Source organism: Callithrix jacchus, chromosome 22, assembly GCF_049354715.1.
Source record: "Callithrix jacchus isolate 240 chromosome 22, calJac240_pri, whole genome shotgun sequence".
In the NCBI taxonomy this organism is placed as follows: Eukaryota; Metazoa; Chordata; class Mammalia; order Primates; family Cebidae; genus Callithrix; species Callithrix jacchus.
Genome location: NC_133523.1, coordinates 42,325,558 through 42,388,091, shown reverse-complemented (window position 1 = coordinate 42,388,091; position 62,534 = coordinate 42,325,558). Strand labels below are relative to the sequence as shown.

General features: G+C 56.2%; 5 protein-coding genes across 15 annotated transcripts in view; 2 read left to right on the top strand and 3 right to left on the bottom strand.

Annotated features, from left to right (window-relative positions):
• Positions 1-21,176, top strand: part of LMTK3 (lemur tyrosine kinase 3) — a 25,882-nt gene extending 4,706 nt beyond the window's left edge. For all 3 annotated transcript variants that reach the window (XM_035283956.3, XM_035283955.3, XM_035283957.3), the window contains exons 6-16: positions 1-34; positions 5,007-5,094; positions 5,416-5,564; positions 6,415-6,499; positions 6,573-6,694; positions 6,831-6,980; positions 7,533-10,057; positions 14,055-14,470; positions 15,644-15,779; positions 15,952-16,089; positions 20,651-21,176. The exon at positions 1-34 is cut by the window's left edge and continues 85 nt beyond it. In XM_035283956.3, the coding sequence (XP_035139847.3) occupies positions 1-34; positions 5,007-5,094; positions 5,416-5,564; positions 6,415-6,499; positions 6,573-6,694; positions 6,831-6,980; positions 7,533-10,057; positions 14,055-14,470; positions 15,644-15,779; positions 15,952-16,089; positions 20,651-20,667 (3,860 nt within the window). In that variant the 3' untranslated portion in view covers positions 20,668-21,176. The remainder of the gene's footprint in view (positions 35-5,006; positions 5,095-5,415; positions 5,565-6,414; positions 6,500-6,572; positions 6,695-6,830; positions 6,981-7,532; positions 10,058-14,054; positions 14,471-15,643; positions 15,780-15,951; positions 16,090-20,650) is intronic.
• Positions 21,177-26,715: 5,539 nt separating this feature from the next.
• CYTH2 (cytohesin 2) lies at positions 26,716-36,932 on the bottom strand. 2 transcript variants are annotated; one of them, XM_002762326.6, is made up of 12 exons: positions 36,769-36,932; positions 35,828-35,975; positions 35,659-35,725; positions 33,638-33,756; positions 32,719-32,799; positions 31,921-32,033; positions 31,612-31,760; positions 30,969-31,080; positions 27,551-27,627; positions 27,353-27,424; positions 27,108-27,262; positions 26,716-26,980 (listed from the first exon to the last, which is right to left on the bottom strand). In XM_002762326.6, exons 1-12 carry the CDS (start codon positions 36,785-36,787, stop codon positions 26,893-26,895), a joined length of 1,200 nt encoding a protein of 399 aa, XP_002762372.3. In that variant the 5' UTR covers positions 36,788-36,932; the 3' UTR covers positions 26,716-26,892. The 2 variants fall into 2 exon arrangements, with proteins under 2 accessions (XP_002762372.3, XP_078215465.1); XM_078359339.1 differs by lacking the exon at positions 36,769-36,932 and adding an exon at positions 36,255-36,538.
• Positions 36,370-42,240, top strand: LOC128930433 (uncharacterized). Of its 3 annotated transcripts, none has more exons than XR_008478470.2 (2): positions 36,370-37,307; positions 39,166-42,240. XR_008478470.2 is itself a non-coding variant. In XM_078359343.1 (2 exons), exon 1 carries the CDS (start codon positions 36,370-36,372, stop codon positions 37,075-37,077), a length of 708 nt encoding a protein of 235 aa, XP_078215469.1. In that variant the 3' UTR covers positions 37,078-37,082; positions 39,166-42,240. The 3 variants fall into 3 exon arrangements, 1 of the variants encoding a protein (XP_078215469.1); XR_013530822.1 differs by having other exon boundaries at positions 36,370-38,306; XM_078359343.1 differs by having other exon boundaries at positions 36,370-37,082.
• Positions 42,190-54,849, bottom strand: KCNJ14 (potassium inwardly rectifying channel subfamily J member 14). Of its 6 annotated transcripts, none has more exons than XM_078359342.1 (3): positions 46,004-54,849; positions 45,115-45,883; positions 42,190-43,069 (listed from the first exon to the last, which is right to left on the bottom strand). In XM_078359342.1, exons 2-3 carry the CDS (start codon positions 45,826-45,828, stop codon positions 42,473-42,475), a joined length of 1,311 nt encoding a protein of 436 aa, XP_078215468.1. In that variant the 5' UTR covers positions 45,829-45,883; positions 46,004-54,849; the 3' UTR covers positions 42,190-42,472. The 6 variants fall into 6 exon arrangements, with proteins under 6 accessions (XP_078215468.1, XP_054105385.1, XP_035141797.1 ...); XM_054249410.2 differs by having other exon boundaries at positions 45,115-45,880; XM_035285906.3 differs by having other exon boundaries at positions 53,378-54,849.
• Positions 54,850-55,368: 519 nt separating this feature from the next.
• GRWD1 (glutamate rich WD repeat containing 1) lies at positions 55,369-61,829 on the bottom strand. The gene is made up of 7 exons (XM_008988327.5): positions 61,620-61,829; positions 60,993-61,110; positions 60,655-60,814; positions 58,627-58,840; positions 58,346-58,488; positions 57,918-58,115; positions 55,369-56,533 (listed from the first exon to the last, which is right to left on the bottom strand). Exons 1-7 carry the CDS (start codon positions 61,804-61,806, stop codon positions 56,216-56,218), a joined length of 1,338 nt encoding a protein of 445 aa, XP_008986575.1. The 5' UTR covers positions 61,807-61,829; the 3' UTR covers positions 55,369-56,215.
• Positions 61,830-62,534: the final 705 nt, after the last annotated feature.

The following is a 62,534-nucleotide window of genomic DNA, read 5'->3' as shown; positions in this document are numbered from 1 at the left end:
AACGCAAGTTCATCTCTGAGGCACAGCCATACAGGTACTGGGGGCTTCTCAGGGGGTGTGTGCCTTGTCCAGGTGACATTCAGGAGTGGAAGGAGCACTGTATGGGGTCAAACCTGGAATCTACCTCTTCCCGGCTGTGCAGCTCTGGCAGGAGAACTTCCCTCGATGAACCTCAGGTTCTTCCTCTGCACCGAGCAAGAGGTGGGAAGTGAGAGGCAGGATGGTGGAGGAGGGGGGAGCACAGAAGCTGAGCTAGAGGCCTGCTCCTTTCCACTCGGATCTTCATCTGTAAAGTCAGTCCAGGAAGCCCTAGTGTCCTCCTGAAGGGGGCAGCTGAGAGGATGTGAGATCCCCATGTTCAGTGCTGAGTACCAGCTGGTTCTTCCTTTCCCCAGGACACAGACCAGGTCCCCGAGCAGGTGTGCATGCAGGCCACTGAGGAGCTCTGTCCCTGCTCTGCTTGGTCTGTGCTCCACTCTAATTGCTTCTAGGATGGGGTCTAGGTAAACATTTGCCGGATAAATTCCTTGTGAGGTAGTGAGTTCCCTGTTTTGGAAAGGCTATGTTTGCAGAGACCCCTTATCAGAACAGTTGTAAAGGTGGGCTTTACCTTGAGAGACACATTGGATGTTGGCACTCCCTTGCTCCAAACCCTCCCATGGCTCCCCACTGCCTACAGGACACATCTGCTCTTCCCGACAGCCCACAGGCCCTGCATGCTGTCCCCTTCCTGCCACTGTCCCCCTCACCCCAGCCACCCTGGCCTCCTCACTGACCCTTACCATGGAAGCCTCTTCCCCGCCTAGTGCCTTGGTCCTTGCTATACCTCTCTCTAGAATATCACTTCTTGCTCACCCCCAGCTGTGAATGGGGCCCCTTTCCTTCCTCAGATCTCAGCTCACAGAGACCTTCATGTAACCCTCCCCTCCTTCCAGAGGGTCCTGGGATGCTCCGCCACATCACAGCGTGTGTTTTCTTCATAACGCGTATCCCAGGTTGTCACTATATTATCTCTTTATTTGCTTACTGCCTATCTCTCCCTAGACCTGTGCTGGCAACCACTGGCCGCCTATGTCAATCAGATTTAAGCTAAGATGGGCACAGTAGTGTGTGCCTGTAGTCCCACCACTTCAGGAGGCCAAAGTGGGAGGATCACTTGAGGCCAGAAACTGGAGGCTGCAGTGAGCTATGATTGTACCACTGCACTCCCCTGGGGCGACAGAGCGAGACCCTGTCTCTATATAAATAAATAAATCAAATTTAAGCTAATTAAAATGCAATTACATTTAAAATCCTCATCATATCTCAAGTGCTCGATAGCCACCTGTAGCCAGTGGCTCCCCTATAGGCAGGCCTGGTCTAGAACATTTCCACCTTTGCAAAGTTCTGATGGACAGTGCAGGTCTATACTAGCAGCAGCTCAGGGTCCATCTCATTTCCCAAGCACAAGTTCTGTTGGCTCTCAGCAGACGTTTGCTGATCGAGCCACAGACCCGAGATCAAATCCCAACGTTGCCATTGTTACCAGCTGTGTGACCCTAGGCAAGTCACTTGGCCTCTCTGAGCCTCTGTTTCCACCTGGATCAAATAGGGATCATCATCCTGCCTAGCAGGTTGCTGGGAGGATTTGACAGCAGAGCAGCCGGTCTTGGCCAGATTTGTGGGTGGTGTGCAGTGAATCCTGGCTTTTTTCTGCACCAGCCATCCCAAGTCTCCCATGATGGGATCTCCAGCCAGTGTTTAAGCCCCACACATGGCAGGAGCCTTATGAACACTTTGTTGGGGCTGGCGCGTTGGCTCATGCCTGTAATCCCAGCACTTTGGGAGGCAGAGGCAGGCAAATCATGAGGTCAGGAGTTCAAGACCAGCCTGGCCAACATGGTGAAACCCCGTCTCTACTAAAAATGCGAACATTAGCCAGGCGTGGTGGTGGGCACCTGTAATCCCGTCTACTCAGGAGGCTGAGGCAGGAGAATCATTTGACCCCCGGAGGTGGAGGTTGCAGTGAGCCAAGATTGTGCTACTGCTCTCCAGCCGGGGAGACAGAGCAAGAAAACAACAGCAACACTTTGTGTCGTGATTCTTCTGCCAAGCAGGAGCAAGAGACCCTGTTCTCCCGAGGAGGACACACAGCGTAACAGCAGAGCCTGGTTACATACAGGCAGTAGACAGCTGAGTACTGGGCAGTGGCCTCACACCACACACGCGACTCTGCCTCCCTCCAGGCCCCCAGTAGGAAAATAACTAGTAAGTTCCTGTGCACCCACTCCTGGCCGGACTCTGGACTGCAAGCCTGAAACGTTCTCACCCTCCTGCAGACCTCCAAACGTTCTCACCCTCCTGCAGACCTCCAGTCCTTCTCTTTGCATGTGTTTATTGAGCATCTACTAGTCTAGGCACCCAGAACATCAGGCAGGAAGAAGACACACCAAATTCTCATCCTAGGAGAGCTCACCCCCTAGTGGAGAAGACACACAATGGATAAATGAAGAAAAAAAAAAATATTTTTCCCAAGGCTCACTGAAGCCTTGACCTTCTGGGCTCATGATCTTCCTGCCTCAGCCGCCTACATAGCCACTCTGCCTGGCTAATTTTTCTTTTTATTTATTTATCTTTTTTTTTTTTTTAGATGAAGTCTTGCTCTGTCACCCAGGCTGGAGTGAATTGGCACAATCTTGGCTCACTGCAACTTCCGCCTCCCGGGCTCAAGGGATTCTCCTACCTCAGCCTCCCAAGTAGCTGGGATCACAGGCGCACACTACCATGCCCGGCTAATTTTTTGGATTTTTAGCAGAGATGGGGTTTCACCATGGTGGTCAGACTGGTCTTGAACTCCTGATCCACCCATCTTAGCTTCCCAGTGTTGAGATTACAAGTGTGAGCCACTGTGCCCAGCCTGGCTTTTTTTTTTTTTTTTTTTTTTTTTAATTGTAGAGATGGAGTCTCACTGTGTTGGCCTGGCTGGTCTTAAACTTCTAGACTCCAGCGACCCTCCTGCGTCAGCCTCCTAGAGTGCTGACATTTCAGGCGAGAGCCACCATGCCAAAGCCAGAAATGCATCTTAAAAAGGGAAACTGTCAGAGAATGATAAGTACCATGAGGAAATGAGGCAGTATGTGACAAAGATAAGGGCCACCTTGGACAGGACCATCAGGGAGGCCTGGTTGACTTGGAGGAGTCAGCCATGCAAAGCACTGTGGGAAGTGCGTTCCAGGCAGCAGGAACAGCAGGTGCAAAGGTTGTGAGACCGGAAGAAGCTCATGGAGAGTGAGCAGCCCTGGAAATGCAGTTTGAATGCAGCATGAAGGCCCATGCCTGTAATCCCAGCACTTTGGGAGGCTGAGGCCCGGGGATCACTTGAGGTCAGGAGCTTGAGACCACTGTGGCCAACATGGCAAAACCCTCATCTTTACTAAAAAATACAAAAATTAGCCAGGGGCTTGGTGGCTCAAGCCTGCAATACCAGCACTTTGGGAGACAGAGGCAGGCAGATCACCTGAGGTCAGGAGTTTGAGACCAGTCTCATCAATATGGTGAAACCCTGTCTCGACTAAAAATACAAAAATTAGTCAAGTGTGGTGGTGGGCACCTGTAGTCCCAGCTACTTGGTTTCCCTTTTACAGATGAGGGAAACTGAGGCAGGGAGTATCGAAGCGATTTGCCTGAGATGACACACCTAGGAAAGTGGGAGTCAGGGTTCAAACCCCTGAGCCTGACTCTTCCCCACGGCGCGAGGGCAGAGCAAGGGCATCCAGCCCAGCACCCGGGGGGCAGCGAAGCTTCCCGGGGAGATGTGGATGCAGAGGCCTGGGGGGCCAAGATAACTCGATGAGAGGAGGGTGTTCTGCAGGCCGGGCACAGTGGCGCACGCTTGTAATCCCAGCATTTTGGGAGGCCAAGGTGGGTGAATCGCCAGAGGTCAGGAGTTGGAGACCACCCTGGTAACATGGGAAACTCCATCTCTACTAAAAACACAAAAATTAGCCAGGCGTGGTGATGGGCACCTGTAATTCCAGCTGCTTGGGAGCCTGAGGCAGGAGAATTGCTTGAACTTGGGAGGTGGAGGTTGCAGTGAGCTGAGATTGCAGCATTGCACTCCAGCCTGAGTGACAAGAGCGAAATGCAGTCTCAAAAAAAAAAAAAAGCTTTTTTTTTTAAAGGAAAGAAAAGAAAGAAAAAAAGAGAGGGAACTGTAGGTGCAAAGGCCTGGGCCTAAGCAAGGGCCTGCAGGTTGGGAAAACCCACATGAGCTGAAGCTGACCCCCAGCCCAGCTGGAGGGGCAGGAGGGATCAAAGTGCCGGCGCTCTGTCCTGGGGTGCTGGGGAGCCAGAGGGTAGTGTGTGGTGAAAAGCAGGTCAGGGGCAAAGGGAAAGAGGGAGACTGGAGCCAAGGAGGCTAGGAGGAGGCTGGGGGGAGGAAGAGGAGGAGACCGAGAAGAGTCAGGGGCAGGAATGAAGATGGAGGTGAGGTGTAAGGAGAAAGGAGAGGTACAGGGGTGCCTGGGGTATCTGGCCCCAGGAGCAGGCCAGTGAGGGCTACCCAGACAGAGGTGTGGCAAAAGAGCAAGACTCCGTCTCAAAAAAATAAATAAACAAAAAATAAAAGGAGTGCAGGAGTGGGGTGTGATCAAGGAGAGAGACTGAGGTGAGGAGACCGAGATCCAAAAGGTAAAGTGGTGAGGGGCTCACACCTGTAATCCCCGCACTTTGGGGAGCGAGGAGGGTGCATTGCTTCAGGTCAGAAATTCGAGACCAGCCTGGCCAACATGGAGAAACCCCATCTCTACTAAAAATACAAAAATTAGCTGGGTGTAGTGGCGTGCCTGTAATCCTGGCTACTCAGGAGGCTGAGGCAGGGCTCCCGCCTGGGTGCCAGAGTAAGACTCCATCTCAAAACATAAAAACAATAAAAAAGGGTGGAGGCAGCAGTTTGGTTCCGCTGGGAGACTGGGTCGGCATGAAGAGGAAGGGGCTGCCTCCCCGACCATCACACCCTCACTCCGCAGGAGCCTGCAGCATCCCAATGTCCTTCAGTGCCTGGGTCTGTGCGTGGAGACGCTGCCGTTTCTGCTGATTATGGAGTTCTGTCAACTGGTGAGGGTCTTGGGTGGTTGGGGAAGAGCAGAGGTGGGAGCTGGATGGGGCGGGGCCAAGCCTGGTGCCCTTGGACTTGGTCGTCAGCAGCAGCATCGTAGATGATGCATGGCATGTGCAAGCATTTCTGGAGTGCTGACTGTCCTGGGGGCTGCCCTGAACAAGCGAGCGAGATGGACTCTTATTACCTGCTTCAAGCAGCAGGGGAATCTGAGGCTCAGAGGGGCTACCCAGTGACAGCAGAGGCCACCCCATCCTTGGGGCAGATTCAGTGGAGGTGTGAGGGGCTAGTGGTGCTGACCTTCCTTGCCTCCCTCCCAGGGGGACCTGAAGCGTTACCTCCGAGCCCAGCGGCCACCTGAGGGCCTGTCCCCTGAGCTACCCCCTCGAGACTTGCGGACGCTGCAGAGGATGGGCCTGGAGATCGCCCGCGGGCTAGCGCACCTGCACTCCCACAACTACGTGCACAGGTGGGAGGGCCGGGGAGCCGCGGGAGGAGCTACTGATGGGAAAGGGGAAGGAGTGGAGGCTGCAGAGCAGGGGTTAAAGTCGGGGGCGGACCCTTGACTGGCTGACACAAAATAGGCATGAACCCAGTGGGGGTTTGGAGGAGGAGGGGCCAGGAGGGGAATGGGAGGAGCCAACTGAGAGGGAGGCAGGGTCAAGTGATGGGGGAGGGGCCAGGAGAGGAGGAGGAGGAATCAGGGGTGGGTAAAGGTTCAGGAGAGAAGGAAGAGGAGCCAGGAGAGGAAGAGAGACCAAGAGATTAGGAGCCAGAGGAGGGAGAGGAGGAGCCAGGGGAGGGAGAGGAGGAGCCGGGGGAGGGGTCAGAAGAAGAGGAGAAACCAGGGGAAGGGGAAGGTTTAGGAGAGGAGGGGCAGGAGGAGGAGGAGTCAGGAGAGGGGGAGGGGCCAGAAGACGAGGAGGGGCCAGGAGAGGAATGGAAGGAGCCAGGTGAGGGGGATGCAGGGTCAGGTGGTGAGGAGAGGGGCGGGAAAGGGGAGTGGGGGGAGGAGTCAACAAAGAAGGGTCAGATGAAGAAAATGAGGAGCCAGGGCAGAGGAAATGGAGAGGAGGCTTGGCGGAGGCAGGGGAGGGGAAAAGACAAGACAACAGGGTAGAATGAAAGCAGTCAGAGTGAAGAGGCGGAGTCAAGAGTAAAGGGGCGGAGACAGAGCAAAGGGGCGTAGTCAGACGCAAGGGCATAGTGGGTGTCGTGGGGCGGGGTCATGTGAGGGGCGGAGTCAGACGTAAGGGGCACGGTCAGGGGTGGCGTAGGAGGGCTGTCCCTGCACCCACCTCCTCGCGTTCTTCCCGCAGCGACCTGGCCCTGCGCAACTGCCTGCTGACTTCGGACCTGACCGTGCGCATCGGAGACTACGGGCTCGCCCACAGCAACTACAAAGTAGGGCTGCCCTCCGTCGGGATGGGGGCTGTGGGGTGCCCTGACCTGCCTGACCCTGCCCTGGCTTCCCCAGGAAGACTATTACCTGACCCCAGAGCGCCTGTGGATCCCGCTGCGCTGGGCGGCCCCCGAGCTCCTCGGGGAGTTGCACGGGACCTTCATGGTGGTGGACCAGAGCCGTGAGAGCAACATCTGGTGAGGACCCTTGGCCACGGGGTGGAGGCAGGCAAGGAAGGTGGAAGGGTTACTAGATGCCACCGGTTCTACAGATGGGGAAACTGAGGCCCAGGCGGGTCGGGGCTGGGCTATGACATCTCTCTGCTCTCCACAGGTCCCTGGGGGTGACCCTGTGGGAGCTGTTTGAGTTTGGGGCCCAGCCTTACCGCCACCTGTCAGATGAGGAGGTCCTCGCCTTCGTGGTCCGCCAGCAGCACGTGAAGCTGGCCCGACCAAGGCTCAAGCTGCCCTACGCAGACTACTGGTGAGGGCTGGCCCATCTGGGGCCCTGGGCCTGCCGCACCCCACCCAAGATGGTCCCACAGCCCCACCTCATTTCCCACAACATCCACATCCTGTTTGCCCTCCATACCCCTCAAGAGTGAAGTGGGGATGTCCCCATTCTCTCTGCCAGCATCTGCTACTTGGACGGGGACACAGGCAGGGGGTGGCGGAGCTGTGATCTGAACCCACTTCACCCTAAGAGATCCCTGCTTCTTACCTGATTCCAGAACTCATAGCCCAAACGAGGACACCACACGCACCAGCTGTTCCCGACATCTGCTGCTGTGTCCCCTCTCACTCCAAGTCCCTGTCACCCATTCTCTATGGTCATCTTCCCCCCACCCCTGCTTCTCTGGGTCTTAATACCCAACCCCGCAGCCCAGTTACCTCCTCTGAATCTCTGCCCTCTTCTGTCCCCGCTTCTCCCTGATCTCTGCCCCACTTCTTGGGTCTCTGTCCCCCCCCCCCTTTCTGGTTGTCTGTCCCCTCCCTGGGACTCTACCCTATTCACTCTGTCCCCACCTCTCCCCAGGTATGACATACTTCAGTCCTGCTGGCGGCCACCTGCCCAGCGCCCTTCTGCCTCTGATCTCCAACTGCAGCTCACCTACTTGCTCTCTGAGCGGCCCCCCCGGCCCCCACCTCCGCCACCCCCACCCCGAGACGGCCCCTTTCCCTGGCCCTGGCCCCCTGCACACAGTGCACCCCGCCCGGGGACCCTGTCCTCCCCATTCCCCCTGCTGGATGGCTTCCCTGGGGCCGACCCTGATGATGTGCTCACGGTCACTGAGAGCAGCCGTGGCCTCAACCTCGAGTGCCTGTGGGAGAAGGCCCGGCGTGGGGCTGGCCGGGGTGGGGGGGCACCTGCCTGGCAGCCAGCGTCGGCACCCCCTGCCCCCCATGCCAACCCCTCCAACCCTTTCTACGAAGCGCTGTCCACGCCCAGCGTGCTGCCTGTTATCAGTGCCCGCAGCCCCTCCGTGGGCAGTGAGTACTACATCCGCCTGGAGGAGCACGGCTCCCCTCCGGAGCCTCTCTTCCCTAACGACTGGGACCCCCTGGACCCAGGAGTGCCCGCCCCTCAGGCTCCCCAGGCCCCGTCCGAGGTGCCCCAGCTGGTGTCCGAGACCTGGGCCTCCCCACTCTTCCCGGCCCAGTCCTCAGCGTCAGGCAGCTTCCTGCTGAGTGGCTGGGACCCCGAAGGCCGGGGCGCCGGGGAGACCCTGGCAGGAGACCCTGCCGAGGTCCTGGGGGAGCGGGGGAACGCCCCGTGGGTGGAAGAAGAAGAGGAGGAGGAGGAGGGCAGCTCCCCAGGGGAAGACAGCAGCAGCCTTGGAGGTGGCCCAAGCCGCCGGGGCCCCCTACCCTGTCCCCTGTGCAGCCGAGAGGGGGCCTGCTCCTGCCTGCCACTGGAGCGGGGGGACGCCATAGCAGGTTGGGGAGGCCACCCTGCTCTTGGCTGTCCCCACCCCCCCGAGGACGACTCCTCGCTGCGGGCAGAGCGGGGTTCCCTGGCCGACTTGCCTATGGCCCCCCCCGCCTCGGCCCCCCCCGAGTTTCTGGACCCCCTTATGGGGGCGGCGGCGCCCCAGTACCCCGGGCGGGGGCCACCTCCCGCTCCCCCCCCCCCGCCGCCGCCACCTCGGGTCCCCGCGGACCCGGCCGCGTCCCCCGACCCTCCTTCGGCCGTGGCCAGTCCCGGTTCAGGCCTCTCGTCACCGGGCCCCAAACCGGGGGACAGCGGCTACGAGACCGAGACCCCTTTTTCCCCCGAGGGAGCCTTCCCAGGTGGGGGGGCGGCCGAGGAGGAAGGGGTCCCTCGGCCGCGGGCTCCCCCCGAGCCACCCGACCCAGGAGCGCCCCGGCCACCTCCAGACCCGGGTCCGCTCCTGCTCCCGGGACCCCGGGAGAAGCCGACCTTCGTGGTTCAAGTGAGCACGGAGCAGCTGCTGATGTCCCTACGGGAGGATGTGACAAGGAACCTCCTGGGGGAGAAGGGGGCGACAGCCCGGGAGACCGGACCCAGGAAGGCGGGGAGAGGCCCCGGGAGCAGAGAGAAAGCCCCGGGCCTGAGCAGGGACCCGACAGCCCTCGGCAACGGGAAACAAGCCCCAAGCCCGAGCCTCCCAGTGAACGGGGTGACAGTGCTGGAGAACGGGGACCAGAGAGCCCCGGACATCGAGGAGAAGGTGGGCACCGAGGAGAAGGCGGCGGAGAATGGGGCCCTGGCATCCCCCGAGAGAGAAGAGAAAGTGCTGGAGAATGGGGAGCTGACACCCCCAAGGAGGGAGGAGAAGGTGCTGGAGAATGGGGAGCTGAGGTCCCCAGAGGCCGGGGAGAAGGTGCTGGTGAATGGGGGCCTGACACCCCCAAAGAGCGAGGACAAGGTGTCAGAGAATGGGGGCCTGAGATTCCCCAGGAACACAGAGAGGCCACCAGAGACTGGGCCTTGGAGAGCTGCAGGGCCCTGGGAGAAGAAGCCCGAGAGTTGGGGTCCAGCCCCCACGATCGGGGAGCCAGCCCCAGAGACCTCTCTGGAGAGAGCCCCTGCACTCAGCGCAGTGGGCTCCTCCCGGAACGGAGCGGAGACAGCCCCTGGCCTCCTTGGCCCAGCCCCCAAGAACGGGACGCTGGAACCCGGGACCGAGAGGAGAGCCCCCGAGACTGGGGGGGCGCCGAGAGTCCTAGGGGCTGGGAGGCTGGACCTCGGGAGTGGGGGCCGAGCCCTAGTGGGCACGGGGACGGCCCCCGGCGGCGGCCCCGGAAGCGGCGTGGACGCAAAGGTCGGATGGGTAGACAACACGAGGCCACAGCCACCACCGCCACCACTGCCACCGCCACCGGAGGTGCACCCGAGGAGGCCGGAGCCAGCGCCCCCGAGAACCAGGCCGGAGGTGGCCTCCGAGGGAGAGCCCGGGGCCCCAGACAGCAGAACCGGCGGAGACACGGCACCCAGCGGAGACGGGGACCCCTCCAAGCCCGAGAGGAAGGGCCCCGAGATGCCACGACTGTTCTTGGACTTGGGACCCCCTCAGGGGAACAGCGAGCAGATCAAAGGTGAGGAGGCTGCGGGACACAGTCAGGGCCGAGGTCCGGCTGTTTCTGAGGCGCGTGGTGGGTGATCGTGGGTAAAGATGTCAGGTCAGGCGGGCAGTGATGAATGCAGGCCCTGGAACCCGCACCACCTGGGCTCACATCCTGGCTCGGTCCCCTCCCTTGCTCGTTGGCCTTGGGCAAATGTTCTTGCTGCACAGTGCCTCAGTTTACCTATCTGCCCAAAACGGATGGCAGGGATAGAACCTACCTCATAGGTTGCTGTGAAGGTCAAATGAATTGGGAAGCCCAAAGCACTAGACCAGGGCGGGGATTTGGTAAGCACCTGCTCTTGCTAGTGCATTTCATTAAGATGGGGGTCTCATGCCCACAGAGGCCAGACGGTATAGGGAAATGGATGAAGCATGCTGGGGAGGCAGAGTGGGGCTTCAGAAGAAAATGCCCTGTGTAGACGCAGCAGCCACTTCTCAGGAATGTGCACCTGGTGCTGGCGAATCTGCCATATTCTCCCTTTTTTTTTTTTTTAAGACGGGGTTTCACCATGTTGGCCAGGGTGGTCTCGAACCCCTGACCTCAGGTGATCCGCCTGCCTTGGCCTCCCAAAGTGCTGGGATTACAGGTGTGAGCCACCGCGCCCGGCCACCACTTTTCCCTTTTAAACCAGACCTCTAGTTTTTGTTTTGATGGTTGCAGCCCATTCTGGATGGCTCAAAGGCCCCAGGCGGCCAGCATGTGCTATGTTTACACTTTCCAATAAGCTGGTCAGGCACAGTGGCTCATGCCTGTAATCACAGCACTTTGGGAGGCCGAGGCAGGAGGATCACTTGAATTCAGGAGTTTGAGAGCAGCCTGACCAACATGACAAAACCCCATCTCTACTAAAAATACAAAAATTATCCAGGTATGGCGGTGTGCACCTGTGGTCCCAGCTACTCAGGAGGCTGAGGCTCGAGAATCGCTTGAACCTGGGAGGTGGAGGTTGCAGTGAGCCGAGATCATGTCACTGCACTCCAGCCTGGGTGACAGAGCAAGACGTCTCCAAAAACTTTCCAATAAGCTAAGGCGTCTATCCAGTGTGCCAGGCCCTGAGCTGCCCAGGGAGCTTCAGACCCAACTCCACCACCATAGAACTAGTGAGCTACAAGGCAAAGAAATCCCTTTTCTGAAAATTGAGTTTTGATAGGAACACAAAAAGTGTTTTGCCACAGAGGAAACTATTTAAGATAAATGAAGGGTAAAAGTAAACAGCCCTTATTGAGATGTGGACATAGGAAATACAGTTCCAGCAGGATCTCTAGGAGGTGCAATTTCCTTAAATACTGGTATGAAAAAGCCAGGTATGGTGGCTCATGCCTGTAATCCCAGCACTTTGGGAGGCTAAGGCGGGCGGATCATGAGGTCAGGAGTTCAAGACCAGCCAGACTAACATGGGGAAATTAAAAATACAAAAATTAGCTGGTGGTGGTGGCGGGCGCCTGTAATCCCAGCCACTCAGGAGGCTGAGGCAGGAGAATTTCTTGAACCTGGGAAGACAGACGTCGTAGTGAGCCGAGATCTCGCCAGTGTACTCTAGCCTGGGCGACAGAGTGAGCAAAAAAAAAAAAAAAAAGCTGGTATGAAAGTTATAAGTGGCTGGGTCCTGCTTTATATTGCCAACCTCACAGCCACACTTGGGGAAAGAGGAGCCTGTGGCTCAGTGGGCAAGGGTCAGGAAGCGGGGCTGGACATAGGGTTTCTTCCTTAAAGCCTGTGGTGTTTAAACACTGTTGTTTCCTTGAGATTGTTGTGGGGAGTTTGTGACCAGCTGTATCAGGAAACAGTGCAGGCAGCATGAAAATGTTGGGAGATGAGCAGCTAAGATGCCTCAGAGGATCTGGGTTGGTTTAGGATTGGTGAGAAGAGGCAGAGAATGGCCTGCTTTTTTCCATCAAGTGAACTCCTACTCATCCTTCAGGAACCCACCCAAATTTGCCCTTTCCAGGAAGTCTTTCTGATTTTTAAAGGTTGTCACCCTGACCTTTATCTGGGTACTCATAGCCCCCAGAAAAACTCCCTTTATGCTGCATCCCCCATAAATCCATCATCCTGAGATGTCTGGTCCACAAAAGCATGAAGGAGGTGGTCATCAAGCGGGGGCAGTGTTCTAGGTAGAGGGCACTGAGATGGGTACTGGCTCAGCATGTTTAGAGAATAGCAAAAGGTAGTAAAACTTGAATAGAGAGAACGACAACCAGAGAGGGACAATGTGCATTCATCTTTCTCCCTGCAGCACCTCAATCCTCCTCTTGCCCCTGCCATCTGCCAGAACAGGGCCATTCACTTATGCAGTAACGGAGGGATAAGTGATCCCTGTTCATCTGCCAGTGAGGAAACAGGCTCAGAGAGGCGGATGTGGCCAGGTGCAGTGGCTCATGTCTGTAACCCAGGCACTTTGAGAGGCCCAGGGAGGCGGATCACTTGAGGTCAGGAGTTCAAGACCAGCCTGGCCAACATGGTGAAACCCCATCTCTACTAAAAAAATACAAAAATTAGCTGGGCGTGGTGGTACGTGCCTGTAATCCCAGCTACTCAGGAGGCTGAGGCAGGAAAATCGCTTGAACCCAAGAGGTGGAGATTGCAGTGAGCCGAGATCACACCACTGCATTCCAGCCTGGGTTACAGAGCGAGACTCCGTCCCCCCAGCCAAAAAAGAGAGAGATCTGTTTGCCCAGTGACTCACAGCAAGTGAAGCTGGGGATTCCAAGCCAGGTTTCCTCCTCCAGGTACCTCAAAGTCCTTCCTTCCCAGTAGGCTAATATTGGAGAGTCTTGGGGCAGGGAAGGGGTCTGGAGATGGTTAGACACCCCAAATTTGGCAATCAAGTGCCAGAGAGAGGAAGTGCCTTGGTCATTGTCACACAGCAGGGAGCATTCATACGTTAATCCTACAAATAGTGACTGAGTACTTCTATGTGCTTGAGGCCTGGAAATGAGGCTATGAATGAGTCAGACTCAGTCTCTGTTCTTTAGCAAGGCAAACACACCACCACAGAAGTATAATTACACGATAAGAAAATCTGCTCAGGAGAGGTGCTTGGTGGCTGGGGAGCCGAGTGGGTGTTCCTGACCTCCTGGGAGATTTCTGAAGGCTTTGAAAGCTGGGGGATGCACAGGACTTGTGTTAGAAAAAGAGTCCAGGCTGGGCCAGATGGCTCACACCTGTAATCCCAGCACTTTGGGAGGCTTAGGAGGGTGGATCACGAGGTCAGGAGTTCAAGACCAGTCTGGCCAGCATGGTGAAACCCCGTCTCTACTAAAAATATAAAAAACTAGTCATGCATGGTTGCACGCCTGTATAGTCCGAGTTATCTGGGAGGCTAAGGCAGGAGAACTGCTTGAATCGAGGAGGCCCAAGTTGCAGTGAGCCATTGCACTCCAGCCTGGGAGACAGAGCGAGACTGTCTCAAAACAGAAAAGAAAAGAAAAAGGGGAGTCCAGGCTGGGCGCGTTGGCTCATGCTTGTAATTCCAGCATTTTGGGAGGCTGAGGTGGGAGGACTGCTTGAGGCCAGGAGTTTGAGACCAGCCTGGGCAACACAGTGAGACCCCTGTCTCTTAAAAAATAAAAAAGAAAGAAAGAAAAGAAAAACAAAAGGGAGTCCAAGCAGATGGAACGCACGTGCAAAGGCCTGTAAGTGTGAGGAATGGTGTGGTGGCCCATGTGGCTAGATGGAGGTCACGCCATAAGGAGGTGGGGCCAGAGGCCAGAGAGGTCAGCTGGGCCGGGGCACGCGGGCCTGGTGGGCTGTGGGAAGTTGGGGCTTAAAGCCGTTGGCATCGGGGAGCTCTGGGAGGTTGAACACTGGAGAGGCCCTTTCCCACCCTGCCTGGAGAAAGGCCCCGGTGCAGCCCTTCCGAGGCCCAGATTGTGCGGGGGACTTTTACCTGAAGCCACACAGCTAGGTGGGAGGGCCTGCCTCAGTCTCCTCGGGACAGGGGCTCACCTGGTCTCTCCCCTCGCAGCCAGGCTCTCCCGGCTCTCACTGGCGCTGCCGCCGCTCACGCTCACGCCGTTCCCGGGGCCGGGCCCGCGGCGGCCCCCGTGGGAGGGCGCGGACGCCGCGGCGGCTGGCGGGGAGGCCGGCGGGGCGGGGTCGTCGGGGCCGGCGGAGGAGGACGGGGAGGACGAGGACGAGGACGAGGAGGAGGACGAGGAGGCGGCGGCGGCGGGCGCGGGGGCGGGGCCGCAGGGCCCCGGGAGGGCGCGAGCAGCCCCGGTGCCCGTCGTGGTGAGCAGCGTCGACGCGGACGCGGCCCGCCCGCTGCGGGGGCTGCTCAAGTCTCCACGCGGGGCCGACGAGCCAGAGGACAGCGAGCTGGAGAGGAAGCGCAAGATGGTCTCCTTCCACGGGGACGTGACCGTCTACCTCTTCGACCAGGTACGGAACCCGAGAGGGCGCGGAAGTGGGGGCGCGGCCTGGAGGGAGCGGGGCGGGGCCTGGAGGGGCGCCGAGCGGGAGCGGGGCGGGGCCTGGAAGGACGCCGAGCGGGAGCGGGGCGGGGCCTGGAGGGACGCCGAGCTGGAGCGGGGCGCGGCCTGGAGGGAGGCCGATCTGGGGCGGGGCCGAGCTAGAGTGGGGCGGGGCCTGGAAGTACGCCGAGCTGGAGCGGGGCGGGGCCTGGAGGGACGCCGGGCTGGAGCGGGGCGGGGCCTGGAGGGACGCCGAGCTGGAGCGGGTCGGGGCCTGGAGGGAGGCCGAGCTGGGGCGGGGCCGAGCTAGAGTGGGGCGGGGCCTGGAGGGAGAGCAAGCGGCAGTGGGGCGGGGCCGAACTAGAATGGGGCGGGGCCCGGAGAGGGCAATCTGGGCCTGGGGCGGGGCCTAGACGAAGGCTGCTCTTCAACTGAAGCGGGTTCTAGAGTTTGGAACTGGCCGAATCTAGAGACGGGGCGGGGCCTGGAAGGAGACCACTCCTAGGATTGGGACAGGGTCTGGAGGGGGGCCTGAAGGGAGACCAAGCCTATAGCTCCGCAAAAGGAGGCCTGGAGGAAGTCTAAGGCTGGAGTGGGGGCGGAGCCTAGGGCGGGGCGGATAGAGCAAGGCGCGGGCAGGCCCTGGAAGGTGAAGGCGAGGTCTGGGGAGAGACTGATCAGGGAAATGGGGCCGGACGAGGGCAGGGTCACGGCGTCCAGCACGGGTTGAGCTTAGGATGGGCAGGGATTGGGAGGGCCACGGGAGCCGGTTTAGATCTCAGAGATGGTGGGACTGATGGGGACGGGGCGGGGCTTACGGAGATAACTTTGAGTCAGGGGATCCGGTGGAGGCCGCGCCTTAAGGAACCAGGAGAGAATCCCTGCTGTGGGCTACTTAGCTGTGTGTAGGGCTCCGCTGTCAGGTAAGGAGCCTCGGGCCGGGTTGAGGTTAAGGCTGGCCCAATGCTTCGAAGCCAGATCAAGAGTTCCACCCACCTCTCCAGAGAGGGCGAGTCAGTGATTACAAACTGGGATTCCTAGATCCCCGGAAATATTAGCGGGCTTTGTTGCTTTCGGGGGATGCAGTAAATGGGACATGACGGTTTGTCCCCTCTGGCTTCCCCCTAACCTGCCTTCACAGGAGACGCCAACCAACGAGCTGAGCGTCCAGGGCCCCCCCGAGGGGGACACGGACCCGTCAACTCCTCCAGCGCCCCCGACACCTCCCCACCCCGCCACCCCCGGAGATGGGTTTCCCAGCAACGACAGCGGCTTTGGTGAGGGCGGGGCCTATAGGATGGGAGGGGGCCGGAGTGGGCGGGACCCATGGAGTGGGCGGGACCCATGGGGCGGACGGGGCGGTAGAGTCTTGGTCGGGAGGGGCGGGGCCGGAGGGCGGGAGCGCCCCAGGTGCCTGCGATCTGATTGCTGTCTTCCTTCCCGCCGCAGGAGGCAGTTTCGAGTGGGCGGAGGATTTCCCCCTCCTCCCCCCTCCAGGCCCCCCCCTGTGCTTCTCCCGCTTCTCCGTCTCGCCTGCGCTGGAGACCCCGGGGCCACCCGCCCGGGCCCCCGACGCCCGGCCCGCAGGTATCATGTTCAGAGCCTCGGCCCTGCCCCTCCTCTGCCCGTCTCTGTGCCTCTGTGTTCCACTGCCAATTTCTTGTGACCGTCTTTGAATGTCCCTGCTTCTCTCTTCCCAGTCTCTTCTCTCTTCTCTCTCAGTCGTCAGACACCGCCCCCCCCGCCCCGAGCTCTGGAACCAGCTCAGACCAGGTGGTGTCCATCAGACGGTCGTAGGCAGGCAGGCCGCCCCCACCCCCCGTTTCCCCTTCTGTAGGGATTCCCCCCCACCCCCGACTCTTGCCCATCTTTGTCCCATCTCTGGGCTCAGACTCCAGCCTGGCCCGGTGGAGATCCTAATCCCACCTCCGTTTGGGGAACACGGTGCTCAGAGGCAGTCAAGGAGAGAGGAGCCCAGCGTGCTCAAAGCCGGCTGGTGTGAACCAGAGCAGGGAGGACAGGGCCGGGGTTAGAGAGCAGTCACAGCGGCACCGCTGGGCACCGCTGCTCTCACCCGGACTCTGCAGTGCCTCACCACAATTTCACCCATTTAATGTTCAGTTCCATCCCATGGGGTGGATTCTAGTCTCGTCCTCATTTCATTTCTTTTTTTTGATACAGAATCTTGCACTGTCTCCCAGGCTGGCATGCACCACCACACCCAGCTAAATTTTTTTGTATGTTTACTAGCTGTTGGGTTTTACCATGTTGGCCAGGCTGGTCTCAAACTCCTGACCGCAAATGATCCTCCCACCTTGGCCTCCCAAAGTGCTGGGATTACAGGCGTGAGCGACCGGGCCCGCCCAGTCTTGCCTCCGTGTTACAAAAGAGAACACCGAGGCATGGAGAGAAGTGAGGAGCCGGGATTCAAACCTGCAGCTGCTCAGCCTCTGAGCCTGCGCCCTCGCCAGTAGTGAACATTGGTCTGATTTCTTTCCTGGCCTTTCACATGTGTCATATCGCTAATCCTCGTGGCCACCTTGGGAGAGGGGTCATGTCACCCAACTCTTGGTAATGTTGAGGCCACTCTCAGGGAGAGGAGGACACAGGCAGGTCCCAGCGCAGGACTGGAACGGGACTGGGCCCTCTGCTGCCCCCTGCTGCCGAGCCAGGGACACAGCAGAATACAGAGCTTGACAGCCTGATCAGATACAGAGCTGATCCAGCCTGACAGGGCAGGTGGCGCTCCCGGATTTCCGAGCTAAGGAAACTCTCCACTGGAGAGTTTCACTCCTGCTTCCCCAGTCTTGCCTGAGTCCAGGTATTGTCCCTGCCATTTCTCAGCTGTGTGACCTGCGGCAAGTCGCTTTCCCTCTCTGTGCTCATCTGTAGAGTGGGAATGATAACAGGATTTAACTCATGAGATTGCTGAGGGGATTAAACGGCTCAATCCTCCCGTGTATGCAGCACAGAGCTTGTTCATGCAGCAGCGGTCTCTAACCATTAACGATTAATTTTGAGGTGGAGTTTCACTCTTGTTGCCCAGGCTGGAGTGCAGTGGCTCAATCTTGGCTCACTGCAACTTTTACCTCCCAGGTTCAAGCGATTTTTCTGCTTCAGCCTCCTGAGTAGCTGGGATTACAGGCGCCTGCCACCACACCCAGCTAATATTTGTGTTTTTAGTAGAGACGGGGTTTTGAAGTGTTGGCCAGGCTGGTCTTGAACTCCTGAGCTCAGGCAATCTGCCTGTCTTGGCCTCCCAAAGTGCTGGGATTACAGGCGTGAGCCACTACGCTTGGCCCCATTAGCCATCATTATCATTAGCTACGATTGTGCTTAATTAAGTTAATGTTTTCTGAGCATCCCCTGTATGCAGGTGCTGTGCTGGGCACAGGGGATTCAGTGTGGAGCGAGAAATGTGAGCCTGCCCGGCCCTGCCCACAGATATTGACCACACACTGCCACGACAGATGAGTAACTGCAAACCCAGGCTGGCAGGAAAAGCAGATGACAAGAGCAAAGGACTTTGTTTCCCCCTTAGAAGTGTCATTAACTGGGGACCGGAAGCGTTGCTTGTCATGAACTAGGCAAAGGGGACGGCATGCTGGCAGAGGGACAGCTTGCACACAGGGCCTGAGGCAGGAGAGAGCTTGGCCCACTCAAGGAACAGAAGGAGATTGGTGTGGCTAGGGGTTACATAGAGAGCATGGAGGGCTGGGGAGAGGGAAGGGCAAAGCATAGAGGGCTGGGGTGCACTGAGGAGCTGGGACTTTGTCCAGGGGGTGCTAGGGAGCCATGGAGGACTATCAGCAGGGGATGGAAGTCAATATTGGGTATAGAAAGATGCTCCGGGGCCACTTGGGGCCAGAAGGAGTGGGAGCTGGGAGGCTGGGGAGAGGACAGCGAGCCAGGCCCATGCGAACGGAGAGGTTGGACAGGGCAGAGAGTCAAGGGCAGGTGGGATGGTGCTGGGGCTGACTCTTCCTTCACTTGGCTGCATCCTCAGGCTTCACTCTGAATGTCACTTCCTCCCTGAGGCCACCATCGCAGGGTCTCTGTGAGGACAGGGTGGGGCGAATTCCAAGGTGTGGGGACACCGGCCAAGTGGTGAGTCAGGGCTGAGCTGGCAGGGCCGGCAGGCCAGGATGACTTCACCTTTAATCACCAGGAGACGAGATGGAGGGTGCAATCGTGCGCAACCCTAAATCCCTTCACTCAGTTGACAAATATTTCTGTGGCAGCGTGGTCTGCGAGCTGCTGGGCCTGTCTGATTCCCAAGACCATGGAGTGGGGGCCTGAGGCCGGTCCTCCCCTCTGCCCTGCTCAGCATGGTTCTGTCCACTTAGCAGCGGTTTACTGGGTGCTGAGAGATGCCACATATCCTCCCAAAGTCTCCATGAAGCATGAAGGTCATGCTTCCCATTTAAAGAGGGAAACTGGCCGGGTGAGGTGGCTCACGCATGTAATCCCAGCACTTTGGGAGGCCGAGGTGGGTGGATCACCTGAGATCAGGAGTTTGAGACCAGCCTGACCAACATGGTGAAACCTCATCTCTACTAAAAATAAAAAAATTAGCTGGGCATGGTGGCGCAGGCCTGTAATCCCAGCTACTTGGGAGACTGAGGCAGGAGAATCGCTTGAACCCGGGAGGCAGCGGTTGCAGTGAGCCAAGATCAAGCCACTGCATTCTAGCCTGGAGACAAAGTGAGACTCTGTCTCAAAAAAAAAAAAAAATAAAATAAAAAAGGCTAGAGAGAAACTGAAGCTCAGGGACAGGGAGTGAAGACATTGACCTGACTGAGGCCCCCCCCAGGTAAGAAGTACAGGGTGGAGCATGAGGGAGCCTGATGTAAGACCCTCAGCCAGAACCTGCTCCTCACGGACCTTCGTGTTCTGGTCTGTGCAATGCATGGGGCTTTCATTCCACTTGCCTGGGGAGGCCAGAGCTAGAGTCATGGGGAAGTTTGGTGGGAGTTTCTGGGGAGAGTGCTTTGACCAGGAAAAGGGGTGCTTTGTGCCAGGAGGATGCTGGAGACACAGCAGTGACCACAGCCCCTGTCGTCACTGAGCTTACGTTCTACAGGAACAAGCTAGACAGGAAACTCTCAACAAGGATGGGGTAGGCCGAGTGCAGTGGGTCACAGCTGTAATCCCAGCACTTTTAGGAGGCCAAGGTGGGTGGATCACCTGAGGTCAGGAGTTTGAGACCAGCCTAGCCAACATGGTGAAACCCTGTCTCTATGAAAAACACAAAAATTAGCTGGGCGGGCCGGGCGCGGTGGCTCACGCTTGTAATCCCAGCACTTTGGGAGGCCGAGGTGGGTGGATCACGAGGTCAGGAGATCGAGACCATCCTGGTCAACATGGTGAAACCCCATCTCTACTAAAAATACAAAAAAAATTAGCTGGGTGTGGTGGTGCGTGCCTGTAATCCCAGCTACTGGGGAGGCTGAGGCAGGAGAATTGCCTGAACCCAGGAGGCGGAGGTTGCAGTGAGCCGAGATTGCGCCATTGCACTCCAGCCTGGGTAATAAGAGCGAAACTCCATCTCAAAAAAAAAAAAAATTAGCTGGGCGTGATGGCCAGCATCTATAATCCCAGCTACTCAGGAAATTGAGACAGGAGAATTGCTTGAACCCGGGAGGCAGAGGTTGCAGTGAGCCAAGATCGCACCACTACTCCAGCCTGGGCAAGAGAGCGAGACTCCGTCTCAAAATAAACAAGCAAGCAAACAAAAAAAATCAAAAAAAAAAACCACCAAGGACAGGGCCATCCCAGAGTGAGAACTGCAAAGCGTCCGAGGAAATGAGCGAGAAAGGCTGGAGCATGCAGGGGTGACTGCTGGGCTCAGAATGGTGGGGGATGGCCTCTGTGGAGGAAACATTGCTGCTGGGGTCTGAGTCACATGGGAAGAGTGTTCGGGGCAGCCCTGGGGTCAGACCGTGCTGGGAGCACTGGAGGAAGAGCAGGAGGCCCAGTGGCTGGAGCAGAGGGGAGGAGCGGGTAGGTGAGGACAGAGAGAGCCCAGAGCAGATCTTTCCAGCCACGGTGGGTGAGTGAGGGCTTTGCTTTTCTGCTGAGTGACTTAGAAGCCACGAGGCTGTCTGTCCCCCTAGTAATTTCATTTCTCTCCTCTGTCCATCCTCAGGCCCCGTGGAGAATTGATTCCCCGAAGACCCGACCCCCCTGCACCCCCAGAAGAGGGGTTGAGAATGGAATCCTCTGTGGACAACGGCGCCACTGCCACTACCGCAGACGCAGCCTCTGGGGAGGCCCCTGAGGCCGGGCCCTCCCCCTCCCCTTCCCCCACCATGTGCCAAACGGGAGGCCCCGGCCCCCCACCCCCCAGCCCCCCAGACCGCTCCCCTGACCCCCCTGACCCCCTCGGTGCCAAATGAGGCAGGAATCCCCCCATCCCTCCCTAGAGAGCAGCCTTTCTTGGAACTGAACTGAACTCTTTTGGGCCTGGAGCCCGTTGACACAGCGGAGGTCCCTCCTCACCCACTCCTGGCCCCAGACAGGCGCCACAGGCTTCGGGGACCCGGACCCCCCATCTTGCGTCTCCCCTTTCCCTCCCCAGCCCGGCCCCTGGAGGGGCCTCTGGTTCAAACCTTCGCGTGGCATTTTCACATTATTTAAAAAAGACAAAAAAAAAACACAACTTTTTGGAGGAACACGGGGCCTGTGCGTGTTTCCCGAGGGGAGGGGGGAGCTGCAGGGAGCGAGTGCGACGCCAAGAGGTTCCCATCCTCCCAGGCGGCCCGCGTGGCAGATGGGACATCTCCGCTCAAATAGGCGGAAGCTGCGTAGGGCGAGGCCCCGGCTTCTCTGCTTCACCGGAGCCCTGCCCTGCGCCAGGTGCGCCCCGCCCAGCCTCGGCCGCTGCGGCAGCACTGCAGGCTCAAAAGGCAACAAGGCCGAAGCCGAGAATCGCTTTCACCCGGGAGGCAGAGATGGCAGTGAGCCGAGATCGCGCCACGGCACTCCAGCCTGGGCGACAGAGCGAGACTCCGTCTCAAAGAAAGAAAAAAAAAAAGAGGCCGTAAGGAGCCCACAGGGGCTGGGGAAGGTGGCCAGAGCCACGTTGCTGCAAGTGGCCCTTGGTGCTGGCCAGACATCATCCCAGGGCCAGGGGCTAGCGGGGCAGGGGCTCATGCCCACACTGGATCATGACCACAGCCCACACATCTCAGGTCGGCACTGCCTGTCCCGTGAAGGTCAGGGTCTACACCTCCCCACCCACCATGGTGCTGCCTCAGTTTACCTGTTTTTCCAAGTGACCGCCCACCCCACTGACATTCTCATCTCTTGCCTGTACCCTCACTGCACCTCTGTGCCCCACCCCTTGTTCCCGTCCTTCTGGCTCTCTGTATCACCCTGCCCCAGTTTTGGTCTCCATCTGATCTGGAGTTTTCCCATCTCTCCATCTGAGTCTCTTGCTCTCAGCCTCCTCCCCCCTGTCTAATTCTATTTTCATGTCTCTGTCTTGAGTTCCTCCCTGCCTCCACATTTTTTCTTGTCTGTGTCTCCCTGTCACCTCCTCTTGTCTCTGTTATGTCCTTCTATTATGCCTTGTGCTTTTGTCTCTTTTTGTTCTGCGGCAGTCTTGCTCTGTTGCCCAGGCCAGAGTGCAGTGGTGCGATCTCAGCTCACTTCAATCCTCCTGGGTCCAAGTGATTCTCCTGCCTCAGCCTCCCAAGTAGCTGGAATCACAGGTGGCTGCCACTGCGCCCAGCTAATTTTTGTATTTTTAGTAGAGATGGGGTTTCACCACGTTGGCCAGGCTGGTCTTGAACTCACGACCTCAGGTAATCCGCCCCACTCGGCCTCCCAAAGTGCTGCGATTATAGACGTTAGCCACCGTGCCTGGCTGTCTCTATTTCTCATTCTCGGTTTCTCCTGGATTCTGTTTCTGCCTTTTTCCCTCTGACCGGGTCTGTCTTTGTGGCTCTGATCTCTTGGCCTGAGCCTGTCCCCCACCACGTGGGTACGAGGATCACTGGTGTATTTGAGGGATGTAGTTTGGGTGTGGGAAAAGGGAAGGAGCAAGGGGTGGGAATCCAGCCCCTTCCCTCTGTTACCGAGGCTGTAGTGTAGACTCTGGCCCAGGAGTTAAGGTGCTGGTGGCATTAGGGTCGCTAATAGGTCCTGGGGGGTTGGGGAAAGGGAGAGTGACAGGATAAGGTTTTAGCTTCTCAATACTGCCCTGGCTGGGAGACTCAGTGGTGCTTGAGGTGCTTTTGAGAAACCTGCCACAGGGTGGGTGCCGCATGAACCATGACAGGAAGAAGGTGAGCTGGACTTTCTGGGGCTGAGGGAGCAAGGTCTGAGGGCCGGGACTCCTGGGTCTGAGGGAGGAGGGACTAGAGGCCTAGATTCCTGGGTCTGAGGGAGGAGGGCTGGGAGTCTGGACCCCTGGGTCTGAGGGAGGAGGGACCCGGGACCTGGACTCCTGAGTGTGAGGGAGGAGGGGCTGGGGGTAGGACCCCTGGGTGTGAGGGAGGAGAGTCTGGGGGCCTGGACTCCTGGGTCTGAGGGCGGAGGAGCTGGGGCCTGGATTTCTGAGTCTGAGGGAGGAAGGGCAGGGGTCCCCAACTCCTGGCTCTAAGGGAGGGGCTGGGGTCCCCAACTCCTGGGCCTGAGGGAGGCATGGTTTGTCAATTATAACAAACTGATGTAACTGCTATAGGCTGATATAACAAAGTACCTCAACATGGGTGTTAAATCACAGAAACGGATGGTCTCCGAGTTCTGGAGGTCAGAAGTCTGAGATGGTGTGGGCAGGGCTGGCTGCTCCTGAGGCTGTGAGGGAGGATGAGTCCCGGCCTCTCCCTGGCTTCTGGGGGTGTCCTAGCAGCTGCAGTTTTCCTCGGCTTGTAAAGGCATCACCCCCACCTCTACCTTCACCTCCATATGGCATACTTTTTGGGTGTCTGTGTCTGTCCAGACTTTTAATAAGGACATGCATCCTATTGGATTAGGGCCCACATGAATGATGTCATCTGAACTAATTACATCTGCAGTGACCTTATTTCCTAATAAGATCATATTCTGACATGCTGGGGGTTAGAACTGTAATACTAAGTTTTTGTTTTTTTCTGTGCCAGGGACACAATTTGACCTGTGCTGAGTCCATTTTTGTTGTTCTGACAGAAGACCCGAGGCTGGGTCTTTATAAAGGAAGAGGTTAATTTGGCTCAGATTCTGATGGCTGGAAGGTTCAAGATGGGGCAGGTGCACTCAGTGAGGACCTCCCTCATCCCTGAGGCTCTGTTGTTTTTTTGTTTGTTTGTTTTTCTAAGACCAAGTCTCGCATTGTTGCCCAGGCTGGAGTGCAATGGCACAATCTCGGCTCACTGCAACCTCTGCCTCCTGGGTTCAAGCGATTCTCCTGCCTCAGACTCCTCAGTAGCTAGAATTGCAGGCGCCTACCACCACTAATTTTTTTTTTTTTCATTTTTAGTAGAGATGGGGTTTCACCATGTTGACCAGGATGGTCTCAATCTCCTGACCTCATGATCCAGCCACCTGGGCCTCCAAAAGTGCTGGGATTACAGGTGTGAGCCACTGCACCCGGCCCCTTGAGGCTGCTTCTGCTCCTGGGGGAGAGTGGAGGGAAGAGGCTATGTGCACAGATACCACTTGGCGCTGGAGGAAGCAAGGGAGAGAAAACCAAATTCCCAGGGCTGAGAACTCACTCACCACACAAAGGCAGGTATTAATCTCGCCACAAGGAATCCACCTCCAGACCACACAGCTCCTATGAGACCCCACATCCCAACACCTGCCACACTGGAGCCTGAATCTCAACATGAGTTTTGGTGAGAACAAACAGTATCCAAACTATAGCCTCCCGGAAGAACTAGGCTGAGGCCAGGTGTGGTGGCTCATGCCTGTAATCCCAACACTTTGAGAGGCCGGGGCGGGTGGATCACCTGAGGTCAGGAGTTCAAGACCAGCCTGTCCAACATGGTGAAACCCTGTCTCTACTAAAAATACAAAAATAAGCTGAGCATGGTGGCAGGCGCCTGTAACCCCAGCTACTCTGGAGGCTGAGGCAAAAGAATTGCTTGAACCTGGAAGGCAGAGGTTGCAGGGAGCCGAGATTGTGCCATTGCACTTCAGCCTGAGGGATGCAGCCAGCAAGATTCCATCTAAAAAATAAAAAAAGAAGAAGCGGGCTAGGAGCTTGGGTGTCCTGGGTGAGGAAGGGCCCAAAAACCAGAATCCTCAGCCCTGGGGGAAGGAGGATTGTGGGCAATACTGGAGGTCAATGTGAAGTGACTGCAGCCTGGCTGGAATGTTTTCCAGGCATCTCCAGCTTAATTTGGTCAAAACAGAATGACTGATTTCCCCTAAAAGACCCCCTTTCGACCACCTCAGTCATGGGACTGTCATTCACCAGCTGCCCCAGCTCTCAGCAAGTCCTGCTGGCTCCTCTTTGAAGGCTCCTGGAGTGCCCCACCGTTCTCCACCTCCACAGCCCCGCTATCCTGCACCCCTAATCCAATCACGTCAGGCCCCTGCTTCCTGGCCTTGCACGGCTTCCAACCTGCTATGAATTCACCTAGAGGCCCTCGCGGGGCACTAGGCCCCACGGGATCAGCCGCTTGCCTCTGCCCTCTCATCCCACTGCACTCCCCTCCTCGCCACGAGCAGGCTCCGTGCCTCTTCCTGCCTCTTCCTGCCGCGGCGCCGGCCGCCCTGCATGCGGTTCATCCGGGGAGGCGACAGGAAAGGGTGACACAGTGGCGGGACCTGCTGTTTACCCCGGGACCTCATCTCCCACGACCTTCTTGGGTCGATGACTCCATTTCCCTGGCACCTGTGGGAAAGAGAAGTCGCGAATTCTATTTTCTCATACGGGAACTCCATTTCCCACCAGGCCCCGGGGCCGCCGCGGTCAAAGCCTCTTCCGCACCCTCCACGAAAGTACGGGACCCCACGAAGATAAATAAGGCAAACGCCACCACAGAGACTCGGGAGACTGCGACACCCGGGAAACCTCGGGTTTGGCTCTCCCGTGGCGGGGGAGCCGCACAGCCTACCAGGAACTGCAGATCACCCTCTGGCGGAGGGGCGCAGGGTCCCTGCGTTGCGAGGCCCTTCAGGCTGGCGGGTGCCTGGGGCCAAGGACGGGACCCGCATCAAGGCCCGAAATTCCAAGGCGCCGCACCCCTTCGGAGAGCTCAACTGTGAACCCAGCGGGTGGGAGGGACTACAACTCCCGGCACGCCCCGGGGCTACAGGCGCCTCTCCCACCCGCGTGCTGGTCCCGGACCCTGCCGGGAGTTGTAGTTTTTTGGTTTTCGTTGTTAAGCTCTTTGTCTTTAAAGGCCGGCGTGAGAGTGTGACATGGGGCCTCCCAATCCGCCATCGCACCCTTCTCGGGATCCATGAGCCCTTGTTCTTTGGGGACACCACGTATTCCCCAACTGGAGGGCAAAAGAGTACCGGCCTTAGCCCAGGATTCAGGGGTACCCCACAAGTCAAGACTTCACCCTCAAAGAGGCAGTCCTCACATTTCTTTGGCCGTCAGGAATCCCAAGAAAGGCATTCAGAACGCAGGTCCTGAGCCCTAACCTTGACACAAAATGTCCTCCAAAGGCGGCTGATCCTTCGGGGACAGAGAAGCCTTGCCCTCTTGGCCCCATCTGTCCACTTCGGGACACCCCATCGGCAAGGCCCTTTAACTAGCTGTGCCCAGCACATAGGCCACCTCCTCCCAACTCAACCTTCCCTGACCCCTACCTGAGGTGGTTGCATTTAGTTCTTCCCACTCCAGGTTTTCCTCAAAGCCCAGGCCCAGCTCACAACCTCTTCAGCTTTATGTCCTGCCCCTCAAAGACCTCAAGCCCAATGAAAGCAAAGACAGGAACTAGCTGACAGCTGTAGCTAACTGGCTCATGGCTGTCAAGAAACTTCTAGAATGAATGCTAGACCTTGACCCAGAACCTCTGCATCCATCCTGCTAAGAATTCCATCCCTGGCCAATTCCAACCCCAGACTCCCACCCTATTAACCTTCACCCTTTACTCCACTCCTGCTGGGCTCCGGATGAAACAGAACAGACCCACCCGGGACAGGCCCTGGGGGCCACACCAAGCAAGCGCCCAGAGACAGGCGGGTCCAGGCCACTGTCCGGGGGAAACAGGCTGCCTCCACCAAGCGCCTCAGCTCTGTCAACCCCAAGAAATGAGGGGATCAGCAGGCTGAGTGGTTAAATAATTAATAAGATTACCAACAGTGTGTTAATTACAAAGAACAGAGAGGAGCTAGAGGTGGTGAATTTTCCAAACAGGGAACCAGGATTCACAGCCCCAAGGCCCAGGGGTCCGGCCACCCAGGCGGGGCAGCTCTGCAATAAATAATGGAGTTGGGGGCGGGAGGTCAGGGCTGCTCCTGCTTCTTCTTGACTGAAATCCGCTTCTTTCTCGCTGCCAGCATCTCATAGAAGGGGTCCACACTCACAGCTGCCCTGAAGATGGGAAGGGATCCCAGGATGAGGGCCAAGGAGTCCAGGCCCCCAGCCCCTCCTCCCTCACACCCAGGGGTCCAGGCCCTGGCCAGCCCCTTCTCCCTCACACCCAGGGCTCCAGGCTCACTCAATGGACTTGATCCACTCATCCTTCTCCTCCTGCGTTGGGGCTGAGATCCGGTATACCATGTGGTTCCCCTCTACCACCCGGCCATCCGCCTCGGTTTTGCAGGCTTTGATGAGCTGCCCCTTGTTGTTGGGGATGTAAAGCTCAAAGCAGTTCTGGGGATGACAGGGGAAGGGCAAAGGTGAGAGCCAGCCCTGGGCAGAGGTGGCGCACCCCGGCAGGAAGGTGTACAGAGAGGATCTCACCGGTTTCCGGGGGTCATCCACCTCTCGGATGCTCAGATTTTCCAGGGGGATGATTCCTCGGGGCTCCTTGTCCTGAAGAAGCAAGTTGGATGGAACTCAGACTTCCAAATCCTCACCCCACTCTGCCTCTCTCAGCCCGAGTCCAGGCTCCCAGACCCTCCTCCCAGGACCCCAGAGCCCAGCCCAGGTCACCCTCACCGTCGTGTACTCAAAGTAGTAGAGGCAGTTGTCTGTGAGGATAAACCAACGCCGCTTCCACGTCTTCACCCGGCCCCCTGAAAGGGAAGGGGTGGGAGGGGGCCTGGGCTCAACGGAGGGGGACAGGGCCTCTGGGAGGTGGGAGGGGCGTAAGAGGCAAAGCAAGAGTGGGAGAGGCGGGGCTCCTGTGGCCTAGGATAAAGCCGCTGTGTAGGGGGAGACAGACAAGCAGGGACAGGCGTGTTGGGGCTCCAGGAATCGTCCACCCCCAGCTTGGGGCTTCACTTTTCTAAGTTTGTCAGTCCCCCCTGCTGTGGGCCGGAGGCCAGGGCAGCCCCCTCCCCTCTCTAGTGATGGGGGACAAGGACAGATCGTGTACCTACCTCCTGGGGCAGACAGCGAGAAAGCAGGCAGGACCAGGTGCAGGAGAAGGGAAGGCGGGAGAGCGGAGCACCCCAAGAGCCGCAGGCGACAGAAATAGGGTGGGTGCGGGGCGGGATGTGCAGGGGGCGGGGCAGAGAGGCAAACAGGAGACAGAGAAACACGCAGAGGGAGGGGAGGGAGAGAGAGGGAAGAAAACCAGTTACATCCACATGAGGGGCAGATGGCCGGGGCCCCTCCCTCCCAGAGAGGCCAAGGGCCCTGAGCCCCAGGTGGAGGCCTGGAAAACCCCTTGCATGGGCAGAGGGCCCCAGCCCACCCACTAAGGTCTGTCCCAGGCCAGGAGAGTCCTCCCTTGACATGGTGAAAGTGCCTCTCCCCTGTAGGTGGGAGGAGGCAAAAACCCCAGTCTTTGGTCTGAGGTGGGTGTGGGGGCCCATCTCAGCTCCTGCACAAACTGGCTGTGTGACCTCAGGACACTCTCTTGGCCTCTCTGGACTCCAGCCTGGAGACTCACTTGGGCCCACACCTTCCTGTGGCAAAAGGACCCACTTCTGGCTTCCTCATGGGCCCAGGGTTAAACAGTGAAAGTCATAATGGCTTTTATTAGCCATGAAGTAGAAACTGCGGCCGCCCATCTCCACTCCTGCACTGCCACCTTTAAGGAAGGGATGCCCCTCTCAACTGGCATAACGGGAACAGAGGCTCTCTGGCCAGAAATGTCCCTGGGGCTGGGCAGCCTTAGATGAGGCCCAGAGCCAAAATGAAAAGTGAGCCTCAATTTCCTTATCTGGGAAATGGGAAAGGTTGCTGCTGACGGAGTATTTTTTTTTGAGACGGAGTTTCACTCTTGTTGCCCAGGCTGGAGTGCAACAGCATGAACTCGGATCACTGCTACCTCCACCCACCTCCTGGGTTCAAGCAATTCTCCTGCCTCAGCCTCCTAAGTAGCCGGGACTACAGGCGTGCGCCACCACGCCAGGCTAATTTTTGTAGACAGGGTTTCACTATGTTGGCCAGGATGGTCTCGATCTCTTGACCTCCTGAATCACCTGCTTTGGCCTCCCAAAGTGCTGGGATTAGAGGCGTGAGCCACTGCGACTGGCACAGGAGCAGTTTTGAGGGAAGCAGCTCCTTGTGAGGCTGGCGCCTTCCTGCTTCTCTTTCTAGCCTGCTCACTGCCAGGGCACCTCGAGGACTGTCAATTTCCCCCAGCACCGCCTGCCTTCCTTGGATCCAATACAAGATGGGGACTGGGGTTGGCTGAACAGTGATTTGCATGTATTTTTATTTGAGAGAGATGGGGTCTTCTGCCGCCCAGGCCGAGGTGCAGCCGCACAATCACGACTCACTGCAGTCTTGACCACTCGGGCTCAAGCAATCCTCCTGCGCCACCAGGCCTGGCTAATGTTTTTTTTGTAGAGATGGGGGTCTCACTATATTATTGCCCAGGTTGGTCTCAAAGTCCTGGCCTCTAGCAATCCTCCTGTCTTGGCCTCCCAAAGTGCTGAAATTGCAGGAGTGGGCCACTGCGCCCAGCCTGACTTGCATATTTTACATTTACCAGGAAACCCTGGCATCTGCTGAGGTGGCGACGCCCCGGTTTAATAGCACAGTTCAGGCCAGGTGCAGTGGCTCACACCTATAATACCGGCACTTTGGGAGGCCAAGGTGGGTCACAAGTTAGAGACCAGTGTGACAAACGTGGTAAAACCCCCGTTTCTACTAAAAAAAAAAAAACACAAAAATCAGCCCAGCATGGTGGTGCATGCCTGTAATCCCAACTACTCAGGAGGCTGAGGCAGGAGAATCACTTGAACCTGGGAGGGAGAGGTTGCAGTGAGCCGTGATCAAGTCACTGCACTCCAGCCTGGGCGAGAGTGAGACTCTGTCCCCCAAAAAAAAAAAAAAAAAAAAAAAAGCACAGTTCCACATGGGGAGTCCCCCAAGAGGCAGAGGCCGAAGCAGCCTTGTCCAGTCCTCCTTCCAAGAAGCCTGGCCTTGATGCCCTTCCCTGAGCTGGAAGCTTCCTCTGAGTTCTCCTGCTGTCCCGGGAAGCCTCCATTGTTGCAGCGGATGGTACTTCTCAGATCCGTCTCTCTGGAGCAGCTGTGCCCGCTTCTCTGTTGTAAACCACATCTAACTCCCAGGTGGCACCTGCTGTTACCAGGCGCCGCTCCAGGCCAGCGGCTTTCAAGCTCACCTATACATTGGGAGCTCCTGGGGAACTTTAACCATGACTGATGACCCTCCTGCCTCTGAGAGCCTGACTTCAGAAGTCTGTGGCCTGGCCACCGGAGTTTTCCAAGTGCCCAGACGAATCTCATGTGCAGCCAGGGCTGAGAACAACTCCAATCCTCGTGCTAGCTCCTCACCACGCTACCATCCTGTCTGATCCATACTAACCGACCGTGAATGCGCCAGTGCCACATGTTACAACGAAGACTCCCCTCTCCATCCCTGCTGTGCCTCCCAACTCATCTGCACCAGCCCTGGTTATTCCCTCAGCGGCCAGGAGCCAGAATCTGGGATAGATTTCCTCGCTTGTTGGGTTCTTTTCTGCCTGTGGGTGGTGTTTCAGGAAGGATGGCACCTGGGACAGCCAGGGCTCTGGGCCTGATGCCTTGGAGCACAGGGTCGGTCCTGCCTGGGATCCTGGGAATTCTTCAACTATTGCCAAGGGAAATAACAGGTTCCAGAGGTGGGCCTCCCTCAGGCTGGATTAATGCAGTGTAGAGAAGCCAGAGTGAACTCTCCCCGACAAAAGGACAGCGTCACCTGCCTCTCACTGCCTCCTCAGCCCAGCTTAGGGCCTGGCACAGAAGGGCTCCATGAACATCTGTGGGTAAAGGGAAGGGGCTGGCCAGGCCCAGCGCGCAGGACTGATTTTATTTTCAGCCCCATTTTTTGGGTGTGGAAAACTGAGGTTCAGAGAGGTCATATCATTTGCCCCAGCAGGTTTGTGCGGAAGCTGAGTCCAGGCCCAGGCCCACTAACTTCCCCCGAGGAGGGACCAGCGGGGCGGGAGGGCACGTACCCAGCTTCAGGAGCCAGCCCTCCCGGTCCGGGTTGAAGAAGGTGTGGGTCAGGTCGTTCCCGTCATCCTCAGGAATCTTGAAGGGCTCATTTCGGATGCTGTCGTAGAGGTTCTGAGGAGCAAAGGCTGCATCGGCCACTCCAGGCCCCAGGACTCCCTGGGGTTACTCAGGGTCGGGGAGCAGGGAGACCCGGGTGGGATGATTCATGATGGGGAAGAGGGGCAGGCTGGGGAGGGGCAAGTAGAAGGCAGAGAAGTGGAGGGAGGCCGAGGTGGGAGAGGAAAGAAGAGATGCCCAGGTGACAGGTGGAGAAGCCAGCTGCATCCTCAGAGAAACAGACAGATGGGGAATGAGGCCAACTGAGAGCCGGGAGGTGAGACAGCCAGAGAGAGAAAGACAGGCCAATAAAGTCAGGGCCAGCGCCTGAGACAGTCAAGAAGAGAAGCAACGGAAGAGAGAGAGAGACACACACAGAGAGGGAAAAGATCACGCATGAGCTAGCATGATCACGCCATCTGGGGGGTGACAGCAGACACCAGTGACCCCGGGTAGACAGCTCAGGCACTAGGAGACCACAGGTGGGGCGGGGGTGTCTGTGGCAGGAAGAGGGACAGGACTGAGGGGCAGGGAATAGGGGCTTACCCTGAGCAGCTCCTCAGGCAGGTCCCCGCCCTCGTTGATGCCCCGGTTCATGGCCACGAAGCGCTCCAGGCCCGGCTTGTCGCGGACATTGGGGTTGTGGAGGCTGGTGTTGAGCATGATGACAGCGAAGGACAGCACATAGCACGTGTCTGCATGGGACAGGACAGGTGGTGACGACCCAGGCATGTCAGCCCCCAGCGCCCCCCTCCCCAGGACCCAGGATTCCCGTCTCCCAGCCCCGTCCCTCCCTTAGGCCTAGGAGCCTGGCCCTGTCTCCTCTTTCCCAGGACCCAGGAGTCAGGGCCGCACCTGTGGACTGGAAAACTCCAGGGTTGCACAGGCAGTATCGCTGGGCGAAGGCCTCCATCATCCGGTCAATTTTCTGGGCCTCTCCCGGGAGGCGAAAGCTCCATAGAAACTGCCTGGGTTGGGCAGGGGCCGGGAGTGAGTGCCAGGGCTGGCAGAAGCCTGTCCCCACTCTCAGTCCCTGTGTGGGGAACTGGTCCATGAGGAAACCCAAACTTCCGGCCTCAGCAGTTGGTTCAGGTATGGTCACGTAATCCAATCTGACCAATGGGCACTGGCCATGGGAGTGTTGTGCATTGCTACAGAAATAGCCTCTTTCTGCTAAGTTTGCTAGACAGGTCTGGGGTTGTAATCAGGTAAGAGGGTCTGCAGAGAGCAATGCTGACACACTGCTCACACTTTGTCTCAGTGGTGAACACAAGAGACAAAGAAAGTTGACTTTTTGCCACTATTTTGGCTCCTGGATATAGCTATGCCTGAAGGAGGCCATAAGCCCAGACTCTGATAGTAAAGGACACACTCAGTTCCCTAGTTTTTCTTTCTGTGTTTTTCTTTCTTTTTTTTTTTTTTAAAGATGGGGTTTCACCATGATGGCCAGGCTGGTCTTGATCTCCTAACCTCAGGTGATCCACCCACCTCAGCCTCCCAAAGTGTTAGGATTACAGGCGTGAGCCATCGTGCTTGGCCTGTTTTTGTGTTATTCTTGAGTAAAGTTTGTTGCTTGTAACTAGAAAAGCCCTGTAACTAGAAAAGCCCTGACAGGTACGTTCCTGCCCTTCCAGATCCCTCCCCCTCACTCACCTGAGGGCCTGCACCAGATTGAGGTCGGTGAACTCATGCAGATCCACAAAAGCATGGAGTACTGCCAGGTTCAGCTCTTCCCTGGAAGGACAGGACAGAATCACATCCAGTTTGGAGACGACGGGGCAGGAGTGGGCAGGAAGCAGGGCCCCAGGGAAGCTGTGCCCACTCTTCAGCACCACAGCTGCCCTCTGCAGAGGGTGAAGCTTCCCACTGGGCTCCCACACAGGCCTGGCCCTGGGGTGGGGGATGCTCAGAACACACTTTTGGGAGGAATACCTGCCTTGGGAACCCTGGTTAGGCCGGACCTTTGCACAGTTGGGAGAAACGCGGCAAGAACATATGCCACTGACCAGCACCTCTCTCAAATGATCCCCACACTCCCCAGATATCCAGACACAGTCCCCACAGCCGCCAGACACCCAGAGATGCTTCCCACACACCCCAGATCTCTATAAATCCCTGATTCCCAGAAGTCCACAGATGGCCTCCAATCATCTGATTCCCGTCCAGTCCCATGCATCCTAGGCTTACAAATGACGCCCACAACTCCTAGGCGTCCACGAGGGCCCAATAGTCCCCACAGCTCCCAGCTGACCACATGGTGCCCATGCACAGCCATGGTCCACCCATGGTTCTCACGCTCCCAAGATACTTGAGAGATGTTCTCCACTGTTCAGATATAAATGGATGCCTCTCCAGACCCCCGCCCCAGGGAATTCCAGAAGGTCCCTGCACCCCCAGATGCTTCAGTTGGCCGCAGGCTCTCCTAACCCCCATGTCAGTCCATTCTGTCAGTCTGAAGGATGATCTGCCAGAGCCTCTCTGATGTCCCACCTGTGAGCTGCCAGTGTAAGGGCAGGAGCTGGGCATGGGGGGGCGGGTGAGAAACCCCACGGGAGCTGAGTGGTGGCCATACCTCTCCCCCAGGTAGTCCCCGATGGCGGTCTTGTTCAGCCCCTCGCCCTTGTATAGGAAGCGGGCGATCTCCTCGGGTGTGTTCTGCAGAAGTTCGTTCTCCACCAAAAACTGGATGCCCTGGTGGTGGGGACAACAAGGTCTCAGTGCTGAGGGCCAGAAAGCCACTCCCCTCACCTCCCGGGGAATCTCAGCATCCATACCTACCCCCACCCTCAACAGACCAGGGCCAGCTTCATTTTCAGCCTTCTCACAGGTCCTTAAACAGCATTCTTCCTGACTTAGAGCCTTTGCAACTCATGGCCCACCCTTTCTGCCTTTGCCTGGTTAACTGCAGCATCAACAACAGGGTCTGGCTAGGAACAGGGGCTCACTACATTTTCTTTCTTTTTTTTTTTTTTTGACAGTCTCATCCTATCTCCAGGCTGGAGTGCAACGGTGTCATCGCAGCTCACTGCGATTCCGTTTTCCGGTTTCAAGCAATTCTCCTGCCTCAGCCTCCTGAGTAGCTGGGACTACAGGCACGCACCACCACACCTGGCTAATTTTTTTGTTTTTCAGTAGCGATGAGGTTTCACCATGCTAGTCAAGATGGTCTCGATCTCTTGACCTTGTGATCCACCTGCCTTGGCCTCCCAAAGTGCTGGGATTACAGGTGTGAGCCACCACGTCCGGCTTTTTTTTTTTTTTTTTTTTGAGACCTGGTCTTGCTCTGTTGCAGACTGAAGTGCAGTGGCGTGATCACAGCTTACTGCAGCTTTGAACTGCTGGGCTCAAGGGATCCTCTCACTTCAGCCTCCTGAGAAGCTGGAACTATGGGCATGAACCAACACACTTGGATAATTGATTTACTTATTTACATCTTTTCTAGAAATGAGTTATCACTATGCTGCCCAGGCTGGTCTCAAATTCCTGCTTCAAGCAATCCTCCCGCCTCGGCATCTCGAAGCACTGGGATTACAGGCGTAAGCCAACTAAACCAGCCAATAAACAGTTACTGAATGACTGAAAAGGGTTCCAGTTGCTTCAGGAAACAATAACGTGACAACCTGTTAGCAGTCTCTCCAGGGCTGTGAACTCAAGAGCCCAGGCTAGGCTGAGGCTTCTCTGAGTCTCTGTGCTATGAAGACCTCTCTGTTACTGCCGTATCTCACTCTGAATTGTGCTACTGGTGTTCAGGGAGTGCAGGGCAGCATCTGATTCTTCTTTTGGTCTCTAGCATCATCCTATACAGGATCAGACTCTCAAGAGGCCTCGGAAAATGGGTGTTAAATGAGTATGTGAACAGGCTGGGCATGGTAGCTCACGCCTCTAATCCCAGCACTTTGGGAGGCTGAGGCAGGCGGATCATGTAAGTTCAGGAGTTTGAAACCAGCCTGCCCAATATGATGAAACCCCTTCTCTACTAAAAATAGAAAACTTAGCTGGGCATGGTGGCGAGAGCCTGTAAGCCCAGCTACTCGAAAGGCTGAGGCAGGAGGATTGCTTGAACCCAGGAGGCAGAGGTTGCAGTGAGCCAAGATCGCATCACTGCACTCCAGCCTGGGTGAAAGAGCAAGATAATGTAAAAAAAAAAAGTGAACAAAACACTTTCCTGAACCTGGTGAACACCTATTCATCCTTCAAACCTGACCTGAATGTCTCCTCCTCAAAGAAGCCCTCCCTGACTCTACCAGCCTGCCCCCTCCCGATACCTCTGTCATGGCAGTCAACTCTCGTTTGTGCACGCCCCTTTGTCCACAGCCCCTACAAGACTCGGAGCTCATCCTGAGACTAGAAGAAGTGCACCCATACAAGTAGACAGTGAAAGAGAACCCTCCCGGCAGGGGACGCAACTAGAGTGTCAGGAGGGCTGGAACACTTTGTGTGTTCCAAACGGACAGCCAGTCTCTGAATCCAGGGATTAGGACCAAGTCTGTCCACCTAGAACAGACCCGGAGCCATGCTTCTGGAACCCGGAGGTGCCAGAAGTTCCTGCCTGGACGTCTGCCCAGCTGATCCCAGTCCTGTGGCCCCAAGCACCTTCTTGGGGTCCATGTTGAACTTCTTCCTGCCCATTGCCATCTTCCGGTTCCGCTGCAAGGTCTTACTGCAGGAGCAGAGAGCAGGGTAGGGGGCGGAAGGTCAACGCCTGGACATCCCTGGCCTCGGCCAACCCCACGCCCCCCAGGTCGTCCACCCCAGCCCTCACCTGCCCTCATTGGCCTCTAGCCCCTCCACCTCGCTCATGGCTTCGCTGAGCTCCTCCCGCAGGCGCTGAATCTCCACCAGCAGCTCCTGCTTCCGCCGCCGGATGTTCTCCAGCTCCATCCGCTCCTCCGGAGTCAGGTCTGGGGGTTCTGGGGGTCAGGGTCAAGGTTTCAAAGTCAGTGCTGGGGGCTGTGAGCCGGGATTCCCGCAGTCTGGGGGTGGAGAGAGCTCGGAAAGGACGCATAAGGGGCTTCCTATGTCTGGACCGAAGAATGGACTGGGGGCCTGGATTCCAAACTCTCGAGTCCTGGGGAAGGAGTGGACTTGGGGCCCGGATTCCTGAGTCTGAGGGAGAAGGGGAATGGGTGCTTGAGCTCTTAGGTCTGAGGGAAGAAAGGGCTGGGAGCCGGAATTTCTAGGTCCATTACTTGGAAGGGGACTGAGGCTTTGGTTTTCTGACTCCATTCCTGGAGAGGTGGTAGCTGAGGACCTGGCTGTCCGGACTCCTGGGTCCATGAAAAGTCACTACAGCCAAGGGAACTGATGACAGCTCGACAGAGTTGGGAAGGTGGGGCGGGACATCGACGGCCCCCGCCCCCCAAGATTTCTCCCCTCCCGGCAACCCGAGTGCCCCTCCCCGGCAGGCGCCGGGCTCGCCCGCCCCTCCAGCTGGAATGGTTCCGCCTCGGCCGCGCCTCCACCGCTCCATCCCGCCCCTCCCGCCGCCACCGGAAACAGGCTCAGCCCAAACAATGGCCTGGAACACCCCGCTCTCGGTTCCAGCCGGAAGCCCGTCCAGCGCCCCACAAAAGCGGCGCGACGAGGCTACGGCGGGACCCAACGCCTCTGGGCGGCACGCACCAGGAAGAAACGTTCGCGGCGGAACGTTCAGGAGAAAACGCTCTAGCAGCTCCCATCCGACCCCGCCCCTCCACGACCTACCATAGACGCCGTCCTCCATGGCGGCTAGGAAGGCCCGCGGGGAGTCCGGGGCGGTCCCGCCAGTCGGGCCTGGATCCGCGTTGGCCCGCGGGCTCTGGTGAGCCCGCTCAAACGCCCCGGGAGCCACCGCCGCCTCCTCAGCGCCAGTCCTCAGCGCTGAAAAGACCCTCCCTTCGTCTTCCAACCGCCCCTTCAGTAGGGACCGCCCCTCTTTTTGACACCGTCCAATCCACAGTGGGCGCTTTCGTCCTCCCCGCCCTCGACACCAAAGGATCGTCCTCCAGGGCCAAGAGTCGCACAAAAAGCTGATATAGGTATGTCTGGCCGGAGGTAGACGGCCCGCGGGACCAATCGGAGTGCAGGCAGGGCAGCAGGCCCCGCCTCTGAAACAACAGATGGCCCTTGACAGGCTTGCTCTCCAATGAGAAGCCTCGGAAAAGTGTTGCGTGGAGGCGGAGCTATGTGGAGCAGACATGACGGCGCCTGCTCAAAGGCCTTGGACACTGGGAGACTAGGTCAACCGAACCCCGCCTCCAGCGGTGCGTTGCTAGGGGGAGGTACTTTGTTAGTCTTGTTGCCAGGGGGCGGGGCTACAACTGTGGCTTGTTTTTGAAAGCCACACCTCCTAGCAGCCCATGCTGGCTTCTGACCGCAGAGGTTGCCATGCAACGGGGAGCAGCTTTGAGCCTCTTTTGCATTTCTTCTCCGGGTACTTTCCTCTCCTCTCAGTCCCTTCTAATCTTCAAACTCCTTACCATCATCTATGCCCTCCCCATTCCCCTTAGCCTCTTCAGAGTCATGGAGTGGTGAAACGAAAGATTTATTCTTTTTTTTTTTTGAAGTGGAGCCCTGCTCTGTCACCCAGGCAGTGGCGCGATCTCGGCTCACTGCGACCTCTGCCTCCCGGGTTCAAGAGATTCTCCTGCCTCAGCCTCCCGAGTAGCTGGGACTACAGGCACACGCCACCACTCCTGGCTAATTTTCGGTTTTTTTTTTTTAATAGAGTCGGGGTTTCACCGTGTGGGTCAGGCTGATCTTGAACTCCTGACCTTGTGATCCGCCCGCCTTGACCTCCCAAAGTGCTGGGATTACAGGTGTGAGCCACTGCGTCCGCCCAAGATTTACTTTTTCTAAATGCTATGCTATTTGGTGTCATGGAGAATGGAACATGGGAAGGTCAAATTTTGTGAAAGCATAAGCTCGGCCTTCCTTCCCTTAGCTTGTATCACCCTCCTAATACTCCTCCCTTCCACAAGTATCCTCCCCCTAAGACAACTCCCCTTTCCTCAGCATCCTCCCTCCTCTCTGATTCCTTCTCCCATCTCAGAAGGCCTTTTCTTTCTCTCTGGCTTCCCTCACTTCACCGTCCCTCTCATCCTCTCATACCCTTGCCCCTCCCCTTTTTTGGGGAGTATGGAGTTTCACTCCTGTTGCCCAGGCTGGAGTGAAGTGGCACAATCTCGGCTTACTGCAACCTCAACCCGCCAGGTTCAAGCGATTCTCCTGCCTCAGCCTCCCAAGTGTTGGGGGGAGACCTGGTAAGTGCCAAGGCAGGAGTCCGAAGCCTCAGCCTATTCCCATAGAAGTAATGAAGAAGAAAATAACTAGAGGTATAACCATAGTAGTTACTCATAGGTGATCTTAGTTCTTTTACTAATGACTCTCAGGTCGCAAAGTGTGAACCTGGGGTGACGTTGTGAAAGGAATGACCCTAAGGCAAGATGCTTTAAACGTCTGTCATACCCATGTAAAGGCTGCTGGAGGGCGCCTTGGCTATGCAGCAGCACCAGCGCTGGGAAAGTGCCCGCTGTTTAGGAAGCTGCAGAAAGAGATGTCAGAGATGTCTCCTTCCCCCGGGGAGTTAGGAGAAAACTCCACTCCTCCAAACTCTTGCGGTAGGGCTGGCAGCTGTCAGGGAGGCCCGCAGACATCCGGGGGCGTAACTGTCTCTATGTGACGCTGTGCCTCAGCGGTCATGTTCCAGGTCCACTCTCATGTTCCGCTTCTGCACCTGGTTCCTTTTTTCTCAGAAGAGATAATCGGTAAAAGTAATATAAATCAGGGCCGGGCGAGGTGGCTCACGCCTGTAATCCCAGCACTTTGGGAGGCTGAGGCGGGTGGATCACGAGGTCAAGAGATCGAGACCATCCTGGTCAACATGGTGAAACCCCGTCTCTACTAAAAATACAAAAAATTAGCTGGGCATGGTGGCGCGTGCCTGTAATCCCAGCTACTCAGGAGGCTGAGGCAGGAGAATTGCCTGAACCCAGGAGGCAGAGGTTGCAGTGAGCCGAGATCATGCCATTGCACTCCAGCCTGGGTAACAAGAGCAAAACTCCATCTCAAAAAAAAAAAAAAAGTAATATAAATCTTTATGTCTTTGTTCTTTCTTGACAGCTATGGAAAAGTGCTGACACGTTATGCTCCTTACCTCATCTCGGCTACTAGAAAGTCTTGGGCCCCCGCCTAAGACGTTGGGCCACTCTCTTTTCTCTATCTCTGTGTCTTGTGTCTTTTATTTCTAGTTTCTCCTCTCCACACCAGCAGAGAGGGGCTCAAAAGACCCTGTAGGGCTGGACCCTACACCAAGTAGCTGGGATTACAGGCGCCCACCACCATGCCTGGCTAATTTTTGTGTTTTCAGTAGAATCAGGGTTTTGCCATGTTGGCCAGGCTGATCTCAAACTCCTGAACTCAGGTGATCCACCTGCCTCAGCCTCCCAAAGTGCTGGGATTACAGGCATGAACCACCACGCCCAACCACCCTTGCCCTTCTTAAACTCCTCTCTTCTCTGAGAGTCCTTCCTCCTCTAAGGCCCCTTCCCCAGCCCCAGCCTCTGGGTCCCATTACTTGGAATAGGGCCAAGGGCCTGGGTGAAATGGGGAAGCAGGGCACCCCTGTAAAGAGGAAAGCTGTCATGGGGGCTGAAGTGGTGTCTGGGCCTTGTCCTCATTTGCTGTCCCTGGGCTGGGCAGGTGGGAACGGATTTGGGGCCAGGACCTGGTTAAGCTGTCGGATTAGACATGGAGGCTCTTAATCCCCTCACTGACCTTTACGAGTGGCCAAGGCCCTGCCCTTCTCAGTGGAAAACCAGGCTGGGCTTCCCTGCTCCCACCCTCCTTCCAAACAAAACCCCCTTCGTGCCCCTTCACTTCCAACTTAACATCGTTTCCCAACACTGCATTTCCATGGCCCCCTGCCCCCATCCCTTCCTACCCCAGACACCTGAGCTGGAAGGAAAGCCAGCTAATTAATTCCATCCGGTTATTACATGGGGATTCTGAAGGATAAAGGGAGATGGAGAAGCCGGAGCGGGCACCTGGGTTGATGCAGCACTTGTGAAGGCTGAATGCCAGTGACGGTGACTGCCCTCAGTCCAGAATACAGGCTGGGAACACGTCCTCCTCCCTGTCACTGACTGCCTCTGCAGCTGGCTCCCAGCCTGTAGAGTACTTAGGTAGATGGCAACATGGGCAGGGGGCCAGGTCCCAGGACCCATGCTCGAGAAACACATTTGCAGACACACCCACTGGGGCTCCTAATTCTTTAATCTGGGGGAGAGGTCTCCCCCTAAAACACCCACAGTGGGAAGAACCTTGGTGTCCAGAGCTACTTCCTCCTTCCCAGGTCCCCAAGCTGGGCCAGGGAAGGGACTCTGGCTGTGAGCCACAGCCCACGCCTCCCCTTGCCCTGTGATTCAGACACCTGAGTTCAGAGCCAGCCTCCCCGAGTGTCTTCCATCCCAACCTCCCCGTATGATCGAGCACTGGGGGGAGTGGGGAAATCCCCAGGACTCAAATCCCCATCCCACCCTTGGTGAGGTGAGGACTCATCCTGCTGGAAAGGCCCCTGAAGGACTTTACAGGTGGGGAAACTGACATGAAGCGGAGTCCGAAGGGACACAGTAGTTGGGGCGGCACTGGGATTTACAGCAAAGCTTCTTGGGCCCTTGAAAAGGACCTCATTCCAATTAGCTAGTGCTCCATTTTAAAGCTTGTTGTAGGGACCAGGGGAAAAAATAGATATCTGTATTTATATTATATATATACATATATATAATACACATATATGTATAAGATCTTTAAGAAGTAGACACATGGCCGAGCACGGTGGCTCACATGTGTAATCCCAGCACTTTTGGAGGCTGAGGTGGGTGGATCATCTGAGGTCGGGAGTTCAAGACCAACCTGGCCAACATGGCAAAACCCCATCTCTACTAAAAATACAAAAATTAGCCAGGCATAGTGGCTCATGTCTGCCATCCCAGCCACTTGGGAGGCTGAGGCAGGAGAATCGCTTGAAACTGGGAGGTGGGGGTTGCAGTGAGCTGAGGTCGCACCTCTGCACTCCAGCCTGGGCGACAGAGTGAGGCTCTGTCTCAAAAAAAGAAAAAAAGAAAGAAATAGACACATATCACTAGGTTCAGGGTTCCAGAGCATTCTAGACTCACCAGCCCTGGGCCTCCCCCTTCCTTTGTCCACTGATCAGCCCTGTGCCCTCCAGGGTCTGGCCTGAACCCTCACCTCCTAGGTCAGCCCAGAAATGCTGCTTCTCAAGTCCTGAGTCCGCTTCCTAGCACTGCCAAGCGTTCCACCTGGAGGTGACGAGAACTTCCAGGCTTTGGTCATGGACAACTCTGGAACCCCGGAGCCTTACTTCCTTTTGGCATTACAGAACCACAAGACGTCATCTAGAATCATTGAGATTCTCAACTCCATTGGCCAAACTGGAACCAGGAAAATCTTAGACATCCAGAATGGCCCCTGCTTCCTCGACTCTGTGATCAGTCTAGACCCACAGAATCCCGATTCCCTTTAGACATTCTAGAATGGCACTTTTAAGAAAAACAACCCACCCTGTGGATCCTTTAGAAACATTGCTTGCTCTCTTGGCTGGATGCTCTACAGCCCAAAGACGGAGTCGTCTCATGTCAAGAACTCCTAATCTGTCACTTTAGCCTTTCTGAACCCACAGACTCACCCATGTTTTGTGCATTCTAGAAACATTACTCTTTAGTTTCTGGAGCAGTTCAACTCTCCAGGTCAGAGCTGTCCTAGAATCACCAGTGCCTGCTTCTGTGGTCAACCTAGACGCACAGAATCTCAACTAATGGGCTTCCTGGAACCACAGGTCTTTGCTTGACTTGCAGTCACCATTTCTTTTTGTCTTTGGTCAACCAAGATGATCCTGAATGCCCGGGGCATTCCATGACCTTCCCTCCTAGGTGGTCTACAACCAGTGTTTTGCTGCTGGGTTGGCTGAGTTGAGAAGCAACACTCCCTGGAATCTTAGGTGAATCCAGACCTACAAACCCTTGATCTGTGATGCTGGCCAAGAACTCCCAGCTTGCTCCCCCAGAAGTGGTCTATACCACTGGTTTCTCACCCTGGTAGCAATCCAGTTCCACCCATACAGAGGAATCTAGAACCAGCAGTCTTTTCCTCTTGGGTGATCCAGAATTCTGGTGAGACTCAGGAATTAGGCTCATAAAGGGGTCTCAGGAGGGAGCACAGAAGCAGAGGAATTAAGGTCCAGAATGTCCATGGTGGGTCACCATGCATAGCAGAACCTTACCACCTAGCCATTTGCCCAGCAGGCCTGTTGGTCGAGAACACATGCCCCCATCCCAGGAGAGAACCCTATCTCTCCATCTTGCTACCTCGGGGAAGGGGGCACATACGGGGAAGGGGACATCAGTTTGCATCACGGAGGCAGGGTCAGCGTCAGGGTCGGTGTGAGAACTCGGGGGCTGGTAGCCCCATCTTCTGTCTCCTCCCCATTCCCTCCCTCGGCCTCATCGTCCTCATCTTCCTCCTGGCAGCAGCTCAGAGCAAGTTCATTCTCATAACAAAATGCAGTCAGAGAGCCGGGGAAGCTAGACTTGAGGCTGTGGGAAGCCTGCTCCGCCCGTTCATCCAGCTCCTTAGCACTGCAGACCGGCGTCCCTGGGACCTCGTAAGTGCGGTGGAAGTGTCGATAGTCAACCTCATACTGGGAGCCACGCTGGAAGAGAACTGGCTCAAAACGATGGCCCCAGAGCAGTTCACCAGGGAGGTAGGATGAGCGACACTGTGTGGTCATGGCTGTGGCCTCAACCATCCCCTCGAGAATGACCACCAGCTCGAAGTCAGCCCTGGCCAGCTCAGCGCGTCCTAGCTCATACAGAGGACTGGCCGAGTCGATCTCATGGACGATGGTGATGGGGGACACGAGGAAGATACGATCGGTGCCTCCATCAAAGCCCACGTCCACATCCTGGTGGTCCAGAGGGATGTACTCACCCTCTGGGGTCACACGAGGCTGCAGTAGGAGACAAAGAGCCAAAGAAAAGGGAGCAAGGAGCAGAGACAGGCAGAGATGGAGAGAGAGAGAAGAAGAGATGCAGAGAAAGAAGGCAAAGACCACAGGAGTGAAGGAAAGGGTGAGAACACGAAACCAGAGATGGGGCCGGCAGCCCAGAGAGCAAGGAAGTCAGAGACACAGGGGAGGGCACAGAAACCCAGCGAGAGGGAGCAAGAGACCCAGGAGGGGAGGATGGAGGTCCAGAGAAAGCATGGGATGGGACAAACCCAGAGATAAAGGGAGAGGAAAGAGACTCAGGGTTTGGGAATAGAAAATGGGAAGAGGGGCATGGCAGGGGAAGAGAAAGAGGAGAGAGGGACAGAGTGATATTGGCATAGACACAGAAATCGGCAAGACAGAGATGAAATCGAGGAGACAACGGAAAATAAGGATGACATCCAACAGAGAATTGGAGGAGAGGGAGAGAAAAATGGCTTTTAGTATGTGGCCAGAGAAAGATAAACCAGATGACAAGAAGGGGGAGTCAGGACGACCCAGGTCAAATGCTCTGCAGCCACCGTGCCTCAGGCTTATCCCTGGGCCCTCCCCTGAGCTATTCCAGCTGCCAGCCCAACGGCAACCCCCTTCCTAGCATTGTGCGTGTGGGCACGCTTTTCGGGGGTCTGGGTGTGTCGCCCCTGCCTACCAGCTGGGTCCACAACCACCTCCCAGGCCATGTCACTGCCTCACAGACTTCTGCAAGAGCAAGTGTCCCTCCTAGTCATGAATCCTGGCATCTCAAATCGTCAGGCAGGAGACAGAAGTGGGAGGTGGGCACCTATCCTCCTCTTGTAACTGTCTCCGGGAGCCCCAAGTAGAGGAATCCTAGGGGTGGCTGGGAGTTGCAGCTCCCACCACCCCCAATCCTCTCCAAGTCAAGCCTCAGCCCAGAGTTCTAAAGTCACTTTACGGCCAGGCGCAGTAGGTCACGCCTGTAATCCCAGCACTTTGGGAGGCCAAGGCGGTGGATCGCCTGAGGTCAGGAGTTCAAGATCAGCCTGGCCAATGTGACAAAACCCTATCTCTCCTAAAAACACAAAAATTAGTCAGGACTAGTGGTAGGCATCTGTAATCCCAGCTATTCTGGAGGCTGAGGCAGGAGAATAACTTGAAACCAGGAGGCGGAGATAATGCCACTGTACTCCAGCCTCGGTAACAGAGCAAAACTCCATCTCATAAAAAAATAAATAAAGTCACTTTACTTGGGCAAGGGCAGCTGCTGGCCCAGAGTTTCTTGGGAACGGAGATGTTTGAGCAATTTGACCACAATTCTAGGAACACTAAGGCCCCTTCCTCAGGGTGCAGGAGGAAGCCACTACCCCAGGGGCCAGTGGGAGGTGCAGTTTCGTTTGGTTCCCAGCGGGATCCAAACTCAGAGGGCAGGAGGCTGGTGGGACACAATGGGCTACTGAGGTGGATTCTCCCACAGATGCCGCAGGACTGCATGCCTAGAAGCCTGGAGAACTGTGCTCCACAGTGATGAGCTACACCCATCCTGGGGCCTGCCTCTCCTGGGGGCCTCAAGTCATGGGCCCCCGTCTGTGTCACAGTGTCTGGTGGGAATTGTACACCTGAGCAATAGAACGGTCACTCATCTCCCCTCTACCCCCCCGCAAAACTGCATCTCACACCACCCCATCTTTGGGCAGGTCCCTTGACTCAGAAACTTCTGGGAATTACAGCCCAGAGCCTCCACAGGCCAGGAGTGGCCCTCTCGGGTCTAGACTCCCCACAATCCCACAGGTGGCCCATCCTCAAGCCACAGGAAGCTCTGCATGCCGCAAGTCCAGGCCTCCAGGAAGAGCTAGTCACAGACCTCTCTCTTGGGTTTACCTCCCCAGCTGCTCAGCAACCCCTCCGCAGTCCACAGGCCCCTGCCCCAGAGGCTGCTGGGAGCTGTAGTTCACACCCCCTCCAGGACCACACACCCCTAGCCCCCGGGCCTACATCTCTCACAATCCCCGAGGGCTCGCGGAGGGCCACGCCCCGCCTCCCCTCCGCACCTGCAGCAGCTGGGCCCGCACGTGGGCCTCCACCAGGTGGCTGCGGCGCAGGTTGCCGACGCGCCACATGAGGCAGAGGCGGTGGTCGCGCAGCGCCACGACGGCGTTCTCGCTGAAGACCAGCGTCTCGTTGCGCTTCTTGGGTTTGGCCATCTTGGCCATGACGGCGCCCACGACGAAGGCGTCGAGCACGCAGCCGGCGATGCACTGCAGCACCACGGCGGCCACGGCGGCCGGGCACTCCTCGGTGACGCTGCGCACGCCGTAGCCGATGGACGTCTGCGTCTCCAGCGCGAAGAGGAAGGCGGCCAGGAAGCTGGCCACGTGCGAGAAGCAGGGCGCGGGCGGTGGCGGGGCGGCCAGGTCGCCGTGCAGCGAGGCAATGAGCCAGAAGGCCAGGCCAAAGAGCAGCCAGGAGGCGAGGAAGGAGCAGGAGAACAGCAGGCACATCCAGCGCCAGCGCACGTCCACGCACGTGGTGAACAGGTCGCTCAGGTAGCGCGCGCCCTGGCCGCCCAGGTTCACGAAGCGCACGTTGCAGTGCCCGTCCTTCTTGACGAAGCGACCGCGGCGCCGGCCCACCGGTGACTGCACCGGCGCTGGCGCCCACCCGTTGCGGCACAGCCCTGGTCCGGCCTCCTCTTCATCGCCAGCCCGGCTGTCCCCAGAATCCAGGACGCCGCTAAGGCGGCGTAGGGCCCTGGCCAGGCCCATTGGGCGGAGGGACCCCCTCCACTTGGCCTACTGGGGGGCGGGTGCCCCCAACCTGCTGGAACAAGAAACCGGCAGAACCGTCAGGGGCTCCAGGAATGGGTGAGCTCATCGGCCAGGCATGCTCTCCAGTGGGGCTTAGTGTCCTCATCCGTCAAATGGGTGCAACTATACTCACTTTTCTTTTTCTTTTTGGAGATGGAGTCTTGCTCTGTCAGCCAGGCTGGAGTGCAATGGTGCAATCTCGGCTCACTGCAACCTCCACCTCCCGGGTTCAAGCGATTCTCCTGCCTCAGCCTCCTGAGTAGCTGGGGCCACAGGCACACGCCACCACACCCAGCTAATTTTTCTATTTTTAGTAGAGATGGGATTTCACCATGTTGCCCAGGCTGGTCTCGAATTCCTGATGTCAGGCGGTCCACCCACCTTGGCCTCCTAAAGTGCTAGGATTACAGGCCTGAGCCAACGGTATATATATATATATTTTTTAAATGAGACAGTCTCACTCTGTTGCCCAGGCTGGAGTGCTATGGTGCAATCTCGGCTCCCTGCAACCTTCACCTCCCGGGTTTAAGTGATTCTCCTGCCTCAGCCTCCCAAGTAGCTGGGACTATAGGCGCGTACCATCACACCCAGCTAATTTTTTGTATTTTTAGTAGAGACAGGTTTTACCATGTTAGCCAGGATGGTCTCAATCTCCTCCTCATGATCTGCCCGCCTCAGCCTTCCAAAGTGCTGGGATCACAAGTGTGAGCCACCGCACCCGGCTGCCACCTTCTTTTTAAGAATGTTTTATTAATTTAATTTTTGTTTTATAGAGACAGGGACCTGGCTGTATTTCCCAAGCTGGTCTCAAACTCCTGGCCTTAAGCGATCTTCTCTCCTCAGCCTCCAGAAGTGTTGGGATTACAGGCGTGAGCCATCTTACCCGGCCCATACTCACTTCCAGGTTGGAAGATGCAGAATAAGCAGCAATAATACTGTTAGTGGATACTTGTACAGCAGTGAAAATACTAGAACATTATGGCAGGTGCCACAGTAATTACAGCACGCATTTATACAGTGCTAAATTTATGTACTGAATTTATCATGTGTCCTATCAATTACGCTGTTTATACAGTTTGGAGGGTTTTTTTTTTTTGTGATGGAGTCTAGCTCTGTTGCCCAGGCTGGTATGCAGTGGTGCAATCTTGGCTCACTGTAACCTCTGCCTCCCGGGTTCAAGCTATTCTCCTGTCTCAGCCTCCTGTGAAGCTGGGATTACAGGCATGCCCCACCACGCCTGGCTAATTTTTGCATTTTTAGTAGACATGGGGTTTCACCATGTTGGCCAGGCTGGTCTCAAACTCCCGACCTCTGGTGATCCGCCGCCTCAGCCTCCCAAAGTGCTGGGATTATAGGCGTGAGCCACCTCGCTCAGCCAGTTTGGAGGCTGTTGTAAGCACTTTACATGATTTTACATATTAGAGCCTCAGAGCAGGCCTATGAGGCAGACATCATTACCCCATTTTATAGATGAGGAAACTGAAGCACAGAAAGTTTAAGTAACTTCCCCAAGACCACAGCAAAGTAAAGTGGGATTTGAGTGCTAGCAGTCCAGCTCCAGAGGCCATGCTCGTAACTGTAAGGTGTAGCTGCTTCTTGACACAGAGAGATGCCTCAGTGCTCTGAGGTCAGCTGTGGTTCAAGAACAGGCTCACAAAGTAACAAAAGGAAAAACTTACATCAACGGAACTGAATCTGTAGGGGGAGGCCCGCAAGTGCCATGGCAAGGATCTGAAGCCTGTTCCCATGTAAGTACTGATTTAGAAAATTAGAAATGTAGGCACATAGTTATTCCTTTATATAATCATATATAATCTTATAGTTACTCATAAAGATACATACCCACTATAACCTTTAATTGTACTAATGACTCAGGTTATGAAGCATGGAACTGAGGTGACATTGTGAACAAGGTGACCCTAAGGCAAGATGCCCTAAGCCTCTGTCACGCCCGCATAAGGGCTGCTGGAGGGGAGGGCGCCTCGGCTGTGTGGCATCACCAGCTAGGGAAGGAGACGTCCAAAATGACAGACATGTCCTTCCCGGGGAAGTTAGGAGAAAACTCCGCTTCTCCAAGCTCTTGTGGCAAGGCCTGATGGCTCAGGGAGACCCGCAGACATCCGGGAGCTTAACTGTCTCCATGTGATGCTGTGCTTCGGTGCTCACGTTCCAGGTCTGCTCTCACGCTCCCCTTCTGCACCTGGTTTATCTTTTTCTTAAAAGCTAAGAATTAATAATGGTAACGTAATCTTAGTGTCCTTGATATTTGTGACAAATATATGAAGAGCTGTGACGCATTAGCTTTTTTCCTCGCCTCGGCTACTTGAAAGTCCTGGGCCCCTTATCTTCAAGACACGTGATTCGTGATTTACCTGACCCTACCACCGACCACCATTACCTCACCCTACCTTACCTGCCCCCTGCTTTGTACTCAATAAAAGTCAGAGCGTCTGGGCACTCGGGGCCACTGCAGGTCTCCGTGCTTTGGCTGGCAGTGGACTCCCGAGCCCACACTCTCTTCTCTATCTCTGTGTCTGCAGTCTCTTGTCTCCACACCAACAGGGAGGGGCTCACAGAACCCTATAAGGCTGGACGCTATAAATCAGAACTAAAAAACTTTTATTTTTTGAGATGGACTCTCAGTCTGTCACCCAGAATGGAGTGCAGTGGTGCACTCTCGGCTCACTGTGATCTCTGTCTCCTGGGTTCGAGGGGTTCTCCTGCCTCAGCCTCCCAAGTAGCTAGGATTACAGGTGTGCGCCACCACACCTGGCTAATTTTGGTATTTTTAGTAGAGATGGGGTTTTGCCATGTTGGCCAGACTGGTCTTGAACTCCTGACCTCAAGTGATCTTCCCACCTTGGGCTCCTAAAGTATTGGGATTACAGGCATGAGCCACTACACCCGGCCAGAACCAAAAAACCTTTGTGCTCCCAAAGAGACTATCAATAAAGTGAAGAAAGGCCAGGTGAGGTGGCACACACCTGCTTCCCAGTGCTTTGGGAGGCCAAGGCGGAAGGATCACTCGAGCCCAGGAGTTTATGACCAGCCTGGGAAACATAGCACAGGTCTTTAAAAAATAAAACATTAGCAGGAGGCTGAGGCAGGAGAATTGCCTGAACCCAGGAGGCAGAGGTTGCGGTGAGCCGAGATTGTGCCATTGCACTCCAGCCTGGGTAACGAGTGAAACTCCATCTCAAGTGAATGAATGAATGAATAAACAAACAAACAAACATTAGCCAGGTGTAGTGTTGCAAACCTGTAGTCCTAGTTACTTGGAAGCCTGAGGTGGGAGGATCACTGAAGCCCAGGAGTCTGAATTAAGACTGCACCACTGTACTCCAGCCTGGGTGAAAGAGCAAAACCTTGTCTCACAAATTCTTTTTACAAAAGGGAAAAAGACAACCCCCCAATGGGAGAAGATATTGTAGGTGCAAATCATATACTTGATGAGGAACTTGTATCTAGACAGACCTTGCAACTCAATAATGAAAAGATAAATAATGCTTTTTTTTCTGAGATAAGAGTCTCGCTCTGTCACCAGGCTGGAGAGCAGTGGTGCAATCTCGGCTCACTGCAACCTCCACCTCCTGGGTTCAAGAGATTCTGCTGCCTTAGCCTCCAGAGTAGCTGGAATTATAGACTCGCACCACCATGCGCAGCTAATTTTTCTAAGTAGAGACAGGGTTTCACCATGTTAGCCAGGCTGGTCCTGGCCTCAAGTGATCTACCCACCCTAACCTCCCAAAGTGCTGGGATTACAGGTGTCAGCCGCTGTGTCCAGCTCAAATAACCCAATTTAAAAGTGGGCAAAGGGGACCAGGCACAGCAGCTCATGCCTATAATGCTAACAGTTTGGGAGCCCAAGGCAGCTGGAACACTTGAGCTCAGGAGTTCGAGACCAGCCTGGCCAACATGGTGAAATCCTGCCTCTTACTAAAAATCCAAAATCAGCTTGGCCTACTGGTGCGTGTCTATAGTTCCAGCTACTCTGGAGGCCAAGGCACAAAAAAACCAAGAGAAGGATGTACAGACGTTTCTCCTAAGAAGATATACAAATGGCTCATAAACATATGAAAAGATGCTCCACGTCATTAGCCACCAGAGAAATGCAAATCAGAACCACAAGGGAATACCACTTTGCACCCACTTAGAATGGCTATAATAGGCCGGGTGTGGTGGCTCACACCTGTAATCCCAGCACTTTGGGAGGCCGAGGTGGGCGGATTCCTAGGTCAGGAGTTCGAGACCAGTCTGGCCAACATGGTGAAACCCCATCTCTACTAAAAATACAGAAAATTAGCTGGGCATGGTGGCATGTGCCTGTGATCCCAGCTACTCAGGAGGCTGAGGCAAGAGAATCGCTTGAACTCAGGAGGCGGAGGTTGCAGTGAGCCGAGATCGCGCCATTGCACTCCAGCCTGGGCAACAGAGCAAGACTCTGTCTCAAGAAACAAACAAAGGCTATAATAATAATAATAATAAAAGTGTTGGCAAGAAGGTGGAAAACTTGGCACCCTCTTACACTGCTGGGGGGAATGGAAAATTCCAGCTGCTGTAGGAATCAGTCTGGCAGGTACTTAAACGGTTAAACATAGAATTACCACATCACCCAGCAATTGCATTCCTATTTATGTACCCAAGAGAAATGAAAACAGATGCAAAAACTTGTACACAAATGTTCACAGCAGCATTACTCACAACAGCCAAAAGGTGGAAACCCAAACATCAACCAACTAATGAATACATGAAATGTGATCCATTCATCCAAATATAGTACTTGACAATAAAGAGAAATGAAGTATTGATACATGCAACAACGTGAATAAACCCTGAAAATATTACGCTGGGGGATGCAGTGGCTCACCCGTAATCCCAGCACTTTGGGAGGCCCAGGTGGGCGGACCACCAGAGGTCAGGAGTTCGAGACTAGCCTGGCCCATGCGGTGAAACCCTGTCTCTACTAAAAATATGAAAAGTAGCTGGGTGTGGTAACCCGCACCTATAATCCCAGGAGGTGGAGGTTGCGGTGAGCTGAGACCGCACCAGTGCACTCCAGCCTGGGCGACAAAGCAAGACTCCATCTCAAAAAAAAAAACAAAACAAAGAAATTAATTGTGATGGCTGCACAATTGTGTACACACTAAATGCCACTGCACTGTACACTGTAATGAGTGCATCACATGTGGACAGACTCCGATGAAGCTACTGTAAAATAAATAAATGAGATGGGCTTATGCCTGGCCCTCTGGTCTCTGGCAAGTCTTTCTGAGTGAGCAGGAAGGGCCTTCTTGTCATGTGGACCCGGAGCCCAGTCCTGGCTTAGTTGCTCACACCTATGTGCCCTGGGATCTCTGGCTTCCTTTTCCAGAGACTCAATTTGGTCAGTCACCTACTAGGTGTGACTGAGGACGGGTACATCCTTTCCTGAGCCCCAGCTCTCTCATCTGTGAAATGCCAGGAGGCCTGAGGGCGGGGAATGGTGGCTCACACCTGCAATCCCAGCACTTTGGGAGGCCAAGGTGGGAGGATAATTTGAACCGGGGAGTTTGAGACCAGCTTGGGCAACCTAGCGAGACCCTACCTTAAAACAAAGATTATCCAGTCACAGTAACACAACTACTCTGGAGGCTGAGGTGAGAGGATCACTTGAGCCCAGGAGTTCAAGGCTGCAGTGAGCTATGATTGCACCACTGCATTGCAGCCTGGGCAACAGGGCAAGATCCTGTCCCTTTAAAAAAAAAGAGGCAGGCGCAGTGGCTCACACCTGTAATCCTAGCACTTGGGGAGTCCAACTCGGGAACTCAGGAGGATTGCATGAGACCAGGGGTTTGAGACCAGCCTGACAAGATGGTGAAACCCTCTCTCTAAAAAATAAATAATCCAAATAGGCCGGGCGCGGTGGCTCACACCTGTAATCCCAGCACTTTGGGAGGCCGAGGTGGGCGTATCACAAGGTCAAGAGATCAAGACCATCCTGGCCAACATGGTGAAACCCCATCTCTACTAAAAATACAAAAATTAGCTGGGCATGGTGGCATGCACCTGTAGTCCCAGCTGCTCAGGAGGCTGAGGCAGGAGAATTGCTTGAACCTGGGAGGCGGAGGTTGCTGTAAGCCGTGATCGCGCCACTGCACTCCAGCCTGGCACTTGGCAATGAAGCAAGACTATGTCTCAAAATAATATTAATAGCTGGGTGCGGTGGCTCACACCTGTAATCCCTGCACTTTGGGAGGCTGAGGCGGGTGGATAATGAGGTCAGGAGTTTGAGACCAGCCTGGCCAAGATGGTGAAACCCTGTCTCTACTAAAAATACAAAAATGAGCCGGGCATGGTGGCGCATGCCTGTAATCCCAGCTACTCAGGAGGCTGAGACAGGAAAATGGCTTGAACCCAGGAGGCAGAGGTTGTCGCAGTGAGCCGAAATCATGCCATTGCACTCCAGCCTGGGCAACACAGCGAGACTCCGTCTCAAAAAAAAATTATAAAGGAAGAAATGGAGGGAGTCCCAGCAGCCTGTCAGGCTGGAGGAAAGGAAAGGGCAGGATGTGGACCCGCACACCTCATTGGCTTGAGGGTTAACTAAGGTTAACCAACACTTGGCCCTGTGGTGAGGGGACTTCCCAGGAACTGGCTGGATTAGGACAAACCATACTGGGGCTACAGAATTTGCATACCAATTTCACCAACATTCACCAAGCGCCTATGTACCACGTGTCCATATCCGTTGTGCCAGGACCTGGGGATCCTCATGGGGTTGTTGGCAGGGCCTGGCACACTCCATTTGGGAAGACCATGAGACGATGCCACGTTTGGCACCAACTGGGTCTTCCCAAGCTGTGCACCTCCTGCCTGCAACCGCCTGGGCAGCCTTGCCATTCGGGGGTTTGTTAGGTCCACTTCAAAGAGGGAAAGCTGAGGCTGAGGTAAGAGGGGACCAAGCCTGGCTGTGCCCAGAGCCCAAAATGTACCCCATCCTCGGCTCTGTCTCAGCCTCGCCAGCCCTGCATGTTAGAGAACGTTCTCCCAAAAAGGGGAAGTAGGCTCTGTGCCCGGGGGGCAGTCTGGAGGTCAGCATTCAGGACCTAGCGTCTACACATGCAGCCCCACCTGGCCTGGGGATCCCCACTCTGCGCTGGTTCCACCTTCAGGAACCCCCTCCCCCACGGGCTGGGGGAGGCAAGCGGACACTGACGCTGACCTGTGCTCCCGTCCCCCAGCCTGGGCCTCACACCCCCACTTGTCCATCTCTCACCAAAGCCCTTTGATGAAGGGACCTGGCTATTCACAGAAAAGCCAACTGAGGCTCAGGTCAGTCCCTTGTCGCAGGCCCCTCAGCTAGTGGGGAGAGGGGCGGCAAAACCCAGCCTCCCACCCAGGCCTCCCGGGAGCCGCAGCCCGAGTGCCAAACCACAGTCTTCCTGAACGCACTCTGGCTTCACACACACCCAGTACATCCGGGGCCTCGAGATGAGCCCCCACTGGGCCCCTCAGACCCCATGCTCACCTTGACTGCTCAGGATGCCGGGAGGTGAAGATCATTACTCCTTGCACAGTCAGGAAAGGGGCTCTGGGAACGCCATGAGCTGGCCAGGGCCCCACCCCCAGTACCAGGGGGAATGCTAGTTGGGTCCTCAGCCTTTCTTTCCTTTCCAGAACTCTGGCCCTGAAATCCTCCAGTCCCACTTCAGCCCTGTGAGGCAGACCTGTGTCTACCTCCCAAAGCTGACGGGACTTTCACCAGGAGGCTGTCTGCGGCCAACATGGTCCAGCTCCCAGGCTGGCTGCTACTAGGGCTCAGGGCAGCCCCTTCCCGGCAAAATCAGGGCAGAAGGGAAAGGGATCCTCCACCTGACCTTCGAGAGCAGCTTAATGTTTCCATATAAAGGAGACACAGGGCTTAAGGTGCTTCAACTTCGTGTCAAAGTCACTGTCTAATCTGAGGCCAAGAAGCCCCGCCCCAGGCCCCACCCCCACCCCACCCCCACAAATCAACATATTCTCACTCTTCCCAAACCAGGGTGTTCCCATTCACTCCCCACCTACCAGTGGAGGCTGGAAGGCAGGTTGGAAAGCAGAGACTGCAGAAAGACAAGGAGGTGCAGAGACAGGGAGGAAGAGGGGTGCTGAGGGGGTATCCCGAGAAAAATACAGGGACCCTGAGAGAGGGTGTGACAGAGACCTGGGGGGGGGACAGAGACCCAGAGTGAAGGGGACAGAGACCCAGAGAGAGAGGGGGACACAGACCCAGAGAGAGGGGAACAGAAACCCAGACAAAGAGTGGGACAGAGACCCAGAGAGAGAGGGGGACAGAGACCCAGAGAGGGGGGAACAGAGACCTGGGGGGGGAAAGAGACCCAGAGAGAGAGGGGGACAGAGACCCAGGAAGACAGGGACAGAGACCTAGATAAAGAGGGGGACAGAGACCCAGAGGGAAGGGGACAGAGACCTTGAGAGGACAGAGGACAGAGACCCAGAGACGGGGGACAGAGGAGAGGTAGACAGGGCAATTGGGGAAAAGTGAAAAGAGAAAAAAATGTTTTAAGAAATGATGACATGGGGAGATGAAACTGAAGGCAGAGAGGGAGAGAGACAGAGACAGCAGAGAGACAAAGAGAAAGAAGCAGAGGATGGGAACCAATGAGAAAATGCAGAAAAAGGCGGTGGGGTGGGAGGTGGAGGCACTGGACCTGGGGGCTCAATTCTCCCGGCGCTGAGCCTGTTGCTGATGGGCAGACAGGGCCTCCCTGAGGGGGCCACGCTCAGGACAAGGATGCTGGAGCAGGGGTGGATGGGGGAATGCAGCAGAGCAGGAGGGGCTGGCTTGGCGGGGCCTTGCGTGAAGGCACGTACCTGGTGGGGTGGCCCACCCCCATGCTCTCCGCTGGGGGCAGCCTCTGTGGGTGCCGAGGGGCTGTGGTCTGTCCTTGGCCCCAGGGGCCGTGAGCCCGCAGCCGACCTCGGAGTCCACAGATGATCAGAGGCCTGGACGGAGGGGGGCAGGGGGTGGGGCTAGCTCAGAGCCGCAGAGGGGGAGCCAGGGAGGCTGGCCAGGCAGGGTGGCTGGGACGCAGCCCAGGCAGGCTGGACAGGAGACAGCGGTGGAGGAGAGAGACAGCAACTGGGGGGCAGGGAGACTGGCAGTGGGGGACAGGAGACTCTGAAAGGGGGGAACACAGAGAAGAAAGAAACGTGAGATCATGATAAAGGGGAGGTGGAGGAAAGGAGAAATGGGGGCTCCCAAGTTACTGAAGAGGAAGGCTTCAGCATCTGGGAAGCAGGGATGAGGCCCCTTTTACTGAGCTGGAGTGAGTGCGAGATGGAAGGACACTCAGAGAAGCTGCCAGCGGCACTGGCACCGGTGGGCGGAGGGTTGGGTTGTGGGGCTGACCAGTGGCCTCCCTCCCACAGCCAAATTCCTCCCCGCCCTCAAACTCCCCCCCCTCCTCGTTTTCTCATGGGGCTGTGACCAAAGGACCAGTCTCAGCACACACGTCAGACCTCTTCCTGGTCGTTTACTGCTGCCCAGGAGCCCGGCTTCCTCCCACACAGTACCAGCCTCCAGTCAGGGAGGAGAGGAGGGGCCGCACGTAGCCCCCACACTGGGAAATCCTGGCCAAACCCAGCTGGCGGGAAGACAAGGGACAGAACCAAATTATGTTGGAGGGACCCACACCTCACATTTGACATGGCCACTGCATCACTGCATAAGCCCCGAGTTCCCTGCTGGGGACCAACAGACAAAACTGGGTCCTGAGCAGGGCCGGAGGCTCACGCCTGGAATTCCAGAACTTTGAGAGGCTGGGGCAGGCGGATCACTTGAGGTCAAGAGTTCGAGACCAGCCTGAACCCCATCTCTACTAAAAATACAAAAATTAACCAGGCGTGGTGCCGGGTGCCTGTCATCCCAGCTACCCGGGAGGCTGAGGCAAGAGAATCACTTGAACCCGGGAGATGGAGGCTGCAGTGAGTCGAGATCGTGCCACTGCACTCCAGCCTGGGCGACAGAGCAAGACTCCGTCTCAAACAAACCAGTGAAAACCTGGGTTCTGGGTCAGAGGCAAGTGGGTCATGCTGACAGGAAGGAATCCACCGACACGCAGGCCACACCAGGCTCTGGGAGCGAGTGGCCTTACAGAGCCCGGTCAGACTGAGTTCTTTGGTGAGAGGGGTCACTGCATCACACCCAGGCCTTCTAGAGAATAATCTGTCAAACAGAATCCTTCATGGCAGCCCACGGGCTGGCCAGTCCCAGTCAACAGACCTGAAGGAACCCCTTCCCGGGGAGCCCAACTTGACAGCAGTTTCCAAGCAGAAAGCAAGAGCAGCAGAGCCACTGGGCACCTCAGACACTGATGGTGCGGAAGATGGTGAAGCCCGACAGCGCGGTGCTGACCAGGAGCCCCGGGCACTGTGGGTGCCAGTGCAGCTCCTTGAGCTCCGTCTCGCCCTGGTGCACGAACAGCAGCTGCTGCGGGAGATCAGCCAGCCCGGGGTCGGCCTCTGTGTCGCCAGCCTCAGGGTCCTGCTCCACTGCCAGGTCCCACTGTGTGATCTGGTTGTCTGCACCCGAGGCTGCAAAGACCCCGCTGTCCTGGGGGTGCCACTCGACGGAGGTCACAGGGGCCACATGCTGCTTGAAGGTGGCCACGGGGGAGCCGGACTAGAGGGACAGGATGGGAATGATGGCTCTGAATGCCTCAGCCTGACTCCTGGGGGGCAGCCCAGGCAGACCCCAATCCCTCTCCAGCCTCAGGGTTTGACCAGGGCCCCATCCCTTAAGCCCTCACAAGCCCAGAGTCCAGGAAAGGGACACAGGGTAATTCTGGCTGCTAAGAAGGCTGACCAGCCCAGGGGCTGCTGGGAATTGGGGTTCACCTGCAAAGAAGCCCTTCTGAAACTTGGGTCACAAAACCCAAGAGGTGGCTCACGCCTGCAATCCCAACACTTTGGGAGGCCAAGGGAGGCGGATCACCTGAAGTCAGGAGTTCAAGACCCACTTGACCAACATGGTGAAACCCCATCTCTACTAAAAATACAAAATTAGTCAGTTGTGGTGGCGCGTGCTTGTAGTCCCAGCTAGTCAGGAGGCTGAGGCAGGAGAATCGCTTGAACCCAGGAAACAGAGGTTGCAGTGAGCCGAGATCACGACATTGTACTCTGGGCAGCAAGAGTGAAACTCCATCTCAAAACGACAACGACAAAAGGAGGGCATGGCTCTCCCAGAGCTCCCCCGACTGAGCCTACAAAGGCCTCAAAGGGGACAGAAGCACAAGCCCCGGAAGCCGACCCAAAGGAAGACTAAGACTGACAGCACTTTCACCACAGCACAGGCCCCACTGAACCAGCCTCTCTCTCAGCAGGAAAGGCAGCTCTGAAGTTCAATGGTTGAGAAGCCTGACCCTGTGCCCTGGTGGGCCGGGGGGCTGGAATCCATCTCTAGGCTCCTCCCCAGGGCTGGTGCTATAGAAATGATCAAACTGGAGGGGGAAAGGAGGACATCACGGCAGCCCAGGAAGGCAGAGCCACACAAAGCTGTGGCTTTGTCCAGAGGGACGCCAGACGCTGCTGCGCCTCCTGCCCAGTGCCTCTCCCAGCTCCACAACGTCAACCCCTGGCTTGGCTGTCATGGCACACCGGCTCTTGTCCTTTCTGTGCCTCAGTGCTCTCCTACCGCGAGTGAGCTGGGCCCCGATTCTCAGTTGCATCTACAAATCTGCAACTCCCTGAAGCTCTCAGCACGGGTCATACAGACAGCGGTACTTCTCCCTATGGGCAGATGGGAGCCTTAGTCTCCACTGCCCCGGCCCTTCCATCTAGTCAGCTGTTCCCCTGGCAGAATGAGTAACCCCAAGTGGAGAGCCAGCACCCTTCCTCTTGCTAAGCCTCAGTTTCCTCATCTGGACCATGAAGAGGCGGGAGTCTAGTTCTAAGGGCGCTCCCAACTCTGGGTGTATAAAACCATTCAAACAGGAAAAACCCTACAAGCCCCAGGGTGTGCTTGGAGCAAGCTTCTCCAGCCCCCAGGTGCCAGGCTGGGAAAGTACCTTGAACTGCCGAAGGTCCCAGATCTTGAGCGCCCCATCATCCCCGCCACTAAGCAGGAAGGGCTCCCGGCGGCTCCAGCTGATGACGTTGACATCCCCGTCGTGGGCGGTGGCTGTGGTGAGCATGCAGGCCTTGCTAGGGACTGCCCGGATGTCCCAGATGCGAATGGAGGCGTCAGCTGAGCAGGAGGCAAACACCTGGGCAGGGCAGAGTCTGAGTGGCCCTGATGCCCCACAACCCACAGTGAAGCCCAGGCCCCAGTGGTGGGGTGCTCCAGCAGTAGGCTACTCTCTTTCACTTCCTAGCACTTGGTGTGGAAACTAAATCTCCGCCAACCTCCCAGCTCTTTTCCCTTGGACCCAGGATTCTAGGTCCCTGGCACGAACCCCGTCAGAACTAGATGAGCAGACCACCAGCCCTCCCTCACCGTGTCTTCGGTCGGTGACCATTGCAGGTCCTCCACAGAGCGTGTGTGACCCATGAATGGCCGCTGGTCCACGTGCCAGGAGCCGCCATCCCTGGGTGTCCAGAGGTGGATGTTCTTTTGACAGTCACCGGTTAGCAGGCGACCTGGGGAAGGCAGTCAGGAAATGACCTTGCCCCCACTCTCTGCAGTTCGCTCCCCTCCCTGGAGTCTAAGTGCCCCACCTCGATGCAGACCCTGCTCCCCCCATCTCCCTGGGACTCCTGAACACTGCAGGGACTCACCAGGCACCCGGGGGGACCAGTCAAGGGCAAAGCCCTCGCCCATGTGCCCCGCAAAGGAGAAGATGGGCTTCGTTTGGGCCTGCTCATCCCGGAGGAAGGCTGCCAGGGCCTGGGGGTCCTCCACCACCTGTAGAAGCCGCCGCAGCGCAAACACCTCCACCTGGCCCTTCTCTGACCACACCCCGGCCACAGGCTCTTCACCTAGCCATGATACCTACAGAGGAGTGAGGGGGAAGGCTGATGTGAAGCAAGGGGAAAGGATGATCAGGGTACTGACTGCAAGCTCCCCACATCCCAGAGAACCAGAGGCGCAGTTCCCCAGATCCCCCAGGGCAGGGACTACGGCTCCTAGAAACCTCTGTGGGAAGGACACCACAGCCTGTCAAACCAGCATTGTAACTGGGATGGCTCTCCACAGGATGGGGGTGGGGGAGCTGAGGTGGGAGGACAGAGCTCCAAGATGCCTGGGAGTCAAGGCTGTAATTCCCACCAGCCCATGGCAGTGTTTTCAGGCTCCTGATCTCTGTAACCCTCTAAACACTGGAAGGCCACAGGTTCAGTCGTTGGATCTCTTTGCCTCTGTGTTTGTTCACTATGATACCCAGTCTAGCCACAAGGTTTCCAGTTACCCACTAGCCCTGAACTCAACCTCTTGGGCTCAAGTGCTCTTCCCACCTCAGCCTCCCAAGTAGGCGGAATTATGGGCGAGCACCATCACATCCAGCTTTTCACAGTTTTTTGTAGCCAGGTGTGGTGGCTTACGCTGGTAATCCCAGCACTTTGGGAGGCTAAGGTGGGCAGATCACCTGAGGTCGGGAGTTCAAGACCAGAGCCGACATGGAGAAACGCTGTCTTTACTAAAAACACAAAATTAGCCAGGTGTGGTGCTGTGCACCTGTAATCCCAGCTACTTGGGAGGCTGAGGCAGGAGAATCACTTAAACCCGGGAGGTGGAGGTTGCGGTGAGTTGAAATCGTGCACTGTACTCCAGCCTGGGCAACAAGAAAAACTCTGTCTCAAAAAAAAAAAAAAACATAATTTTTGTAGAGATGGGGTCTCACTTTGTTGCCCAGGTTGGTCTGGAACTCCTGGTCTCAAGCAATCCTTCTGCATGGGCTTCCCAAAGTGCTGGGATTACAGGCATGAGTGCTCAGCCTTGACCATTCAAACTTTTTTTTTTTTTGAGATAGAGTCTCGCTCTGTCACCTAGACTGGTGTGCAGTGGCGCGTTCTTGGCTCACTGCAACCTCTGCCTCCCAGGTTCAAGCAATTCTCCTGCCTCAGGCTCTGGAACAGCTGGGATTACAGGTGCATGCCACCATGCCCGGCTAATTTTTTGTACTTTTTGTAGAGACTCGGTTTCACCATGTTGGCTAGGCTGGTCTCGAATTCCTGATCTCAGGTGATCCGCCCACCTGAGCTTCACAAAGTGCTGGGATTATAGATGTGAGCCACCACACCCAGCTGGACTTTTTTTTTTTTTTTTTTGCCAATCAGTTTGAGCTTATGAGGTGGCTCAGGTTAGCCTTGGACTGATGACCTCGCCTTCGCGAGCGCCATGAGCTCCGGCGGGAGCCACTTTGGACCCCCCAGCTGGACTTTTCTAAAAACTGAAGGAGGTTGGGTGTGGTGGCTCATGCTTGTAATCCCATCGCTTTGGGAGGCCGAGGCAGGCTAATCACTTGAGCTCAGGAGTTTAAGACCAGCCTAGCCAACATGGCAAAAACCTTGTCTCTATTAAAAATATAAAAAATTAGCTGGGTGTGGTGGCAGGCACCTATAGTCCCAGCTACTTGGGAGGCTGAGGCAGGAGAATGACTTGAACCCTGGAGGAGAAGGTTGCAGTGAGCCAAGATCGCACCACTGCATTCCAGCCTGGGCAACAGAGCGAGACTACATTTCAAAAAAAAAAATGAAAGACACAAGGAGCTGTTGGGAGAGTTATGGACATAGGGAATGGGTCTGGTGTGTTTCAGAGAATGCAGAGCAGGCTCCTGGGACCATGTCTGCTCCTGGGACCATGCTTACCCGAACTCGGTTGATGCCACCATAGTGGGGCACCATGGCCAGCTCCAGCTGAGGCTTCTGCTCTTCTTCATCCTCTTCATCTTCCTCCTCCTCTTCATCACTGCTGTCTGAGGGTGGGGGCTTAGTTCCATGCAGATTGTGCATCCGAAGGATCATCAGTCTGGTAGAAAGTGGGGGGTGAGTTAGGCACTAGATTTCAGGATTCTTAGGAAGGAGACAGGCTGGAAACCCAGACTCCTGGGTCTGGGACAGGCAGCAACTGGAAGCCCTAACTCTTGGGTCCTAAGGAAGGGGCTGGAAACTGAGCCTCCTGGTCCTGGAAAAGCCTCGGGTCTTACCTGTTGCTCTGGGCGCTCTCGGCCTGGGTCCCAGCACACAGGTAAAGTGTAAGAGGAAGCTCTGTCCGGCTGTCTCCCAGGTGATCCCGGACTATGTCAAAGCTGAGACAGGGAGCGCCTGGGGATGGAAGGAGGGTTTTACGAGTTAAGACTGGACAGTGAGATCTCAGTCCCCACCTCCCTCATGGATCAACCGCCTCTGATGTGAAATCACCTTAGAGTCCAGCCTTCTCTTCCCGAGCACCTCTCAGGTTAAAGGCTTGAGATCTGGGCGAGAGCAGTGGCTCACGCCTTGTAATCCCAGCACTTTGGGATGCCGAGGCGGTCGGATCATGAGGTCAGGAAATCGAGACCATCCTAGCTAACACGGTGAAACCCCGTCTCTACTAAATACAAAAAACTAGCCGGGCGTGGTGGCATGCGCCTGTAGTCCCAGCAACTCGGGAGGCTGAGGCAGTAGAATCACTTGAACCCGGAAGGCGAAGGTTGCAGTGAGCCAAGATCGAGCCACTGTACTCCAGCCTGTGCAGCAAAGAGACTCCATCTCAAAAAAAAAAAAAAAAAAAAAAAAAAAAAGGCTCGGGATCAACCACCTCAAGACCCTGGAGTGTGGACTCTCAGCCCTACCAGTCTGCGCTCGGTGGTATAGCACATAGGCCTCCTCGTCCATGACCAGCTCCTCCCCTTCGCGTAGCGGCGGCCCCCGGCCGGGCAGGTAGACCTGGGCCGGGCCCTCGGAACTTGTGTGGCGGGACTCGGCCTCCATGGGTTCCCTGGTTTCACACATGCGCCGCCGACCCTTGCGCGCCGCCATCTTCGAACCCTCTTATCGCCGACGCCCGGTTAGAGCGTCACTTCCGGGTTTTGCTTTCCTTCTAATGAGATCCGCCGTACTGCGAGGTTACCTTGGAAACCTCCGCGACCGCTAATTAGAGAGGGTAGTGCGTAAAGGCGGGAGAACTCAGGAAATGGCGCCCCCGGGAGAAGACTGAGGATACGCAGAAATTGCATCTTCGCGTGACTTTGGGTGCTGTTCCTCGCGGTAGTGGCAAGGGCCTCTGGGAGTTGTAGTTCTAAGGGAGGCCTGTTATGCCTATATTTCACTTTGATTCCCAGAGCATTCCTTCTACTTAATTATTCATATATGCAAATTTGTTTTCTCACTGGCAAAGAGACTGGGTTTCTGCTCCCTGAGGACCCATAAGGCCGGTTTCTTCTCTCCCTGTTATCATGGCTTTAACTTATTTCAAAAATGCCTTCCTGTAGACAGGATGGATATTATCTGTAAGTTAGGCGGTTCAATCTACCCTCTAGGGGCAATCAATTGCCTAACTAGACATTTACATTGAGGCTCTGGTCAGCGAGCACTTAATCAGATAGTCCACCCTCTGGGGGCAGCTATTACAAGTGATTCGACTCTCTTTATCGTCCATCAGCACCAGCGGTTTGGCTAATTGACATAATGAAATGTTAGAAATAGATTCTCATTGGTGAGATTAACAGCATTCAAGATAATGCGGATTGGTTGGGATATGTCAGACA

Bases quoted from the DNA above. Each gene is read 5' to 3' on its own strand.
- CYTH2 (XM_078359339.1), bottom strand. From the start codon at position 36,342: ATGGACCCAGGAGTCCGGACAGCCAGGTCCTCAGCTACCACCTCTCCA. The intron at 32,034-32,718 runs GTGAGTGAGGGG...TGCCCAACCCAG, and splicing joins AATCTGGTGCAGGCCCTCAG to GCAGTTTCTATGGAGCTTTC. The intron at 27,628-30,968 runs GTACGTGCCCTC...CTTCCCTTTCAG, and splicing joins GGGCTGGCTCCTGAAGCTGG to GGGGCCGGGTGAAGACGTGG.
- LOC128930433 (XM_078359343.1), top strand. From the start codon at position 36,370: ATGACAGCTCGACAGAGTTGGGAAGGTGGGGCGGGACATCGACGGCCC.
- KCNJ14 (XM_078359342.1), bottom strand. From the start codon at position 45,828: ATGGGCCTGGCCAGGGCCCTACGCCGCCTTAGCGGCGTCCTGGATTCT. The intron at 43,070-45,114 runs GTGCGGAGGGGA...CTCCTACTGCAG, and splicing joins TGCGGGCCCAGCTGCTGCAG to CCTCGTGTGACCCCAGAGGG.
- GRWD1 (XM_008988327.5), bottom strand. From the start codon at position 61,806: ATGGCGGCGCGCAAGGGTCGGCGGCGCATGTGTGAAACCAGGGAACCC. The intron at 58,841-60,654 runs GTAAGCATGGTC...ACTCCTCTGTAG, and splicing joins GTGGCATCAACCGAGTTCGG to GTATCATGGCTAGGTGAAGA. The intron at 58,116-58,345 runs GTGAGGGAGGGC...TGCCCTGCCCAG, and splicing joins GGTCACCGACCGAAGACACG to GTGTTTGCCTCCTGCTCAGC.